Raw genomic sequence first — 72,089 nt, 5'->3', positions numbered from 1 at the left:
TGAGGCGGAACGCAGAACACGGAACATCAGAAAACCAGAACCTCGGAACATCAGAACATCAGAACATCAGAGCATCAGAACGTCAGAACATCAGAACATGGTCAAACATTAATTTGACATGGGACTGGTTATCTAATGAAGAGTCGTCAGGGGGTTCTATCACCGTGACTACAGCAGCTGCATGTCTCTAAAGTCTCTGTGATTGGCTCGGGATCCCAAAGCCAACACCACATGACCCAAATGTGACGGACTCCCCTTCCCTATGGTGTACTGTCATGGAGCCTTCTGATGGGGGGGGGGGGGGGGGCGACGACTCCCCTTCCCTATGGTGTACTGTCATGGAGCCTTCTGATGGGGGGGGGACTCCCCTTCCCTATGGTGTACTGTAATGGAGCCTTCTGATGAGGGGGGGGACTCCCCTTCCCTATGGTGTACTGTCATGGAGCCTTCGGATGGGGGGGGGGACTCCCCTTCCCTATGGTGTACTGTCATGGAGCCTTCTGATGGGGGGGGGACCGATCAACGAAGATGATGCTTCACATGTTCAGGCATACCAGTCACCAGTCATATTCTAGGATGATGTCTGTATACTCAGGTAAATGTTCACATCGGTTTACTTGTGTAATTCTGCATATCTAATGAAGTATTAAATAAACCAGAGCTCTCCTGGTGAACAGCCGGCCTCCCATCCTGACAGACTGATGGTATTTAGCCTTCAGAAGCGCCTGGTCATTAATATTCACAACCACTCCTCTGTCCCTCTGTCCCTCCCTCCATCCCTCTATCCCTCCCTCCTTCTATCTCTCCATCCCTCTATCCCTCTATCCATCCCTCCATCCCTCCCTCTATCTCTCCATCCCTCTATCCCTCCCTCCTTCTATCCCTCCATCCCTCCCTCTATCTCTCCATCCCTCTATCCATCCCTCCATCCCTCCCTCCTATCTATCCATCCCTCCATCCCTCCCTCCTATCTCTCCATCCCTCTATCCCTCCCTCCTTCTATCCCTCCATCCCTCCCTCCCTTCACCCCTCCCTCTCTCCCTCCCTCCATCCCTCCCTTCACCCCACCCCCACCCCTCCCTCCCTCAGTAGCCTGGGATTAGCAGTGAACTACGTTAGCGCCAGCAGATATTAATTGGAAAAACAAACAAAAACAAGTTAATCAGCTCTGAGAGGTGTGTGTGTGTGTGTGTGTGTGTGTGTGTGTGTGTGTGTGTGTGTGTGTGTGTGTGTGTGTGTGTGTGTGTGTGTGTGTGTGTGTGTGTGTGTGTGTGTGTGTGTGTGTGTGTGTGTGTGTGCGTGCGTGTGTGCGTGCGTGCGTGCGTGCGTGCGTGCGTGCGTGCGTGTGTGAGACAGAGGAATTCTGCCTAGAAGGCCAGCATCCCGGAGTCGCCTCTTCACTGTTGACGTTAGACTGGTGTTTTGCAGGTACTATTTAATGAAGCTGCCAGTTGAGGACTTGTGAGGCGTCTGTTTCTCAAACTAGACACTCTAATGTACTTGTCCTCTTGCTCAGTTGTGAATCGGGGCCACCCACTCCTCTTTCTATTCTGGTTAGAGCCAGTTTGCTCTGTTCTGTGAAGGGAGTAGCTACACAGCATTGTACCAGATCTTTAGTATCTTGGCAATTTGTCACAAGGAATAGCCTTCATTTCTCAGAAGAAGAATAGACTGACGAGTTTCGGAAGAAAGGTCTTTGTTTCTGGTCATTTTGAGCCTGTAATCGAACCCACAAATGCTGATTCTCCAGATACTCAACTAGTCTAAAGAAGGCCAGTTTTATTGCTTCTTTAATCAGCACAAAAGTTTTCACGTTTTATGTTAGCTGTGCTAACATAATTGCAAAAGGGTTTTCTAATGATTAATTAGCCTTTTAAAATGATCAACTTGGATTAGCTAACACAACGTGCCATTGGATCACAGGAGTGATGGTGTCTGATAATGGGCCTCTGTACGCCTATGTAGATATTCCATAAAATATCTGCCGTTTCCAGCTACAATAGTCATTTACAATAATAACAATGTCTTCACTGTATTTCTGATCAATTTGATGTTATTTTAATGAACAAACAATGTGCTTTTCTCTCAAAAACAAGGACATTGTGACTCCAAACTTTTGAACGGTAGTGTAGGCGTAATTAAACTCTAAATATGCTATTGTGTTCTTTTGAAAATACATTTTATTTTGTCCTATGATGTTTCTTAGGACCTGCATAAACAAATGGATAATAATGGTCCTCTTTTTTTCATTGTGTTTTCAATGGATTTATTCTACTAGACGCCCACCCACATCTGCACGCCACCACGCGTCCCTGACACGCCAGAGGTATAAAACGTGTACGCAAGCAAGAATGTGGTAAAACTAGGGACGATTGCAAGGGGCTCATATAACCAATGCACAATTCTTTATTATTTTTTTTTACAGACAAAATACCATAGATCCTATGTGAAAGCAGTAACAAGACAATGGGAGACTGGGACTTCTGTGTATTCGCCACATCTTTCTGAAGCTATTCCCTGACTTTCAATCAACGAGGGTGGAATGGAGAGAGAGATGGTGTGAATGGACATGCAGCATTCCACTGTAGCAGCCTGCTAGAGTCAAAGGGTTTCAGGGTAGACCTATCAACATCTCACCGGCAATACAATCTATATGTAGAATCTCTCTGTGTAGTGGAGAGGTTTATTCCAGAGAGGGTTTAAAATCGCTCCCGTTACCCCTTCATACACCTTAAACCCCCCAACCCCCCCCCCCCCCCCTCATTCATTTACCGAAGCAGAGAGCAGAGAGATCACAGAGTAGAATGAGAGAGAGAGAAGAGAGAAAGAAAGAAAGAGAAAATAAATATGGAGAGAGAGAGAGGGATAGAGAGAGATATGGGAAGAGAGATGGATAGAGAGAGAGAGAGAGAGAGAGAGAGAGAGAGAGAGAGAGAGAGAGAGAGAGAGAGAGAGAGACAGAGAGAGAGAGAGAGAGACAGAGAGAGAGAGAGAGAGAGAGAGAGAGAGAGAGCAGAGTGGAAGGGAAGCCGCCCGCCAGGGGGATTGAGAAGCATTGTAAATCCACTTTGGCTATGTTAGTGGTCTGCAGGGAAGTTAATAATTGATGTGAATGGTATTAGTTTATGCTATTAACACTACAGAGCGATCGGTTTAACTGGCAACCACTGAGGAATGCCAAACAGCTCAGCTTTTCTTCCCCTTTCAACTAACCAATCAATAAACGGGAGAAAAACACTGATCCTAGCCTGGCAGGGAGGTCTCTCCACACATCTAGCTGTTAGGCTAACATAACGTGATGCTAGCTGGTAGGCTAACATAATGTGATGATAGCTGTTATACTAACCCACCATGATGCTAGCTGTTAGGCTAACATAAAGTGATGCTAGCTGTTAGGCTAACATAACGTGATGCTAGCTGTTAGACTAACATACATTTACATTTACATTTAAGTCATTTAGCAGACGCTCTTATCCAGAGCGACTTACAAATTGGTGCATTCACCTTATGATATCCGCATTCACCTTATGATGCTAGCTGTTATACTAACCCACCATGATGCTAGCTGGTATACTAACCCACCATGATGCTAGCTGTTATACTAACCCACCATGATGCTAGCTGTTATACTAACCCATCATGATGCTAGCTGTTATACTAACACACCATGATGCTAGCTGTTAGACTAACCCACCATGATGCTAGCTGTTATACTAACCCACCATGATGCTAGCTGTTAGACTAACCCACCATGATGCTAGCTGTTATACTAACACACCATGATGCTAGCTGTTAGACTAACCCACCATGATGCTAGCTGTTATACTAACACATCATGATGCTAGCTGTTATACTAACACACCGTGATGCTAGCTGTTAGACTAACACACCGTGATGCTAGCTGTTAGACTAACACACCATGATGCTAGCTGTTATACTAACACACCATGATGCTAGCTGTTATACTAACCCATCATGATGCTAGCTGTTATACTAACACACCGTGATGCTAGCTGTTAGACTAACCCATCATGATGCTAGCTGTTAGACTAACCCACCATGATGCTAGCTGTTATAGTGTAACGACCCTGGGTTTATAAGCGCGGAAATCGACTCTGCCGCTTGAGCATGCTTTTGCGGCACAGTCGATAGCGCACCGGACCTCGGGCTAGGAGGTCTAGGGTTCGAGACCTACTCCCTGCTGTTTCATTACATTGGTGTCGGAAGTGATCGGACCTCGCATCCATGACAGTGCGTGTGCTTGGCCGGTTAGCGCGTTCCTGTAAGACGTAAAGTCGCAAGCTAGCGCGAGGAAACGCTCTTTGAAAGGAGGGAGTAGTGTAACGACCCTGGGTTTATAAGCGCGGAAATCGACTCTGCCGCTTGAGCATGCTTTTGCGGCACAGTCGATAGCGCGCCGGACCTCGGGCTAGGAGGTCGAGGGTTCGAGACCTGCTCCCTGCTGTTTCATTACAATACTAACCTACCATGATGCTAGCTGTTAGACTAACACACCATGATGCTAGCTGTTAGACTAACACATCATGATGCTAGCTGTTATACTAACCCATCATGATGCTAGCTGTTATACTAACACACCGTGATGCTAGCTGTTAGGCTAACATAACGTGATGCTAGCTGTTAGGCTAACATAACGTGACGCTAGTTGTTAGACTAACCCACCGTGATGCTAGCTGTTAGACTAACACACCATGATGCTAGCTGTTAGAATAACACATCATGATGCTAGCTGTTATACTAACCCACCATGATGCTAGCTGTTATACTAACCCACCATGATGCTAGCTGTTATACTAACCCATCATGATGCTAGCTGTTATACTAACCCACCATGATGCTAGCTGTTAGGCTAACATAACATGATGCTAGCTGTTAGACTAACCCACCATGATGCTAGCTGTTATACTAACCCACCATGATGCTAGCTGTTAGGCTAACACATTATGATGCTAGCTGTTATACTAACCCACCATGATGCTAGCTGTTAGGCTAACATAACGTGATGCTAGCTGTTAGACTAACCCACCATGATGCTAGCTGTTAGACTAACCCACCATGATGCTAGCTGTTAGGCTAACACATTATGATGCCAGCTGTTATACTAACCCACCATGATGCTAGCTGTTAGACTAACCCACAATGATGCTAGCTGTTAGGCTAACACATCATGATGCTAGCTGTTGTACTGACCCACCATGATGCTAGCTGTTAGGCTAACATAACGTGATGCTAGCTGTTAGACTAGCACATCATGATGCTAGCTGTTAGACTAACCCACCATGATGCTAGCTGTTATACTAACCCACCATGATGCTAGCTGTTAGACTAACACACCATGATGCTAGCTGTTAGACTAGCACATCATGATGCTAGCTGTTAGACTAACCCACCATGATGCTAGCTGTTAGACTAGCACATCATGATGCTAGCTGTTAGACTAACCCACCATGATGCTAGCTGTTATACTAACCCACCATGATGCTAGCTGTTAGACTAACACACCATGATGCTAGCTGTTAGACTAGCACATCATGATGCTAGCTGTTAGACTAACACACCATGATGCTAGCTGTTAGGCTAGCACATCATGATGCTAGCTGTTAGACTAACCCACCATGATGCTAGCTGTTATACTGACCCACCATGATGCTAGCTGTTAGACTAACCCACCATGATGCTAGCTGTTATACTAACCCACCATGATGCTAGCTGTTAGACTAACCCACCATGATGCTAGCTGTTATACTAACCTGATGATGTTGTGTATAATCATTAGGTTGAATGGATGGTTGTGGTGACCAGCCTTCATTATGTTTTATCTGGTGACCAGCCTTCATTGTGTTTTATCTGGTGACCAGCCTTCATTATGTTTTATCTGGTGACCAGCCTTCACTGTGTTTTATCTGGTGACCAGCCTTCATTGTGTTTTATCTGGTGACCAGCCTTCATTGTGTTTTATCTGGTGACCAGCCTTCATTGTGTTTTATCTGGTGACCAGCCTTCATTGTGTTTTATCTGGTGACCAGCCTTCATTGTGTTTTCTCTGGTGACCAGCCTTCATTGTGTTTTATCTGGTGACCAGCCTTCACTGTGTTTTATCTGGTGACCAGCCTTCATTGTGTTTTATCTGGTGACCAGCCTTCATTGTGTTTTATCTGGTGACCAGCCTTCACTGTGTTTTATCTGGTGACCAGCCTTCATTGTGTTTTATCTGGTGACCAGCCTTCATTGTGTTTTCTCTGGTGACCAGCCTTCATTGTGTTTTATCTGGTGACCAGCCTTCATTGTGTTTTATCTGGTGACCAGCCTTCATTGTGTTTTATCTGGTGACCAGCCTTCACTGTGTTTTATCTGGTGACCAGCCTTCACTGTGTTTTATCTGGTGACCAGCCTTCACTGTGTTTTATCTGGTGACCAGCCTTCACTGTGTTTTGGACACAAAACCAGCATGAAGTGACATTATGCTGACTTACAAAGTGATGTTGAATTCCTATTGGAATCCAGCCTCACTGGATGTGTGAACTTGTATTCACTCACAATCTGCATTCAGAATGACTGGCAGGGTTAGAAAGGTGAATGAATGAGACTACCTAAATCATCTCAACTGGAACAGCCATTTCAGTAACGGGTGCAATAATTCCAACGAACAGATTGAGGCAGAGTGTGACTTGATCCTGGTTTTCCTTTAGCTTATACTGGTCACCAGTGTCCAAAACACAACGAAGGACAATCAACAGCAAACACCACAGAGAAGGACAGTCAACAGCAATAACACAGCGAAGGACAGTCAACAGCAGCAACATAGAGAAGGACAGTCAACAGCAATAACACAGCGAAGGACAGTCAAACAGTCAACAGCAATAACACAGAGAAGGACAGTCAAACAGTCAACAGTAACAACACAGAGAAGGACAGTCAAACAGTCAACAGCAAAAACACAGTGAAGGACAGTCAACAGCAATAACACAGAGAAGGACAGTCAAACAGTCAACAGCAATAACACAGCGAAGGACAGTCAACAGCAATAACACAGCGAAGGACAGTCAACAGCAATAACACAGCGAAGGACAGTCAACAGCAAAAACACAGTGAAGGACAGTCAACAGCAAAAACACAGAGAAGGACAGTCAACAGCAATAACACAGCGAAGGACAGTCAACAGGAAAAACACAGTGAAGGACAGTCAACAGCAATAACACAGCGAAGGACAATCAACAGCAATAACACAGCGAAGGACAGTCAACAGCAATAACACAGCGAAGGACAGTCAACAGCAATAACACAGCGAAGGACAGTCAACAGCAGCAACATAGAGAAGGACAGTCAACAGCAATAACACAGCGAAGGACAGTCAAACAGTCAACAGCAATAACACAGAGAAAGACAGTCAAACAGTCAACAGCAAAAACACAGTGAAGGACAGTCAACAGCAATAACACAGCGAAGGACAGTCAACAGCAAAAACACAGTGAAGGACAGTCAACAGCAAAAACACAGAGAAGGACAGTCAACAGCAAAAACACAGCGAAGGACAGTCAACAGCAAAAACACAGCGAATGACAGTCAACAGCAATAACAAAGCGAAGGACAGTCAACAGCAATAACACAGCGAAGAAAGTCAACAGCAAAAACACAGCGAAGGACAGTCAACAGCAAAAACACAGCGAAGGACAGTCAACAGCAAAAACACAGCGAAGGACAGTCAACAGCAAAAACACAGCGAAGGACAATCAACAGCAATAACACAGCGAAGGAAAGTCAACAGCAAAAACACAGCGAAGGACAGTCAACAGCAATAACACAGCGAAGGACAGTCAACAGCAAAAACACAGAGAAGGACAGTCAACAGCAAAAACACAGCGAAGGACAATCAACAGCAACACCACAGCGAAGGACAGTCAACAGCAAAAACACAGTGAAGGACAGTCAACAGCAAAAACACAGAGAAGGACAGTCAACAGCAATAACACAGTGAAGGACAGTCAACAGCAATAACACAGCGAAGTACAGTCAACAGCAATAACACAGCGAAGGACAGTCAACAGCAACACCACAGCGAAGGACAGTCAACAGCAACAACACAGCGAAGGACAGTCAACAGCAATAACACAGCGAAGGACAGTCAACAGCAAAAACATAGCAAAGGACAATCAACAGCAATAACACAGCGAAGGACAGTCAACAGCAAAAACACAGTGAAGGACAGTCAACAGCAAAAACACAGTGAAGGACAGTCAACAGCAAAAACACAGCGAAGGACAGTCAACAGCAATAACACAGCGAAGGACAGTCAACAGCAAAAACACAGAGAAGGACAGTCAACAGCAAAAACACAGCGAAGGACAATCAACAGCAACACCACAGCGAAGGACAGTCAACAGCAAAAACACAGCGAAGGACAGTCAACAGCAACACCACAGCGAAGGACAGTCAACAGCAACAACACAGCGAAGGACAGTCAACAGCAATAACACAGCGAAGGACAGTCAACAGCAAAAACATAGCGAAGGACAATCAACAGCAATAACACAGTGAAGGACAGTCAACAACAAAAACACAGCGAAGGACAGTCAACAGCAAAAACACAGCGAAGGACAGTCAACAGCAAAAACACAGTGAAGGACAGTCAACAGCAAAAACACAGTGAAGGACAGTCAACAGCAATAACACAGCGAAGGACAGTCAACAGCAACAACACAGCGAAGGACAGTCAACAGCAAAAACACAGCGAAGGACAGTCAACAGCAAAAACACAGCGAAGGACAATCAACAGCAAACACACAGTGAAGAACAGTCGACAGCAATAACACAGCGAAGGACAGTCAACAGCAAAAACACAGCGAAGGACAGTCAACAGCAAAAACACAGCGAAGGACAGTCAACAGCAATAACACAGCGAAGGACAGTCAACAGCAAAAACACAGCGAAGGACAGTCAACATCAATAACACAGCGAAGAACAGTCAACAGCAAAAACACAGCGAAGGACAGTCAACAGCAAAAACACAGTGAAGGACAGTCAACAGCAACAACACAGTGAAGGACGGTCAACAGCAAAAACACAGCGAAGGACAGTCAACAGCAACACCACAGCGAAGGACAGTCAACAGCAAAAACACAGTGAAGGACAGTCAACAGCAAAAACACAGAGAAGGACAGTCAACAGCTAAAACACAGCGAAGGACAATCAACAGCAAAAACACAGTGAAAGACAATCAACAGCAAAAACACAGCGAAGGACAGTCAACAGCAAAAACACAGTGAAGGACAGTCAACAGCAATAACACAGTGAAGGACAGTCAACAGCAAAAACACAGTGAAGGACAGTCAACAGCAAAAACACAGCGAAGGACAGTCAACAGCAATAACACAGTGAAGGACAGTCAACAGCAAAAACACAGCGAAGAACAATCAACAGCAACACCACAGCGAAGGCTGGTGACCAGTGAAAACAAAACGAAGGCTGGTCTGCCAGCATATCTAGACCAGCATGAAATGTATGCTGGTTTCAGCTGTTTTTTAAGCAGGGATGTGTGTGGCTACTAGTACTGGTCTGACCCCGGCCCTCTCCAGGCCACCTCCCCTCCCAACCACAGAGAGGATCATGGTACAGCGCTCTATTTGGCTGAGGGACGGAGATCTTCATGATGATCCCTGACCTGAACACCTTGCCGCCACCGGCATTAGGAGGGTTGGTGGAGGAAGGAGATGAGAGATGGGCTCACTGTCCTGACCCTCTCTCTCTCTCTGTCTGTCTGACTGTGTGTGTGTGTGTGTGTGTGTGTGTGTGTGTGTGTGTGTGTGTGTGTGTGTGTGTGTGTGTGTGTGTGTGTGTGTGTGTGTGTGTGCGCGCGTGCGTGTGCGGGTGTGTGTGTGCGTGCGTGTGTGTGTGTGTGTGTGTGTGCGCGTGTGCGTGCGTGCGTGTGTGTGTGTGTATTTCCTGACCCTCTCTCTCCGCAGCTGAGCTGTAATGAGGAGGGTGAGCTGCGCTGGAGAGCCCAACGGCACTCTGGGCCGTGCCCCCGCCGTGACTCTGCACAGTGGGGTTGAGACGTGCTCGTGATAACTAAGAGGAGAGTAGAGAGAGCTATTTCAGTCAGAGAGAGATGGTACTGAGACGTCTGACTGTCAGGCTGGTGTCTATTTCAGTCAGAGAGAGATGGTACTGAGACGTCTGGCTGGTGTCTATTTCAGTCAGAGAGAGATGGTAGTGAGACGTCTGTCTGTCAGGCTGGTGTCTATTTCAGTCAGAGAGAGATGGTAGTGAGACGTCTGTCTGTCAGGCTGGTGTCTATTTCAGTCAGAGAGAGATGGTACTGAGATGTCTGACTGGTGTCTATTTCAGTCAGACAGAGATGGTACTGAGACGTCTGGCTGGTGTCTATTTCAGTCAGAGAGAGATGGTACTGAGACGTCTGTCTGTCAGGCTGGTGTCTATTTCAGTCAGAGAGATGGTACTGAGATGTCTGACTGTCAGGCTGGTGTCTATTTCAGTCAGAGAGATGGTACTGAGATGTCTGACTGTCAGGCTGGTGTCTATTTCAGTCAGACAGAGATGGTACTGAGACGTCTGAATATCAGGCTGGTGTCTATTTCAGGTAGGTAGGTAGGTAGGTAGGTAGGTAGGTAGGTAGGTAGGTAGGTGGGTGGGTGGGTTGGTAGGTAGGTAGGTAGGTAGGTAGGTAGGTAGGTAGGTAGGTAGGTAGGTAGGTAGGTAGGTGGGTGGGTGGGATTAAAGGTGGGATTAAAATATATTTAATTGTCATTTTTTTCAACGATCTACACAAAATACTCCAAAAAGTGGAAGACAAATTCTAACTTTTGTAAAACATATTTTTTTTATCTTGATTGCATAAGTAATCAACCCCCTGAGTCAATACATGCTAGAATCACCTTTGGCACTGATTACAGCTGTGACTTCTGGGTAAGTCTCTAAGAGCTGTGCAGACCTTGTCTGTACAATATTTCACAATATGCACAAAATGGTCAAGTTGGCTGTCCAGTTGTCCAGATCATTGCTAGACAGCCATTTTCAAGTCATAGATTTTATAGCCAATTTAAGTCAAAGTTGTAATTAAGTGACGCAGGAACATTCGATCTTGTCTTGGCAAGCAACTCCAGTGTATATTTGGCCTTGTGCTTTAGGTTATTCTCCTGCTGAAAGGTGAATTTATCTCCCAGTGTCTGTCCAAACACACCGAGACAATCGTGAAGAGGGCACGACAACACCTTTTCCCCCTCAGGAGACTGAACAGATTTGGCATGGGTCCCCCAGATCCTCAAAAAGTTCTACAGCTGCACCATCGAGAGCATCCTGACCGGGTTGCAACACCGCCTGGTATGGTAACTGCTCAGCATCCGTCCGTAAGGCGCTACAGAGGGTAGTGCATACGGCCCAGTTCATCACTGGGGCCAAGCTTCCTGCCATCCAGGAACTATATACTAGGCGGTGTCGTTGACTCGGTACCGGTACCCCCTGTATATCGCCTTGTTATTGTTATTTTATTGTGTTACTTTTTATTACATGTTTTACTTTAGTTTAGTTAGTGAACATTTTCGGAAATCTGTTTCTTGAACTGCATTGTTGGTTAAAGGCTTGTAAGTAAGCTTTTCACGGTAAGGTGTTACACCTGTTGAAATCGGCGCATGTGACAAATAAAATGTGATTTGATATGATTTGATTGGACAGCAGACTGAGCTAGGTTTTTCCTCCAGGATTTTGCCTGTGCTTAGATCTATTCTACTTCGTTTTATCCTGAAAAAACGAGTCATTGCCGATGACAAGCATACCCATAACATGATTCTGCCACCGCTTGAAAATATGAAGAGTGGTACTCAGTGATGTGTTGGATTTGCCCCAAACATAACGCTTTGTATTCAAGACATAAAGTTCATTTCTTTACCACATGTTCTGCAATGTTACTTTAGTGTCATGTTTTGGAATATGTTTTGTTCTGTAAAGTCTTCCTTCTTTTCACTCTGACATTTAGGTTAGTATTGTGGAGTAACTAGAATGTTGTTTATCCCATCCTCAGTTTTCTCCGATCACAGCCATTCAACACTCTAATTTAAAGTCACTATTAGCATCATGGGGAAATCCCTGAGTGGTTTCCTTCCTCTCCGGCAACTGAGTTAGGAAGGGCGCCTGTATCTCTGTAGTGACTGGGTGTATTGATACACCATCCAGTGTGTAATTAATAACTTCACCGTGATCTAAGGGATGATCAATGTCTGCTTTTTTTAACTCATCTTTGAAGAAGCATTGGAAAATCTCCCTGGTATTTGTGGTTGAATGTGTATTTTAAATTAATTTGCTCGACTGAGGGACCTTACAGATATGTGTGGGGGTACAGAGATGAGGCAGTCATTCCAAGAACCAGGTTTAAAAAACTATGCAGCTTATTATGTTGACTTTTTAAAGCAAACGTGTTCTTATTTAGTCTTGCCATAGCAACGGGGTTGAATACTTATTGACTCAAGGCATTTCAGCTTTTCATTTCTAATTCATTTGTAAACATTTCTAAAAACGTAACTATCACGTTCACACTATAATGGGGTATTGTGTGCAGGTCAGTGACAAAACATCTCATTGATTTTAGTTTTTTATTTCAGGTTATAACTCAACAAAAAAAGCGTGACGTCGGTGTCAGAACCAAAACATCTCTGCTTAGACACACACACCACACACACACCACACACACACCACACACACACACACACACTCCACACACCACACACACACACTCCACACACACACACTCCACACACACACACACTCACAGACACACACACTACACACACTACACACACACACACACACACACACACACATCCTCAGGTGTGGCTCGATTCCAAGACACTACAACAGCTGCTCTTTGCTTGTATCTTGTGTGTTTGTTCGCAGGAAGAGCTTCCTGTCAAGGACAAACTGTAAACATAAAAACACAAGTTTATTAGAAGCCCCAACATTACCCTGATGAAGGTGGAGAGACCCAACATTACCATGATGAAGGTGGAGAGACCCAAGGTTTATTATAAGACCCAACATTACCATGATGAAGGTGGAGAGACCCAAGGTTTATTATATGACCCAACATTACCCTGATGAAGGTGGAGAGACCCAACATTACCCTGATGAAGGTGGAGAGACCCAAGGTTTATTATAAGACCCAACATTACCATGATGAAGGTGGAGAGACCCAAGGTTTATTATAAGACCCAACATTACCCTGATGAAGGTGGAGAGACCCAAGGTTTATTATAAGACCCAACATTACCCTGATGAAGGTGGAGAGACCCAATGTTTATTATAAGACCCAACATTACCCTGATGAAGGTGGAGAGACCCAACATTACCATGATGAAGGTAGAGAGACCCAAGGTTTATTATAAGACCCAACATTACCCTGATGAAGGTGGAGAGACCCAAGGTTTATTATAAGACCCAACATTACCCTGATGAAGGTGGAGAGACCCAACATTACCATGATGAAGGTGGAGAGACCCAAGGTTTATTATAAGACCCAACATTACCCTGATGAAGGTGGAGAGACCCAAGGTTTATTATAAGACCCAACATTACCATGATGAAGGTGGAGAGACCCAAGGTTTATTATAAGACCCAACATTACCCTGATGAAGGTGGAGAGACCCAAGGTTTATTATAAGACCCAACATTACCCTGATGAAGGTGGAGAGACCCAACATTACCATGATGAAGGTAGAGAGACCCAAGGTTTATTATAAGACCCAACATTACCCTGATGAAGGTGGAGAGACCCAAGGTTTATTATAAGACCCAACATTACCCTGATGAAGGTGGAGAGACCCAAAATTACCATGATGAAGGTGGAGAGACCCAAGGTTTATTATAAGACCCAACATTACCCTGATGAAGGTGGAGAGACCCAAGGTTTATTATAAGACCCAACATTACCATGATGAAGGTGGAGAGACCCAAGGTTTATTATAAGACCCAACATTACCCTGATGAAGGTGGAGAGACCCAAGGTTTATTATAAGACCCAACATTACCCTGATGAAGGTGGAGAGACCCAAGGTTTATTATAAGACCCAACATTACCCTGATGAAGGTGGAGAGACCCAAGGTTTATTATAAGACCCAACATTACCATGATGAAGGTGGAGAGACCCAAGGTTTATTATAAGACCCAACATTACCCTGATGAAGGTGGAGAGACCCAAGGTTTATTATAAGACCCAACATTACCATGATGAAGGTGGAGAGACCCAAGGTTTATTATAAGACCCAACATTACCCTGATGAAGGTGGAGAGACCCAACATTACCCTGATGAAGGTGGAGAGACCCAAGGTTTATTATAAGACCCAACATTACCCTGATGAAGGTGGAGAGACCCAAGGTTTATTATAAGACCCAACATTACCCTGATGAAGGTGGAGAGACCCAAGGTTTATTATAAGACCCAACATTACCATGATGAAGGTGGAGAGACCCAAGGTTTATTATAAGACCCAACATTACCCTGATGAAGGTGGAGAGACCCAACATTACCCTGATGAAGGTGGAGAGACCCAAGGTTTATTATATGACCCAACATTACCCTGATGAAGGTGGAGAGACCCAATGTTTATTATAAGACCCAACATTACCCTGATGAAGGTGGAGAGACCCAAGGTTTATTATAAGACCCAACATTACCCTGATGAAGGTGGAGAGACCCAAGGTTTATTATAAGACCCAACATTACCCTGATGAAGGTGGAGAGACCCAAGGTTTATTATAAGACCCAACATTACCCTGATGAAGGTGGAGAGACCCAATGTTTATTATAAGACCCAACATTACCCTGATGAAGGTGGAGAGACCCAAGGTTTATTATAAGACCCAACATTACCCTGATGAAGGTGGAGAGACCCAATGTTTATTATAAGACCCAACATTACCCTGATGAAGGTGGAGAGACCCAAGGTTTATTATAAGACCCAACATTACCCTGATGAAGGTGGAGAGACCCAACATTACCCTGATGAAGGTGGAGAGACCCAACATTACCCTGATGAAGGTAGAGAGACCCAATGTTTATTATAAGACCAAACATTACCATGATGAAGGTGGAGAGACCCAAGGTTTATTATAAGACCCAACATTACCCTGATGAAGGTAGAGAGACCCAATGTTTATTATAAGACCCAACATTACCATGATGAAGGTAGAGAGACCCAATGTTTATTATAAGACCCAACATTACCCTGATGAAGGTGGAGAGACCCAAGGTTTATTATAAGACCCAACATTACCCTGATGAAGGTAGAGAGACCCAATGTTTATTATAAGACCCAACATTACCATGATGAAGGTGGAGAGACCCAACATTACCCTGATGAAGGTAGAGAGACCCAATGTTTATTATAAGACCCAACATTACCATGATGAAGATGAAGAGACCCAAGGTTTATTATAAGACCCAACATTACCCTGATGAAGGTGGAGAGACCCAACATTACCCTGATGAAGGTGGAGAGACCCAATGTGTATTATAAGACCCAACATTACCCTGATGAAGGTGGAGAGACCCAATGTTTATTATAAGACCCAACATTACCCTGATGAAGGTGGAGAGACCCAAGGTTTATTATAAGACCCAACATTACCCTGATGAAGGTGGAGAGACCCAAGGTTTATTATAAGACCCAACATTACCCTGATGAAGGTGGAGAGACCCAAGGTTTATTATAAGACCCAACATTACCATGATGAAGGTGGAGAGACCCAAGGTTTATTATAAGACCCAACATTACCCTGATGAAGGTGGAGAGACCCAAGGTTTATTAGTTTATTATAAGACCCAACATTACCCTGATGAAGGTGGAGAGACCCAAGGTTTATTATAAGACCCAACATTACCCTGATGAAGGTGGAGAGACCCAATGTTTATTATAAGACCCAACATTACCCTGATGAAGGTGGAGAGACCCAAGGTTTATTATAAGACCCAACATTACCCGATGAAGGTGGAGAGACCCAATGTTTATTATAAGACCCAACATTACCCTGATGAAGGTGGAGAGACCCAAGGTTTATTATAAGACCCAACATTACCCTGATGAAGGTGGAGAGACCCAACATTACCCTGATGAAGGTGGAGAGACCCAACATTACCCTGATGAAGGTAGAGAGACCCAATGTTTATTATAAGACCCAACATTACCATGATGAAGGTGGAGAGACCCAAGGTTTATTATAAGACCCAACATTACCCTGATGAAGGTAGAGAGACCCAATGTTTATTATAAGACCCAACATTACCATGATGAAGGTAGAGAGACCCAATGTTTATTATAAGACCCAACATTACCCTGATGAAGGTGGAGAGACCCAAGGTTTATTATAAGACCCAACATTACCCTGATGAAGGTAGAGAGACCCAATGTTTATTATAAGACCCAACATTACCATGATGAAGGTGGAGAGACCCAACATTACCCTGATGAAGGTAGAGAGACCCAATGTTTATTATAAGACCCAACATTACCATGATGAAGATGAAGAGACCCAAGGTTTATTATAAGACCCAACATTACCCTGATGAAGGTGGAGAGACCCAACATTACCCTGATGAAGGTGGAGAGACCCAATGTTTATTATAAGACCCAACATTACCCTGATGAAGGTGGAGAGACCCAATGTTTATTATAAGACCCAACATTACCCTGATGAAGGTGGAGAGACCCAAGGTTTATTATAAGACCCAACATTACCCTGATGAAGGTGGAGAGACCCAAGGTTTATTATAAGACCCAACATTACCCTGATGAAGGTGGAGAGACCCAAGGTTTATTATAAGACCCAACATTACCATGATGAAGGTGGAGAGACCCAAGGTTTATTATAAGACCCAACATTACCCTGATGAAGGTGGAGAGACCCAAGGTTTATTATAAGACCCAACATTACCATGATGAAGGTGGAGAGACCCAAGGTTTATTATAAGACCCAACATTACCCTGATGAAGGTGGAGACCCAAGGTTTATTATAAGACCCAACATTACCATGATGAAGGTGGAGAGACCCAACATTACCCTGATGAAGGTAGAGAGACCCAAGGTTTATTATAAGACCCAACATTACCCTGATGAAGATGAAGAGACCCAACATTATCCTAATGAAGGTGAAGAGATACACGCATGTGTGCAATATTTTTGTGTACACGTGTATGTCAGTGTAAATTGTGTACACGTGTATGTCAGTGTAAATTGTGTACACGTGTATGTCAGTGTAAATTGTGTACACGTGTATGTCAGTGTAAATTGTGTGTATGTCAATGTAATGTGTATGTTAATGTAATGTGTGTGTAATGTGTGTGTGTGCGTGTGTGTGTTTGTCCTGGGGGCGAGATGTCCTAGCTCTGGCCCACACACACACACTAATACACAGACACATTACACTGACATACACACACACACTAATACACAGACACATTACACTGACACACACACACACACTAATACACAGACACATTACACTGACATACACACACACACTAATACACAGACACATTACACTGACATACACACACACATATTGCATGCACGTGTGCACACATCCCCTACTTGCACGCATGCATAGATCCGATGCTGGCTGGCGCTTCAACCAACCACTGTCTCTCCCATTCTCATCAGGTTTTTGGGGAAAACTTTACTCTATGGTTCAACCACATAAATGCACCGTTTGATTTAAACCACATAAATGTACCATTTGATTTAAACTATATAAATGTACCATTTGATTTAAACCGTATAAATGTACCATTTGATTTAAACCACATAAATGTACCGTTTGATTTAAAACGTAAAAAGAGATGGATTTAAGTCATTTTATTTCTCCCCGTAACTCAGTTCCCATTTGGTTGTGATTGATCTGAACTCTGCGTTTGCTGAACAAACAGAAGATAGCAGGATGTGACATTTACTCTGGACCACTCTGCCTTGTGAAGGTTATCAGGAAGGCTTTCTGCTGTCTGATGGCGTTCTGTACGAAGCCCTGTATCTTTTATTAACACGGTCTGATCTACCTGAGAAGGTATTCGTCTCCATCGATATGAAAGGTGGCCTACAGAATACATATCTTGTAGGTACACAGTAAATGCTATGCTCTCTCTCTCTCTCTCTCTCTCTCTCTCTCTCTCTCTCTCTCTCTCTCTCTCTCTCGTTAACAGTCATGGCCCCTGTTCACACAAACACCCTTAATCCCAGTGTAGACCAACCGACCTCAGCACAGACACACACACACACACACACACACACACACACACACACACACACACACACACACACACACACACACACACACACACACACACACACACACACACACACACACACAGACAGACACACAGACACACACACACAGACACACACACACAGTGACAGCATCACAAAGACTTCAACCAATTATGAATCTGCAGAAGTCCACCTTCCAGCCTCCCTGTTATTCATAATTGTCACGATCTTTCAAGATCGAACCCAGAAGCAGACCAGGACAAGGAGCGTAGGAAGAAGGTGAGTATTTATTTACAGTGAACTGTGAAAAGGTAGATATATCCAGATGGCGTAGCGGGCAGCGGTGGTGAGTAGATGAGAGGAAATAGATGAATCCAATGTAGTAGTAGAATCCTCTGTCAACCAGGCGGGAATAGAGTGAATGATCCAGGTGAGTAACTGAAGGCAAAACAAACGGAGGTAAGTTCAAGGCAAGCAATACGTAAATGAAAACAACAAAACAAATTCTATCCAACTGGAGTCTGGTACTCAGGCACAACATACTGTTCATGGCTAACGATCAGGGAATGGAAGTCAGGTCAGAGCTTTTGAAGGGTAGAGATGATGATCAGGACAGGTGTGCAGATTACTGACGGGAAACAGGTGCGGGTGAAATCAATCTCCCAATGAGCTAATTCGCCCGGCAACCAGACAGGATGCGTTCCAGGACACCTGAAACACACTCCAGGACAGACACACAGGCAAACCCAGACTCAGGAAGCGGGATTCGTGACATAATGCTATCTAGTGTTGCTACCTCACCTCCTCTCCTCTCTGACAGACAGACATCTCTAGTGTTGTTACCTCACCTCCTCTCTGACAGACAGACATCTCTAGTGTTGTTACCTCACCTCCTCTCCTCTCTGACAGACAGACATCTCTAGTGTTGTTACCTCACCTCCTCTCTGACAGACAGACATCTCTAGTGTTGTTACCTCACCTCCTCTCTGACAGACAGACATCTCTAGTGTTGTTACCTCACCTCCTCTCTGACAGACAGACATCTCTAGTGTTGTTACCTCACCTCCTCTCCTCTCTGACAGACAGACATCTCTAGTGTTGTTACCTCACCTCCTCTCCTCTCTGACAGACAGACATCTCTAGTGTTGTTACCTCACCTCCTCTCCTCTCTGACAGACAGACATCTCTAGTGTTGTTACCTCACCTCCTCTCCTCTCTGACAGACAGACATCTCTAGTGTTGTTACCTCACCTCCTCTCCTCTCTGACAGACAGACATCTCTAGTGTTGTTACCTCCTCTCCTCTCTGACAGACAGACATCTCTAGTGTTGTTACCTCACCTCACCTCCTCTCCTCTCTGACAGACAGACATCTCTAGTGTTGTTACCTCACCTCCTCTCCTCTCTGACAGACAGACATCTCTAGTGGTGTTACCTCACCTCCTCTCCTCTCTGACAGACAGACATCTCTAGTGTTGTTACCTCACCTCCTCTCTGACAGACAGACATCTCTAGTGTTGTTACCTCACCTCCTCTCCTCTCTGACAGACAGACATCTCTAGTGTTGTTACCTCACCTCCTCTCCTCTCTGACAGACAGACATCTCTAGTGTTGTTACCTCCTCTCCTCTCTGACAGACAGACATCTCTAGTGGTGTTACCTCACCTCCTCTCCTCTCAGACAGACAGACATCTCTAGTGTTGTTACCTCACCTCCTCTCTGACAGACAGACATCTCTAGTGTTGTTACCTCACCTCCTCTCTGACAGACAGACATCTCTAGTGTTGTTACCTCACCTCCTCTCTGACAGACAGACATCTCTAGTGTTGTTACCTCACCTCCTCTCCTCTCTGACAGACAGACATCTCTAGTGTTGTTACCTCACCTCCTCTCTGACAGACATCTCTAGTGTTGTTACCTCCTCTCCTCTCTGACAGACAGACATCTCTAGTGTTGTTACCTCACCTCCTCTCCTCTCTGACAGACAGACATCTCTAGTGTTGTTACCTCACCTCCTCTCCTCTCTGACAGGCAGACATCTCTAGTGTTGTTACCTCACCTCCTCTCTGACAGACAGACATCTCTAGTGGTGTTACCTCACCTCCTCTCCTCTCTGACAGACAGACATCTCTAGTGTTGTTACCTCACCTCCTCTCTGACAGACAGACATCTCTAGTGTTGTTACCTCACCTCCTCTCCTCTCTGACAGACAGACATCTCTAGTGTTGTTACCTCACCTCCTCTCTGACAGACAGACATCTCTAGTGTTGTTACCTCACCTCACCTCCTCTCTGACAGACAGACATCTCTAGTGTTGTTACCTCCTCTCCTCTCTGACAGACAGACATCTCTAGTGTTGTTACCTCACCTCCTCTCCTCTCTGACAGACAGACATCTCTAGTGTTGTTACCTCACCTCCTCTCCTCTCTGACAGACAGACATCTCTAGTGTTGTTACCTCACCTCACCTCCTCTCTGACAGACAGACATCTCTAGTGTTGTTACCTCACCTCCTCTCTGACAGACAGACATCTCTAGTGTTGTTACCTCACCTCCTCTCCTCTCTGACAGACAGACATCTCTAGTGTTGTTACCTCACCTCCTCTCCTCTCTGACAGACAGACATCTCTAGTGTTGTTACCTCACCTCCTCTCCTCTCTGACAGACAGACATCTCTAGTGTTGTTACCTCACCTCCTCTCCTCTCAGACAGACAGACATCTCTAGTGTTGTTACCTCACCTCCTCTCCTCTCTGACAGACAGACATCTCTAGTGTTGTTACCTCACCTCCTCTCCTCTCTGACAGACAGACATCTCTAGTGTTGTTACCTCACCTCCTATCCTCTCTGACAGACAGACATCTCTAGTGTTGTTACCTCACCTCACCTCCTCTCTGACAGACAGACATCTCTAGTGTTGTTACCTCACCTCCTCTCTGACAGACAGACATCTCTAGTGTTGTTACCTCACCTCCTCTCCTCTCTGACAGACAGACATCTCTAGTGTTGTTACCTCCTCTCCTCTCCTCTCTGACAGACAGACATCTCTAGTGTTGTTACCTCCTCTCCTCTCTGACAGACAGACATCTCTAGTGTTGTTACCTCACCTCACCTCCTCTCTGACAGACAGACATCTCTAGTGTTGTTACCTCACCTCCTCTCTGACAGACAGACATCTCTAGTGTTGTTACCTCACCTCCTCTCCTCTCTGACAGACAGACATCTCTAGTGTTGTTACCTCACCTCCTCTCCTCTCTGACAGACAGACATCTCTAGTGTTGTTACCTCACCTCCTCTCTGACAGACAGACATCTCTAGTGTTGTTACCTCCTCTCCTCTCTGACAGACAGACATCTCTAGTGTTGTTACCTCACCTCCTCTCCTCTCTGACAGACAGACATCTCTAGTGTTGTTACCTCCTCTCCTCTCTGACAGACAGACATCTCTAGTGTTGTTACCTCACCTCCTCTCTGACAGACAGACATCTCTAGTGTTGTTACCTCACCTCCTCTCTGACAGACAGACATCTCTAGTGTTGTTACCTCACCTCCTCTCTGACAGACAGACATCTCTAGTGGTGTTACCTCACCTCCTCTCTGACAGACAGACATCTCTAGTGTTGTTACCTCACCTCCTCTCTGACAGACAGACATCTCTAGTGTTGTTACCTCCTCTCCTCTCTGACAGACAGACATCTCTAGTGTTGTTACCTCCTCTCCTCTCTGACAGACAGACATCTCTAGTGTTGTCACCTCACCTCCTCTCTGACAGACAGACATCTCTAGTGTTGTTACCTCACCTAATCTCCTCTCCTCTCCTCTCCTCTCCTCTCCGTCTGTCACGGCTTCCGCCGAAGTCGGTCCCTCTTCTTGCTCGGTAGGCGTTCGGCGGTCGACGTCACCGGGCCTCTAGCCATCGCCGCTCCACCATTTCATTTTCCATTTGTTTTGTCTTGTTTTCCTGCACACCTGGTTTACATCTCCTCATCTTTACGATGTGTATTTAGCCCTCTGTTCCCTCCATGTCTGTGTGATGTTTTGTTTTGTATCCGTGCTTTGTGGCAGCTCGTACTTTGTACTTGGTTGTGGTACTTGGTGCTGCCTCACTTGCTCTTTGGGCATTTGATTTTGTGACTCGGTGGCGTTCCGTTCTAATAATTGCCTCAGTAAAGTGGTTTGACCGCTCATCTCTGCTCTCCTGCGCCTGACTTCTATGATCCAGCTACACCCACCGTTGACACCGTCGCAAGTGTTCTTTCCTCCTCTCCTCTCCTCTCCTCTCATCTCCTCTTGTCTTCTCTCCTCTCCTCTCCTCTCCTCTTGTCTTCTCTTCTCTCCTCTTCTCTCCTCTCCTCTCCTCTTGTCTTCTCTTCTCTTCTCTCCTCTCCTCCATCTCTAGTGTTCTTTCCTTCTCTCCTCTCCTCTCCTTTCATCTCCTCTCCTCCTCTCCTCTCCTTTCCTTTCCTTTCCTTTCCTTTACTCTCCTCTCCATCTCTAGTGTTCTTTCCTTCTCTCCTCTCCTCTCTTCTCCTCTCCATCTCTAGTGTTCTTTCCTTCTCTCCTCTCCTCTCCTTTCCTCTCCTCTCCTCTCCTCTCCTCTCTTCTCCTCTCCATCTCTAGTGTTCTTTCCTTCTCTCCTCTCCTCTCCTTTCCTTTCCTTTCCTCTCCTCTCCTCTCCTCTCCTCTCCTCTCCTCTCTTCTCTTCTCCTCTCCATCTCTAGTGTTCTTTCCTTCTCTCCTCTCCTCTCCTTTCCTTTCCTTTCCTCTCCTCTCCTCCATCTCTAGTGTTCTTTCCTTCTCTCCTCTCATCTCCTCTCCTCTTCTCTCCTCTCCTTTCCTTTCATTTTCTCTCCTCTCCTCTCATCTCCATCTCTAGCATTCTTTCCTTCTCTCCTCTCCTCTCCTTTCCTTTCCTTTCCTTTCCTTTCCTCTCCTCTCGTCTCCATCTCTAGTGTTCTTTCCTTCTCTTCTCTCCTCTCCTCTCCTCTCCTCTCCTCTCCTCTCCTCTCCTCTTGTCCTGTCCTGTCGTCTCCTTTCCTCCCTCCTCCTCTCCTCTCCTCTCCTCTCCTCTCCTCTCCTCTCTTCCCTCCTCCTTTCCTCTCCTCTCCTCCCTCCTCCTCTCAGCTCCTATCCTCTCCTACATAAACCTAATTGTAGCTATTAACAGTTTATTTTGCAGCAATTAGAACAGCCGTTTAAGTACTGGGTTAAAGGTTAAAATGGAACAAAAACCCTAAAACCTCAGATATTAAAAAGTTAAGCTGATTGTAGTTCTGTCAGGTTTATCAAAGGTCCTGAATCGTCTGTTCTGTTCCTCGCCTCACCTCTATTCACCCCCCCCCCTCTCCTCTCCTCTATTCACCTCTCTCCCCTCCTCTCCCCCTCTCCTCACCTCTGATCTCTCCTCACCTCTATTCACCTCTCCCCCCTCCCTCCCCCTCTCCTCTCCTCTATTTACCTCTCTCCCCTCCTCTCCCCCTCTCCTCACCTCTGATCTCTCGCCTCTCCCCCTCTCCTCACCTCTATTCACCTCTCTCCCCTCCTCTCCCCTCCTCCTCACCTCTATTCACCTCTCTCCCCTCCTCTCCCTCTCTCCTCACCTCTATTCACCTCTCTCCCCTCCTCTCCCCCTCTCCTCACCTCTGATCTCTCCTCTCTCTTCTCTTCTCTCATTTCGTCTCTCTTCTCCTCTCCTCTCCTCACCTCTGATCTCTCCTCTCCTCTCCCCTCCTCTCCTCTCCTCTCCTCTCCTCTTCTCTTCTCTCCTCTCCTCTCCTCTCCTCTCCTCCTATCCTCTCCTCTCCATCTCTAGTGTTCTTACCTCCTCTCCTCTCCTCTCCTCTCCTCTCCTCTCCTCTCCTCTCCTCTCCTCCCTCCTCATCTCTCCACTCCTCTCCTCTCCTCCCTCCTCCTCTCCTCTCCTCTCCTCTTCTCTCCTCTTCATCTGTTCTTTCTTCCTCTTCTCTCACTGTTACTTACTTCTTCAGTAAAGTTTCTCTTTATTTTCAAAATTATTATTTTGAAAGAGATGTCTGATTTGGTCTGGAGTTACATAAACCTAATTGTAGCTATTAACAGTTTATTTTGCAGCAATTAGAACAGCCGTTTAAGCACGGGGTTAAAGGTTAAAATGGAACAAAAACCCTAAAAACTCAGATATTAAAAAGTTAAGCTGATTGTAGTTCTGTCAGGTTTATCAAAGGTCCTGAATCGTCTGTTCTGCTCCTCTCCTCTCCTCTCCTCTCCTCTCCTCTCCTGTCCACTTCTCTCCTCTGCTCTCTCTCCTGTCCTGTGTTTTCAAATAAATGTAATCTGGAGCCAAATATTTAAACATTTTAATATGTTTTATGTAACAGCAGTTAAAATGCAGGGTTAAAGGTTAGAACGGAACAAAAACCCCTGAGAACTCAGATATTAAAAAGTGAAGATGATTTTAGTTCTGTCAGGTTAGATTTATCACAGGTCCTGAATCTGTCATAAAATGACTTGATTCTGCTTCTTCATCTAAACTACCTGTATCACTCACTCTGACTGACTCGGTAGTCATCTATGAGACTGTATTAGCCCACTGAGCTGAAGGTTCTGGGAATTAATTCAAGTCTTCAGGTCACAGTATAGGTTCCTCTGAACCTCCACACAGACACAGAGCCCAATGAGGTAAAGATACGACAGACACAGAGCCCACTGAGGTAAAGATACGACAGACACAGAACCCGCTGAGGTAAAGATACGACAGACACAGAGCCCACTGAGGTAAAGATACGACAGACACAGAGCCAACTGAGGTAAAGCCTCTACAGACACAGATCCCACTGAGGTAAAGATACGACAGACACAGAGCCCACTGAGGTAAAGATACGGCAGACACAGAGCCCACTGAGGTAAAGCCTAAACAGATACAAAGCCCACTGAGGTAAAGATACGACAGACACAGAGCCCACTGAGGTAAAGCCTCAACAGACACAGAGCCCCCTGAGGTAAAGCCTCTACAGATACAGAGCCCACTGAGGTAAAGATACGACAGACACAGAGCCCACTGAGGTAAAGCCCCAGTCTCCTGTCCCATACCTCACGCCTCCCCCAGTCCACTGTCCCATACCTCAGGCCTCCCCCAGTCTCCTGTCCCATACCTCAGTCCTCCCCCAGTCTCCTGTCCCATAACTCAGGCCTCCCCCAGTCTCCTGTCCCATGCCTCAGGCCTCCCCCAGTTTCCTGTCCCATGCCTCAGGCCTCCCCCAGTCTCCTGTCCCATGCCTCAGTCCTCCCCCAGTCTCCCCTGTCCCATAACTCAGGCCTCCCCCAGTCTCCTGTCCCATGCCTCAGGCCTCCCCCAGTTTCCTGTCCCATGCCTCAGGCCTCCCCCAGTCTCCTGTCCCATGCCTCAGTCCTCCCCCAGTCTCCTGTCCCATAACTCAGGCCTCCCCCAGTCTCCTGTCCCATGCCTCAGGCCTCCCCCAGTTTCCTGTCCCATGCCTCTGGCCTCCCCCAGTCTCCTGTCCCATGCCTCAGGCCTCCCCAGTGTCCTGTCCCATGCCTCTGGCCTCCCCCAGTCTCCTATCCCTATTCTCTGGCCTCCTCCAGTCTCCTGTCCCATGCCTCAGGCCTCCCCCAGTCTCCTATCCCATGCCTCAGGCCTCCCCCAGTCTCCTGTTCCATGCCTCAGGCCTCCCCCAGTCTCCTATCCCATGCCTCAGGCCTCCCCCAGTCTCCTGTCCCATGCCTCAGGCCTCCCCCAGTCTCCTGTCCCATGCCTCTGGCCTCCCCCAGTCTCCTATCCCATACCTCTGGCCTCCCCCAGTCTCCTGTCCCATGCCTCAGGCCTCCCCCAGTCTCCTGTCCCATGCCTCTGGCCTCCCCCAGTCTCCTATCCCATGCCTCTGGCCTCCCCCAGTCTCCTATCCCATGCCTCTGGCCTCCCCCAGTCTCCTGGCCCATACCTCAGGCCTCCCCCAGTCTCCTATCCCATGTCTCAGGCCTCCCCAGTCTCCTGTCCCATGCCTCAGGCCTCCCCCAGTCTCCTATCCCATGCCTCAGGCCTCCCCCAGTCTCCTGTCCCATGCCTCAGGCCTCCCCAGTCTCCTGTCCTATGCCTCAGGCCTCCCATGTGCAGTTGTCAGTATTGCGTGTTCAGATCTAGGTACCAGAGCGCGCTCTTTGTTGATGCCACAGACAGACAGACAGACAGGCAGACAGGCAGACAGACAGGCAGACAGACAGACAGACAGACAGACAGACAGGCAGAGAGAGAGACAGACAGGGAGAGAGAGAGACAGACAGACAGGGAGAGAGAGAGACAGACAGACAGACAGACAGAGAGAGAGAGAGACAGAGACAGACAGACAGCGGGGCTGACACACTGGGTACCTGGTGAGAGGTGAGGGGGGGCTGACACACTGGGTACGTTTTACATTTTAAGTCATTTAGCAGACGCTCTTATCCAGAGCGACTTACTTTTTTTTTTTTTTTTTTTTTTTTACCTTTATTTAACTAGGCAAGTCAGTTAAGAACAAACTCTTATTTTCAATGACAAACAGTGGGTTAACTCCCTAGGAACAGTGGGTTAGCTCCCTTGTTCAGGGGCAGAACGACAGATTTGTACCTTGTCAGCTCGGGGATTTGAACTTGCAACCTTGCGGTTACTAGCCCAACGCTCTAACCACTAGGCTACCCTGCCTCCCGTACCTGGTGAGAGGTGGGGGGGGGCTGACACACTGGGTACCTGGTGAGAGGTGAGGGGGGGGGCTGACACACTGGGTACCTGGTGAGAGGTGAGGAGGGGCTGACACATAGGGTACCTGGTGTGTGTGCGTGCGTGCGTGCGTGCGTGTGTGTGTGTGTGCCTGGTTGAATTAAAACACATCCCAATGCCACCCTCACTGTGAAAACTCTCTCAGCCACAGAACGTTGTTCTTAGTGAACCAATCACAGCCTGTCTTCTTCTCAAGTGGCTGCTTCACATCAGAATAGTAACACTTAAAAATGTCAGTCATATTTCTCAATTTGTAAAAATAATAATAATGTAATGCCATATTAAACCATGTTAAAGTTTGCCTATATATAAAACAAAAACTTAACACCACAAAGTGTGATTCATTTACTCTTACTTACTCTTACTCTAAATAGTTAAAGCTTTAAGCTAAGTTCTTCCAATCTGTTAATTTTTAACATTTAACTGAATTACAAAAAAAAACATATTTTAAGTGAAATATTTAGTGTTTATCTGAAGCTGAACAAGACAGGAAGTTGAAATGAGCATCACAAAGCTAAATCTGACCTATTCTCTAACATGTTATGTCAACATAAGCAGCTGTGAGACCTTTAATTTTACCTTTATTTAACTAGGCAAGTCAGTTAAAAGAACAAATTCTTATTACAATGACATCCTACACCGGCCAAACCCGGACGACGCTGGGCCAATTGTGCGCCGCCCTCCTGGCCGGTTGTGATACAGCCTGGATTTGAACCAGGGTGTCTGTAGTGACACCTCTTGCGCTGAGATGCAGTGCCTCAGACCGCTGTGATACAGCCTGGATTTGAACCAGGGTCTGTAGTGACACCTCTTGCGCTGAGATGCAGTGCCTCAGACCGCTGTGATACAGCCTGGATTTGAACCAGGGTCTGTAGTGACACCTCTTGCGCTGAGATGCAGTGCCTCAGACCGCTGCGCTACTCGGGAGCCCAACGTCCACAGCAAACATTTATTTTAAAAGGAGACCAATGCATCACAGTACAGACATTACAGAATCACATTCATTATGGTGCTCATACAGAGATATATACACTACCGGTCAAAAGTTAGGACACACCTACTCATTCAAGGGTTTTTCTTTATTTTTACTATTTTCTACATTGTAGAATAATAGTGAAGACATCAAAACTATGAAATAACACATATGGAATCACGTAGTAACCAATAAAGTGTTAAACAAACAAACTGTCCCTCCCTAGGTATTCCTCTCTGTTCTCCTCCCTCTCTTCTCTCTGTTCTCCTCCCTCTCTTCTCTCTGTTCCTCCCTAGGAATTCCTCTCTCTGTTCTCCTCCCTCTCTTCTCTCTGTTCCTCCCTAGGAATTCCTCTCTCTGGTCTCCTCCCTCTCTTCTCTCTGTTCCTCCCTAGGAAATCCTCCCTCGGTTCTCCTCCCTCTCTTCTCTCTGTTCCTCCCTAGGAATTCCTCTCTCTGGTCTCCTCCCTCTCTTCTCTCTGTTCCTCCCTAGGAAATCCTCCCTCGGTTCTCCTCCCTCTCTTCTCTCTATCCCTCCCTAGGAATTCCTCTCTCTGTTCTCCTCCCTCTCTTCTCTCTGTTCCTCCCTAGATATTCCTCTCTCTGTTCTCCTCCCTCTCTTCTCTCAGTTCCTCCCTAGGAATTCTTCTCTCTGTTCCTCCCTAGGTATTCCTCTCTCGTTTCTCCTCCCTCTTTTCTCTCTGTTCCTCCCTAGATATTCCTCTCTCTGTTCTCCTCCCTCTCTTCTCTCGGTTCCTCCCTAGGAATTCCTCTCTCTGTTCTCATCCCTCTCTTCTCTCCGTTCCTCCCTAGGAATTCCTCTCTCGTTTCTCCTCCCTCTCTTCTCTCTGTTCCTTCCTAGGATTTCCTCTCTCTCCTCTCCTCTCCTCTCCTCTCCTCTCCTCTCCTCTCCTCCTCTCCTCTCCTCCCCTCCTCTCTCCTCTCCTCTCTTCTTTCTGTCTCTTTATCAGCAGCATCAGTTGAGGCTTAGTGTCTTCCCTCCCCCCCTGTGACTTAACCAATCAGGTTTCCTGAAACAGAGCAGTGAGATAGTTCCTGTCAGATATCTCTTGATATCTCTCTTTAATTAAGGAGACATGATGAGTGAGTTAATTGTGGCGGCCACACTGGGACTGTCGCTAACGTATTACAGAGTGCTAATGACAGCTTCCTGTATAAGGCCTTACTACTGACTATTGCATGATACTATCATCAGCTCTGTTCTCCGGTGATGTGCTGAGCTACGCTGCTCTGTCTGTCTGTCTGTCTGTCTGTCTCTCTGTCTGTCTCTCTGTCTGTCTGTCTGTCTGTCTGTCTGTCTGTCTGTCTGTCTGTCTGTCGTCACTGTGAACCGCGTCCTAGCGGGACTCAACCCTACACACCCTGATATCTCTGTCTGTCTTTGTCGTGTGCCAACTTTTGCCATCTTCTTACGTCAGCTGCAGTTGAGATGAAATTTTTATGTGCCTTTTCCTCCGGTTTCGTTGACTGTTTTTAAATGTGTCTGTGGGTCTGTTTGTCGCAGTGAGTGAGTGAGAGTGAGAGAGAGAGAGAGAGAGAGAGAGAGAGAGAGAGAGAGAGAGAGAGAGAGAGAGAGAGAGAGAGAGAGAGAGAGAGAGAGAGAGAGAGAGAGAGAGAGAGAGAGAGAGAGAGAGAGAGAGAGAGAGAGAGAGAGAGAGAGAGAGGTGAAGTGTCAGAAGTCTCCTTATTCCAGACAGATGACAGAATCTGTGTCCCAAATTCCCTATAAAGTGCCCTATTCAATATGGGCCCTGATCAAAAGTAGGGTACTAAATAGGGAATAGGATGCCAACTCTGGTCAAAAGTAGGGCACTAAATAGGGAATAGGATGCCAACTCTGGTCAAAAGTAGGGCACTAAATAGGGAATAGGATGCCAACTCTGGTCAAAAGTAGGGCACTAAATAGGGAATAGGATGCCAACTCTGGTCAAAAGTAGGGCACTAAATAGGGAATAGGATGCTGGATGATGCATCACTGGATGATTTAAACATGAGAGAAAAAAACAGCTGGAGACAAAAATCACTGGGCCCCTTTTTTTAGTATATAAATATATTTCAATTTATTTCATTTCTCGTCTGGTAATTTTACGTACTGTAAAAAAGAAAAGCGCGCGAGAGAGAGAGAGGTGTGTTTTTTTTCCCTTGCTGCTGCCACATGCTGTTGTCTTTGATGCTGACAACATAGGTCTTCATTTGGTGTAAACTTAAAGAGCTTTTATAGGATCTCTCTCTCTCTCTCTCTCTCTCTCTCTCTCTCTCTCTCTCTCTCTCTCTCTCTCTCACTCTCTGTCATAAGGCTGTCATAAGGCTGAATAAAGTTGTTATAGCTGGTTATGACAACTCATAGCAGTCAACTTTTAAAGTCATTCAAAGGACATACTGTAGTCCAGAAAGAGGTGATGTGACACAGGTCTACTAAACATATACATATATATATATATATATATATATATATATATATTTATCTATATATATATATATATATATATATATATATACCTAGGATATGTTGCCTGAAAAAATAAGCAATGTTTATACGGTCCTCTTACAAATTGCCACATTTTTACCACATTCTGGTCTGCATTCGCCTATTACATTACCATTGCTTGCCGCAGCTGAGCAAGAGACATTCAACTTTGACCCTGTTGTTGGTATGCCAGGGAGATGTGTATACTGTAGCTAAGAAGGTAATATACCAGAGAGATGTGTATACTGTAGCTAAGAAGGTAATATGCCAGGGAGATATGTATACTGTAGCTAAGAAGGTAATATGCCAGGGAGATGTGTATACTGTAGCTAAGAAGGTAATATGCCAGGGAGATATGTATACTGTAGCTAAGAAGGTAATATACCAGGAAGATATGTATACTGTAGCTAAGAAGGTAATGTGTATGTTGTGTAGTAAGATGTTAACTGACTTGCCTAGTTAAATAAAAAATAAATAAAAATAATAACAGCGTACTGTTCGGACTTGGTGGTTCACATGTAGCCTACAGCCTGTTTAAGAGAAATGTAATCATCAAATATTGTAAGAACTTTTATTGTCTGCTTAAATGCCCCCTTTATTTATCCTACGGTTCTGACTTGGTGTACAGGGAGAATACTGTTAGAACGGCACATGTTCTGAATTCTGTCGCTGCACATTTAAAAAGTGCTGAACAAATAGTTATATTGACTCCGTCCTAGCTCGCTCATTAATGTCTTAATCGAAATTACGGTTTGCCTCTTATCCGCTCGTCGTCCCCTTATGCTATAGTTTGTACATCTCAATTGTCAGTAGAAACCACATTTATTTAAGCAAGTCAGCCATATCAGCTATGTTTTCTTTTTTAAAGGCAGAAAATGAGGCTCCGCTGATAGCCAGGTGTAACAGTGGTGAGGAATCACTCCATGGTGATGATAGACAGGTGTAACAGTGGTGAGGAATCACTCCATGGTGATGATAGACAGGTGTAGAGGTGATGAGGAATCACTCCATGGTGATGATAGACAGGTGTAACAGTGGTGAGGAATCACTCCATGGTGATGATAGACAGGTGTAACAGTGGTGAGGAATCACTCCATGGTGATGATAGACAGGTGTAGAGGTGGTGAGGAATCACTCCATGGTGATGATAGACAGGTGTAACAGTGGTGAGGAATCACTCCATGGTGATGATAGACAGGTGTAGAGGTGGTGAGGAATCACTCCATGGTGATGATAGACAGGTGTAGAGGTGGTGAGGAATCACTCCATGGTGATGATAGACAGGTGTAGAGGTGGTGTGGATTCACTCCATGGTGATGATAGACAGGTGTAGAGGTGGTTAGGAATCACTCCATGGTGATGATAGACAGGTGTAGAGGTGGTGAGGAATCACTCCATGGTGATGATAGACAGGTGTAGAGGTGGTGAGGAATCACTCCATGGTGATGATAGACAGGTGTAGAGGTGGTGAGGAATCACTCCATGGTGATGATAGACAGGTGTAGAGGTGGTGAGGAATCACTCCATGGTGATGATAGACAGGTGTAGAGGTGGTGAGGAATCACTCCATGGTGCTGATAGACAGGTGTAGAGGTGGTGAGGAATCACTCCATGGTGATGATAGACAGGTGTAGAGGTGGTGAGGAATCACTCCATGGTGATGATAGCCAGGTGTAGAGGTGGTGAGGAATCACTCCATGGTGATGATAGACAGGTGTAGAGGTGGTGAGGAATCACTCCATGGTGATGATAGACAGGTGTAGAGGTGGTGAGGAATCACTCCATGGTGATGATAGACAGGTGTAGAGGTGGTGAGGAATCACTCCATGGTGATGATAGACAGGTGTAGAGGTGGTGAGGAATCACTCCATGGTGATGATAGCCAGGTGTAACAGTGGTGAGGAATCACTCCATGGTGATGATAGACAGGTGTAACAGTGGTGAGGAATCACTCCATGGTGATGATAGACAGGTGTAGAGGTGGTGAGGAATCACTCCATGGTGATGATAGACAGGTGTAGAGGTGGTGAGGAATCACTCCATGGTGATGATAGACAGGTGTAACAGTGGTGAGGAATCACTCCATGGTGATGATAGACAGGTGTAGAGGTGGTGAGGAATCACTCCATGGTGATGATAGACAGGTGTAGAGGTGGTGAGGAATCACTCCATGGTGATGATAGACAGGTGTAGAGGTGGTGAGGAATCACTCCATGGTGATGATAGACAGGTGTAGAGGTGGTGAGGAATCACTCCATGGTGATGATAGACAGGTGTAGAGGTGGTTAGGAATCACTCCATGGTGATGATAGACAGGTGTAGAGGTGGTGAGGAATCACTCCATGGTGATGATAGACAGGTGTAACAGTGGTGTGGATTCACTCCATGGTGCTGAAAAGAAAGTTCTGCTTTTGGGACGGCTTTATGTAGGTACTAACAGTTTGTGGGCACCGTTTGGCACCGTTATAGTCCACTTTATGGGTTGTTTAGTGTTGTGTTGTGTCTTTGCTGGTATGCATATTGTTGTTTGTTTGTCCCACCAAGATTCACATGCTAACATCGCCACTGGGAGACTCTCCCCTTTCCACGGTGTTCTATACTTTCTCATATTCGTTTTTGCATCGATATACCGTCTATATTTACTCTGTGTGTATATATATATATATATATATATATATATATATATATATATATATATATATATATAGCCAAGTTATCGTTACTCGTTGTGTATTTATTCCTTGTCTTATTATTTGTCAATTTATTCATCATGTTATAATTATAATTTTTTTCTCCTTATTCTGCTATTTGTCTTTTTTTTCACCTGGCAACCATCATTACACACACCTGGCAACCATCATTACACAAACCTGCGCTTCATCACCTGGACTCCATTACCTCACTCGTTACCTCCCCTTTATCTGACACTCCCTTAGGTTCTTGTTTCTGTGTTTCTTGTCAAGATGCTACTAATAGTAATAATAATAATAATACTAATAAAACTACTAATAATACCAATAATAATACTGGTAATACTACTACTAATAATACTAATAAAACTAATAAAACTACTAATAATACCAATAATAATACTGGTAATACTACTACTAATAATACGAATAATACTAATAAAACTACTAATAATACCAATAATAATACTGGTAATACTACTACTAATAATACTAATAAAACTAATAAAACTAATAATAATACCAATAATAATACTGGTAATACTACTACTAATAATACGAATAATACTAATAATACTAGTAATACTATCACTAATGATAGTAATAATACTGATAATAATACTAATAATGCTACTAATAATACGAATAATACTACTAATACTACTAATAATAATAATACCACTACTACTAATAGTAATACGAATGATAACAATAATACTAATAACAATAATTATATTACAAATAATATGAATAACAATAATAATAATAATAATAACACTAAAATAATATACACTATTAAATAATAGTGTGCATTGTAACTTATTCAGAGTCCATTAAAGGACGTTTGACTAAATGAGGATTCAGGACATTTTAACTTGCTGTAAATTTATTGATTTGATTGATAGTAGCTCAGTATTTCAGAAAGAGAGACAAACAGAGACAAGAGGAAGAGAGAGACAGAGACAAGATGAAGAGAGAGACAGAGACAAGAGGAAGAGAGAGACAGAGACAAGATGAAGAGAGAGACAGAGACAAGAGGAAGAGAGAGACAGAGACAAGAGGAAGAGAGAGACGGAGACAAGATGAAGAGAGAGACAGAGACAAGAGGAAGAGAGAGACAGAGACAAGAGGAAGAGAGAGACAGAGACAAGAGGAAGAGCGAGACAGAGACAAGAGGAAGAGAGAGACAGAGACAAGAGGAAGAGAGAGACAGAGACAAGAGGAAGAGAGAGACGGAGACAAGATGAAGAGAGAGACAGAGACAAGAGGAAGAGAGAGACAGAGACAAGTGGAAGAGAGAGACAGAGACAAGAGGAAGAGCGAGACAGAGACAAGAGGAAGAGAGAGACAGAGACAAGAGGAAGAGAGAGACAGAGACAAGAGGAAGAGAGAGACGGAGACAAGATGAAGAGCGAGACAGAGACAAGATGAAGAGAGAGACAGAGACAAGAGGAAGAGAGAGACAGAGACAAGAGGAAGAGAGAGACAGAGACAAGAGGAAGAGCGAGACAGAGACAAGATGAAGAGAGAGACAGAGACAAGAGGAAGAGAGAGACGGAGACAAGATGAAGAGAGAGACAGAGACAAGAGGAAGAGAGAGACAGAGACAAGAGGAAGAGAGAGACAGAGACAAGAGGAAGAGAGAGACAGAGACAAGAGGAAGAGAGAGACAGAGACAAGAGGAAGAGAGAGACAGAGACAAGAGGAAGAGAGAGACAGAGACAAGAGGAAGAGAGAGACAGAGACAAGAGGAAGAGAGAGATAGAGACAAGAGGAAGAGAGAGACAAGAGGAAGAGCGAGACAGAGACAAGAGGAAGAGAGAGACAGAGACAAGAGGAAGAGCGAGACAGAGACAAGATGAAGAGAGAGACAGAGACAAGAGGAAGAGAGAGACAGAGACAAGAGGAAGAGAGAGACAGAGACAAGAGGAAGAGAGAGACAGAGACAAGAGGAAGAGAGAGACAGAGACAAGAGGAAGAGAGAGACAGAGACAAGAGGAAGAGAGAGACAGAGACAAGAGGAAGAGAGAGATAGAGACAAGAGGAAGAGAGAGACAAGAGGAAGAGCGAGACAAAGACAAGAGGAAGAGAGAGACAGAGACAAGAGGAAGAGAGAGACAGAGACAAGAGGGACGAAGACAATATCAAGATATGAAAGTTACAGTTCTTGGTGTAACATCAGTAGGATTAGAACCTCTGTCTGTTCTTTGATCAACACTCCTAGTGGCCAATAACCGGTATTACATCTCATATCACCCTCTTCCCCAAACAGGTGTGTGAAATGATGCTTCCTACGCTAGAAATGTGAATAATCTAGTTAGCCAATCAAAGGCTTCCTAGAATGAAGCCGTTGAGGATCTCAGCGGTAGAAGAGCAGGACGGCAGCTTCAGTGATCTCCTTGGATGAGCTAGAGCCTGTGTTGGTCCCGTAGCCGTCCCAGTCAAAGGAGGTGAAGTCACCACACTGTCTAGGAGCAGCCTCGGGGAAGTGTCCTCCTCCTCCAACACAGTACTGCAAACCAAAAAAACACACGCACGCACGCACTGTTGTACTATGTATAGTAGGAGAGATGTAGATTGTCGCACGCACGCACGCACGCACGCACACACACACACACACACACACACACAGCACCGAGCCTCCTCCTGGGCTACGGCCAGACAGACACGTGAACCAGAATGAAATCAAATATTTATTCATCATTTCTGGCGGCGACGAGAAAAGACATTAGAAGAAGGAGCAGAAGTAAGCAGGGCGGTAGCTCCACCCACCTTTCTCTGCAACATTCAGGCACGTCTATACGGCCAAAATCATTTAGAAAAACGCACGCTCAATCATGATTTATTTAAATAACCATGATGGAAAACCATGCACACTGGAACCACTGCAGGTTGACATCAAGTGTAGTCAAATGTGTTCACTCATGTTGAATTAAAAATAGAGCTAGCTAGCTAAATTGCTAACTAGCTAACTAGCAAGCTAGCAAACTAGCAAACTAGCTAACTAGCTAACTAGCTAACTAGCGAGGTAACATTTAAAAAATCGGACATGTTGGCTGGATTGACAAGATGTTTATCTTTCAAATGCTGTATTCGACTTGTTATTGTGTGAAAGTTAAATATTAAAAAAAAATAGATTTTGAATTTCGCGCCCTGCAATAGAGCTGGATGTTGTCATAAGTGTACCGACGTCGGGACAGCCCGCCTAACAGGTTAAGAACTAATTTATCTTTCATTTGCTGTCCAATCTGTATTTTTTAGTCAAGTTTATGAATAGTTTTCGATTAGATTAGGTGCCTCTCCAAGATGGCGCCGGACAGATTGCTTGAAGTTTTGGTCACTAATCACATTGTATAACCACGATTTGTGCTGCTAAATATGCACATTTTCGAACAAACCCTATATGCATTGTGTAATATGATGTTACAGGACTGATGAAGAATATCAAGGTTAGTCAAAAATTATATATCTTTTGCCTGTTTGTTACGATCGCTAACCTTTGCTGCTGGTAAATGGTGTTGTGTTTCTGGCTATTGTGGTAAGCTAATATAATGCTATATTGTGTTTTCGTTGTAAAACACTTAGAAAATCTGAAATATTGGCTGGATTCACAAGATCTGTGTCTTTCATCTGCTGTACGCGGTGTATTTTTAAGAAATGTTTTATGATGAGTATTTAGGTAATACACGATGGTCTCTGTAGTTATTCTAGTTGCTTTGGTGAGAGTTGTGATGGTGGCTGCAATGGTAAACTATGATTTATACCTGAAATATGCACATTTTTCTAACAAAACATATGCTATACAATAAATATGTTATCAGACTGTCATCTGATGAAGTTGTTTCTTGGTTAGTGGCTATTTATATCTTTATTTGGTTGAATTTGTGATAGCTACTAATGCAGTAAAAAAATAGGTAATACGTTTCAAGTATTAATGTGCAGAAAACCCAGGGTTTTACGAGAGCAGAAATCAGTGAAGCAGATATCAGAGCACAAGTCAGAAATGGGGCTAGCAACAGTAGATGGGCCAGGGTGTACATGCACATTTCCAGATATCATCAGCAGTAATACAATCAGGGCACGGCAGAGGACAGGGAGAGCTCTGCAGTGATGATTTATGACATCTGAATGTGCATCAGATGGCAACAAGATCATATCGAACAGCAATTTTATCAGGAAACATGAATACAAAGGCGACGAGAGGTGGTTAGAATAGGATGGGAGGCCAAAAGTCTGTGTAACCAATAGAGAGTCAGAGTTCTGAGTGTGGGAACAAACATAGTCTTTCCCACGGTTGGGTAAAGAACGTTTGTAGTCAACAAAGTATGCAGGAGTCATGAGGCAAAATAGCAAAATGCACAAGAAAAAAATAAAATATATAACTACTTGGGGCTGGACATTGTAAGTTCTGAGTCACTCGACCCAACAGTGCTGGAGTGTGGTGGAGGTACCTGTACCAGACAGGGGGAGACAAACCAGGGAGAGAGGGGGGAGTGTGGTGGAGGTACCTGTACCAGACAGGGGGAGACAGACCAGGGAGAGAGGGGGAGTGTGGTGGAGGTACCTGTACCAGACAGGGGGAGACAGACCAGGGAGAGAGGGGGGAGTGTGGTGGAGGTACCTGTACCAGACAGGGGGAGACAGACCAGGGAGAGAGGGGTGAGGGTGGTGGAGGTACCTGTACCAGACAGGGGGAGACAAACCAGGGAGAGAGGGGGGAGTGTGGTGGAGGTACCTGTACCAGACAGGGGGAGACAGACCAGGGAGAGAGGGGGGAGTGTGGTGGAGGTACCTGTACCAGACAGGGGGAGACAGACCAGGGAGAGAGGGGGGAGTGTGGTGGAGGTACCTGTACCAGACAGGGGGAGACAGACCAGGGAGAGAGGGGTGAGGGTGGTGGAGGTACCTGTATCAGACAGGGGGAGACAGACCAGGGAGAGAGGGGGGAGTGTGGTGGAGGTACCTGTACCAGACAGGGGGAGACAGACCAGGGAGAGAGGGGGGAGTGTGGTGGAGGTACCTGTACACGACAGGGGGAGACAGACCAGGGAGAGAGGGGGGAGTGTGGTGGAGGTACCTGTACCAGACAGGGGGAGACAAACCAGGGAGAGAGGGGTGAGGGTGGTGGAGGTACCTGTACCAGACAGAGAGAGAGACCAGGGAGAGAGGGGGGAGTGTGGTGGAGGTACCTGTACCAGACAGGGAGAGAGACCAGGGAGAGAGGGGGGAGGGTGGTGGAGGTACCTGTACCAGACAGGGAGAGAGACCAAGGAGAGAGGGGGGGAGTGTGGTGGAGGTACCTGTACCAGACAGGGAGAGAGACCAGGGCAGACGGTGAACAGAGAGGGGTGAGTGTGGTGGAGGTACCTGTACCAGACAGGGAGAGAGAGACCAGGGCAGACGGTGAACAGAGAGGGGTGAGTGTGGTGGAGGTACCTGTACCAGACAGGGGGAGACAGACCAGGGAGAGAGGGGTGAGTGTGGTGGAGGTACCTGTACCACACAGGGAGAGAGAGACCAGGGCAGACGGTGAACAGATCGCCAGGTGGAATCCAAGCAGCAGTGCAGCAGGACACGGGAGTAGGTGTCACATCCACTTGGGAGAATATTTTATTTCTGGAGGCAGATTTCTTGTAGAAAATGCCAGTGAATGAACAGCAGGAGGAGTATTCAGAGGACTGAATGGTCTCTGAACAGCAGGAGGGGGGTTCAGAGGACTGAATGGTCTCTGAACAGCAGGAGGGGGGTTCAGAGGACTGAATGGTCTCTGAACAGCAGGAGGGGGGTTCAGAGGACTGAATGGTCTCTGAACAGCAGGAGGGGGGTTCAGAGGACTGAATGGTCTCTGAACAGCAGGAGGGGACTTCAGAGAACTGAATGGTCTCTGAACAGCAGGAGGGGGGTTCAGAGGACTGAATGGTCTCTGAACAGCAGGAGGGGACTTCAGAGAACTGAATGGTCTCTGAACAGCAGGAGGGGGCTTCAGAGAACTGAATGGTCTCTGAACAGCAGGAGGGGGGTTCAGAAGACTGAATGGTCTCTGAACAGCAGGAGGGGACTTCAGAGAACTGAATGGTCTCTGAACAGCAGGAGGGGGCTTCAGAGAACTGAATGGTCTCTGAACAGCAGGAGGGGGCTTCAGAAAACTGAATGGTCTCTGAACAGCTGGAGGGGGGTTCAGAGGGCTGAATGGTCTCTGAACAGCAGGCGGGGGCTTCAGAGAACTGAATGGTCTCTGAACAGCAGGAGGGGGGTTCAGAAGACTGAATGGTCTCTGAACAGCAGGAGGGGACTTCAGAGAACTGAATGGTCTCTGAACAGCAGGAGGGGGCTTCAGAGGACTGAATGGTCTCTGAACAGCAGGAGGGGGGCTTCAGAGGACTGAATGGTCTCTGAACAGCAGGAGGGGGGCTTCAGAGGACTGAATGGTCTCTGAACAGCAGGAGGGGGCTGTCCATCCCCATTAAAAAAAAAGGTTTATATAGATTATTCAACTTATCGTTTCAATAAAGTGTGTTATCTGACATACTTGTATATTTGACACCTCGCTAGCTAGCTAGTTGGCTCTATTTATTAATTCAACATGAGTAGCTAAGAGGTTGCTGAATGCTTAGCTAACTAGCTAGTTAGCTCTATTTATTAATTCAACACGAGTAGCTAAGTAGATGCTGAATGCTTAGCTAGCTATCTAGTTAGCTCTATTTATTAATTCAACATTAGTAGCTAAGAGGTTGCTGAATGCTTAGCTAGCTAGCTAGTTGGCTCTATTTATTAATTCAACATGAGTAGCTAAGAGATTGCTGAATGCTTAGCTAGCTAGCTAGTTAGCTCTATTTATTAATTCAACATGAGTAGCTAAGAGGTTGCAGAATGCTTAGCTAGCTAGCTTGCTCTGATTAGCTTAGCATGTTGCTGCTAATTTTCTACATTTTACGCTTGCTTCAAGTCAGGAAACCATTTGTATCTTAGATATATTGCAACATTCTTTTGACTACTGTAACACAATAATACATTTCAAAATGTTTCAACTTGTAACAAAGTTTTACTTTCTCAGTTCAATTCTCAGTTCAAACCGATGCCATGTTTTCAAAAGTTTGTGCATCTGTTACAGTCCACCCATTGACCTTTTAGAAACCAATCAGATTTGGTCTGCCCTAAACCAATCAGATTCTTTCTGCCCTTAGAAGAAAAGTTGACTAAACTTTACGTCAATGTGCGGAACAGCTGTTGCTCGATAGTCATCGCATTCCACGGTCTTTTGACAGACATTACGATGCCTTTCATGTTACGTAGTCTGTCTCAACTGATGACTGCCGTTGGAAAAACTAAATCTGTACATTTCTGTGTGGCCGTAGCCTTACTCACGTGTTCCATGTTGCAGCCAATAGGTTTCACCCCAGAGCAGATGGCCAAGGCTGCACGTTCTCTGTTTATCACTCGGAAAGTGATGAAGCCAGGCTGAAACTCACCTGCCACAGAAAAAAAAGAAATAGAAGTTTAGGAACATAAGTATGTAATGTTGTCTTCGGCTGGAACAGCCTACACACTAGGAGGGTGGTGTAGTCTATCTAGGAGGGTGGTGTAGTCTATCTAAGTTACAGTCAGTGTCAGATGGGGTAATAAGTTAACGAACGAAGTTACAGCCAGTGTCAGATCGGGTAATAAGTTAACGAACGAAGTTACAGCCAGTGTCAGATGGGCTAATAAGTTAACGAACGAAGTTACAGCCAGTGTCAGATCGGGTAATAAGTTAACGAACGAAGTTACAGTCAGTGTCAGATGGGGTAATAAGTTAACGAACGAAGTTACAGCCAGTGTCAGATCGGGTAATAAGTTAACGAACGAAGTTCCAGTCAGTGTCAGATCGGGTAATAAGTAAACGAACGAAGTTACAGTCAGTGTCAGATCGGGTAATAAGTTAACGAACGAAGTTACAGTCAGTGTCAGATCGGGTAATAAGTTAACGAACGAAGTTACAGTCAGTGTCAGATCGGGTAATAAGTTAACGAACGAAGTTCCAGTCAGTGTCAGATCGGGTAATAAGTTAACGAACGAAGTTACAGCCAGTGTCAGATGGGGTAATAAGTTAACGAACGAAGTTACAGCCAGTGTCAGATCGGGTAATAAGTTAACGAACGAAGTTACAGTCAGTGTCAGATCGGGTAATAAGTTAACGAACGAAGTTCCAGTCAGTGTCAGATCGGGTAATAAGTTAACGAACGAAGTTACAGCCAGTGTCAGATGGGGTAATAAGTTAACGAACGAAGTTACAGTCAGTGTCAGATGGGGTAATAAGTTAACGAACGAAGTTACAGCCAGTGTCAGATCGGGTAATAAGTTAACGAACGAAGTTACAGTCAGTGTCAGATCGGGTAATAAGTTAACGAACGAAGTTACAGTCAGTGTCCGATCGGGTAATAAGTTAACGAACGAAGTTACAGCCAGTGTCAGATCGGGTTTAACGATAAACTGGTCTTAAATACATCTAAAATCAAAAGCATTGTATTTGGTAAAAAAAAAAAAGATTTATTGACCTAAACCTCAACTGGAGATGTGCACAAAGGGTGTGACCATTGAACAAGTTGAAGTAGCTGATCTCCTAGGAGGAACATTGAAGTAGCTGAACTCCAAGGAGGAACATTGGACAAGTTGAAGTAGCTGATCTCCTAGGAGGAACATTGGACAAGTTGAAGTAGCTGATCTCCTAGGAGGAACATTGAACAAGTTGAAGTAGCTGATCTACTAGGAGGAACATTGAAGTAGCTGATCTCCTAGGAGGAACATTGAAGTAGCTGATCTCCTAGGAGGAACATTGAAGTAGCTGAACTCCAAGGAGGAACATTGAACAAGTTGAAGTAGCTGAACTCCTAGGAGGAACATTGAAGTAGCTGATCTCCTAGGAGGAACATTGAAGTAGCTGATCTCCTAGGAGGAACATTGAAGTAGCTGATCTCCTAGGAGGAACATTGAAGTAGCTGAACTCCAAGGAGGAACATTGAAGTAGCTGAACTCCAAGGAGGAACATTGAAGTAGCTGAACTCCAAGGAGGAACATTGAAGTAGCTGAACTCCAAGGAGGAACATTGAAGTAGCTGAACTCCTAGGAGGAACATTGAACAAGTTGAAGTAGCTGATCTCCTAGGAGGAACATTGAAGTAGCTGAACTCCAAGGAAGAACATTGAAGTAGCTGAACTCCAAGGAGGAACATTGAAGTAGCTGAACTCCAAGGAGGAACATTGAAGTAGCTGAACTCCTAGGAGGAACATTGAAGTAACTGAACTCCTAGGAGGAACATTGAAGTAACTGAACTCCTAGGAGGAACATTGAAGTAGCTGAACTCCAAGGAGGAACATTGAACAAGTTGAAGTAACTGATCTCCTAGGAGGAACATTGAAGTAGCTGAACTCCAAGGAGGAACATTGAAGTAGCTGATCTCCTAGGAGGAACATTGAAGTAACTGAACTCCTAGGAGGAACATTGAAGTAACTGAACTCCTAGGAGGAACATTGAAGTAGCTGAACTCCAAGGAGGAACATTGAACAAGTTGAAGTAACTGATCTCCTAGGAGGAACATTGAAGTAGCTGAACTCCAAGGAGGAACATTGAAGTAGCTGAACTCCAAGGAGGAACATTGAACATGTTGAAGTAGCTGAACTCCTAGGAGGAACATTGAACATGTTGAAGTAGCTGAACTCCTAGGAGGAACATTGAAGTAGCTGAACTCCTAGGAGGAACATTGAACATGTTGAAGTAGCTGATCTCCTAGGAGGAACATTGGACAAGTTGAAGTAGCTGAACTCCTAGGAGGAACATTGAACATGTTGAAGTAGCTGAACTCCTAGGAGGAACATTGAAGTAGCTGAACTCCAAGGAGGAACATTGAAAAAGTTGAAGTAGCTGATCTCCTACAAACAGACATACGGGACTTTGGACATATAGTACCAGTTTGGACACACATACTCATTCAAGGGTTTTTCTTTATTTTTACTATTTTCTACATTGTAGAATAATAATGAAGACATCGAAACTATGAAATAACACGTATGGAATCATGTAGTAACCAAAAAAGTGTTAAACAAATCAAAATATATTTTATATTTGAGATTATTCAAAGTAGCCACCCTTTGCCTTGATGACAGCTTTGCACACTCTTGGCATTCTCTCAACCAGCTTCATAAGGTTGTCACCAGGAATGCATTTAAATTAACAGGTTGACCTTTTAAAAGTTAATTTCTTGAGCCTATGGGGGTGCCATTTCGACTTTGTAAAAATGAGTTCCCAAATTAAACTGCCTCGTACTCAATTCTTGCTCGTATTTCGCGCTCTGCCTTTTCAGTGGAATGTGGGAGGGTGCCGCTAGCGGAACCCCAGAGCCAGACAGGTTAACGAACGAAGTTACAGTCATTGTCAGATCGGGTAATAAGTTAACGAACGAAGTTACAGTCAGTGTCAGATCGGGTAATAAGTTAACGAACGAAGTTACAGTCAGTGTCCGATCGGGTAATAAGTTAACGAACGAAGTTACAGCCAGTGTCAGATCGGGTAATAAGTTAACGATAAACTGGTCTTAAATACATCTAAAATCAAAAGCATTGTATTTGGTAAAAAAAAAAAAGATTTATTGACCTAAACCTCAACTGGAGATGTGCACATAAAGGGTGTGACCATTGAACAAGTTGAAGTAGCTGATCTCCTAGGAGGAACATTGGACAAGTTGAAGTAGCTGATCTCCTAGGAGGAACATTGGACAAGTTGAAGTAGCTGATCTCCTAGGAGGAACATTGAAGTAGCTGATCTCCTAGGAGGAACATTGAACAAGTTGAAGTAGCTGATCTCCTAGGAGGAACATTGGACAAGTTGAAGTAGCTGATCTCCTAGGAGGAACATTGAACAAGTTGAAGTAGCTGAACTCCTAGGAGGAACATTGAAGTAGCTGAACTCCTAGGAGGAACATTGAAGTAGCTGAACTCCTAGGAGGAACATTGAAGTAGCTGAACTCCTAGGAGGAACATTGAAGTAGCTGAACTCCTAGGAGGAACATTGAAGTAGCTGAACTCCTAGGAGGAACATTGAAGTAGCTGATCTCCTAGGAGGAACATTGAAGTAGCTGAACTCCTAGGAGGAACATTGAAGTAGTTGAACTCCTAGGAGGAACATTGAAGTAGCTGATCTCCTAGGAGGAACATTGAAGTAGCTGAACTCCAAGGAGGAACATTGAACATGTTGAAGTAGCTGATCTCCTAGGAGGAACATTGAACAAGTTGAAGTAGCTGAACTCCTAGGAGGAACATTGAAGTAGCTGAACTCCTAGGAGGAACATTGAAGTAGCTGAACTCCTAGGAGGAACATTGAAGTAGCTGAACTCCTAGGAGGAACATTGAAGTAGCTGAACTCCTAGGAGGAACATTGAAGTAGCTGAACTCCTAGGAGGAACATTGAAGTAGCTGAACTCCTAGGAGGAACATTGAAGTAGCTGAACTCCTAGGAGGAACATTGAAGTAGCTGATCTCCTAGGAGGAACATTGAACATGTTGAAGTAGCTGATCTCCTAGGAGGAACATTGAAGTAGCTGAACTCCAAGGAGGAACATTGAACAAGTTGAAGTAGCTGATCTCCTAGGAGGAACATTGAACAAGTTGAAGTAGCTGAACTCCTAGGAGGAACATTGAAGTAGCTGATCTCCTAGGAGGAACATTGAACAAGTTGAAGTAGCTGAACTCCTAGGAGGAACATTGAAGTAGCTGAACTCCAAGGAGGAACATTGAAGTAGCTGATCTCCTAGGAGGAACATTGAAGTAGCTGAACTCCAAGGAGGAACATTGAAAAAGTTGAAGTAGCTGATCTCCTACAAACAGACATACGGGACTTTGGACATATAGTACCAGTTTGGACACACATACTCATTCAAGGGTTTTTCTTTATTTTTACTATTTTCTACATTGTAGAATAATAATGAAGACATCAAAACTATGAAATAACACATATGGAATCATGTAGTAACCAAAAAAGTGTTAAACAAATCAAAATATATTTTATATTTGAGATTATTCAAAGTAGCCACCCTTTGCCTTGATGACAGCTTTGCACACTCTTGGCATTCTCTCAACCAGCTTCATAAGGTTGTCACCAGGAATGCATTTCAATTAACAGGTTGACCTTTTAAAAGTTAACTTCTTGAGCCTATGGGGGTGCCATTTCGACTTTGTAAAAATGAGTTCCCAAATTAAACTGCCTCGTACTCAATTCTTGCTCGTACAATATGCATATTATTATTACTATTGGATAGAAAACACTCTCTAGTTTCTAAAACCGTTTGAATTATTTCTCTGAGTGAAACAGAACTCATTCTGCAGCACATTTCCTGTCAGGGAGTGAGATTTCAGAAATCGAGGTCCCTGTTCTGAGGTCAGTTTATAAGTCCCCATGTAAGCCATCGGGCTACATGCACTGCATACGTCTTCCTCTAGATGTCAGTAAGCGGGGAGAATTTGAATGGAGTGGATTGCGCAATCTGGGACCTTATATAAGACCGTGGAACGGAAGTACCGTCCTTTTCAACGGTGCGCCTGGCGCAAGAAGACATCACAATGGCGTCCTGCAAACGCTTTCGTTTTAGTAGTTCTATATCTCCGGTCATGTTTTTATTCGTTATAGGTGTTAAAGACATCATAAGGTAGTTAATTTAAACCGACTTATAGCAGTTTATATCAGTTTATTGCGATTATCCGGGATTTCCTTGTGACGCGCTTTCACGAGTTGGACACCTCTCCAGTGGGTGGCTAACGTTAGCGGCTATTTCGACCGGACAAGAGGACATCTTTCAACCCAAAGACGATTGTTCTGGAGAAAGGACACCTTGCCCAAGATTCTGATGGAAGCTCAGCTAATAGTAAGCAATCTTTATGCTGTTAATTCGTATTTATGTTGACAAATGTAAAATAATAATTCCGCCATGAATTATGGGGCGGTCTCGCTTCAGCGCACGCTGTATTGCGCAGTAGCTTTAATTTTAAAAATCTAACCCAGCGATTGCATTAAGAACTAATTTATCTTTCATTTGCTGTCCAACTTGTATTTTTTAGTCAAGTTTATGAATAGTTTTCGATTAGAATAGGTGCCTTTCCCAAGATTTCTCCTGACATTTTCTTTGCAGCTTGGCTACTTTTCTCATTGTATAACCACGATTTGTGCCGCTAAATATGCACATTTTCGAACAAACTCTATATGCATTGTGTAATATGATGTTATAGGACTGTCATCTGAAGAATTCTGAGAAGGTTAGTGAAAAAATTAATATCTTTTGGTGGTTTATACGTAATCGCTATGTTTGGCTTGAATCAATGCTGTTGTGATGTTTGCTATTGTGGTATGCTAATATAACGCTATATTGTGTTTTTGCTGTAAGACACTTAGAAAATCTGAAATATTGTCTGGATTCACAGGATCTGTGTCTTTCAATTACTGTACGCTGTGTATTTTTAAGAAATGTTTTATGATGAGTAATTAGCTAATACACGTTGCTCTCTGTAGTTATTCTAGTCGCTTTGGTGAGAGTTGTGATGGTGGTTGCAATGGTAAACTATGAAATCTACCTGAAATATGCAAATTTTTCTAACAAAACCTATCATATACCATAAATATGTTATCAGACTGTCATCTGATGAGGTTTTTTCTTGGTTAGTGGCTATCAATATCTTAGTTTAGCCGAATTGGTGATAGCACCTGATGGAGTAAGAAACTGATGGAGTTAGAAAAGTGGTGTCTTTTGCTAACGTGGTTAGCTAATAGATTTACATATTTTGTCTTCCCTGTAAAACATTTAAAAAATCTGAAATGGTGGCTTTATTCACAAGATCTGTATCTTTCATTAGGTGTCTTGGACTTGTGATTTAATGATATTTAGATAGTACTATTTAATTGTGACGCTATGCTAGGCTATGCTACTCAGTGTGGGGGGGGGGGGGTGGGGGGTGCTCCCGGACCCGGGGTAGATACTCGTGAAAGGTTAATGAACCCCAGGAAGAGTAGCTGCTCCATGTTCAGTAGTTAATGAACCCCAGGAAGAGTAGCTGCTGCATATTCAGTAGTTAATGAACCCCAGGAAGAGTAGCTGCTGCATATTCAGTAGTTAATGAACCCCAGGAAGAGTAGCTGCTGCATGTTCAGTAGTTAACTTCTACTTCCTCAGAAACCCGGGTCCGGGAGCACCCCCCACCACCCCCACCAGTCAAAAAGCTGACTAGCATGGCTAGCATAGCGTCACAAGTAAATAGTAGCATCTAAATGTCATTAAATCACAAGTCCAAGACACCAGATGAAAGATACAGATCTTGGTAACCAAGCCATCATTTCTGATTTTTAAAATGTTTTACAGGGAAGACACAATATGTAAATCTATTAGCTAACCACGTTAGCAAAATACATTTTTTTTTACTCCACCAGTTTTTGACTCCATCACCAGCTATCACAAATTCGACCAAATAAAGATATAAATAGCCACTAACCAAGAAACAACCTCATCAGACGACAGTCTGTAAACATATTTATTGTATAGCATAGGTTTTGTTAGAAAAATGTGCATATTTCAGGTATAAATCATAGTTTACCATTGCAGCCACCATCACAACTTGACTAGAAAAACTACAGAGAGCAACGTGTATTACCTAATTACTCATCATAAAACATTTCTTAAAAATACACAGCGTACAGCAATAGAAAAACACAGATCTTGCGAATCCAGACAATATTTTAGATTTTCTAAGTGTTTTACAGCGAAAACACAATAAATCGTTATATTAGCATACCACAAGTGCAATCATTAACCCAGCATTGATTCAAGGCAAAAATAGCGATAACGTTATCACCACCAAAATATATAAATTTTTTCACTAACCTTCTCAGAATTCTTCAGATGACACTCCTGTAACATAATATTACACAATCCATATAGAGTTTGTTCGAAAATGTGCATATTTAGCGGCAAAAATCGTGCTTACACAATGGAAATACTGTCCAACTACTCAAGCAATCTGCCCGGCGCCATCTTGGAAAGACACCTATTTTTATCGAAAACTATTCATAAACTTGACTAAAAAAATACAAGTTGGACAGAAAGACAAATTAGTTCTTAACCTGTTGGGGATGGGGGCGCTGTTTAGACTATTTATGCTAATGTGGCTAATTTTTTAAACGGCTTCCCACAAAATCCTTGATCGTACAATATGCATATTATTATTATTATTGGATAGAAAACAGTCTATAGTTTCTATAGGAGTTGAAATTTTGTCTCTAAGTGGAACAGAGCCCATTCTACAGCAATTTCCCTGACATGGAGTCAGATTTGAGAAACGTTGGCCACTTTTCTGAAGTCATTTAAACGGGCACTGTCGTTGCTATGACTATACGGACACTTCTTACGTCTTCCCCTGGATGCCTTTACGTGATGACGATTCCAACGGGCTCGATTGCTCGTTCACAGGCACTACAAATGAAAAAAACCTTTAGCTAGCAAGTCTTTTCTTGCTGCGTAACGCGCGTGGAAGACACCGACCCTCTCCTGTTCCAAGCATTAGTTTAGCCTGTTATATTTCTCCGGTCATCTTTTCACTCGTTATAGGAGTTACAAACATCACAAAGTAGTTAATTTAAAGCGTTTTATAGCAATTTATATCCGTTTAGTGCGATTTTGGGACATTTATTTTTGCAACGATGTGAAAAGTTGGGAACGCTTTTCAGTTCATCCCGAACGTAGTTGACATTTCCACATGGCAAGAGGACAGCTTTCCACCAAAAGACGATTTCTCCCAAGAAAGGATCCTTTGCCCAAGATACTGATGGAAGAACAGCTCAAGGTAGGACATTTTTATTATGATAAATCGTGTTTCTGTCGAAACATTTTAGTGGCTTAGGACGCCATGTTTTTTGACGTAGCTTCGCTTGGCGCAAACTGTATTGAAAAGTAAGGATAAATTAAAAAATGTAATAACGCAATTGTATTAAGAATTAAATTGTCTATCAATCCCTGTCCACCCTATATTTTTTAGTCACGTTTATGAGTATTTATGTATAAGAGTAGATCACTGTCTAAGTGGCGCAAGGACGTTTTCTTTACCAGCTTGTCTACATTTCACATTGTCTAACCATGATTTTGGTGGCTAAATATAAACATTTTCGATCAAACTGTATATGCATGTTGTAATGTGATGTTACAGGAGTGTCATCGGAAGAATTCTGAGAAGGTTAGTGAAAAAATTAATATCTTTTGGCGATGTTGACTTTTATCGCTCACTTTGGCTAGAATCAATGCTGGGCTGCTAATTGCTATGTGCTAAGCTAATATAACGATTTATTGTGTTTTCGCTGTAAGACACTTAGAAAATCTGAAATATTGTCTGTATTCACAGGATCTGTGTCTTTCGATTCGTGTATGCTGTGTATTTTTACGAAATGTTTGATGATTAGTAGTTAGGTAAACACGTTGCTCATTGTAATTATTCTAGTCCATTTGTGATGGTGGGTGCAATTGTAAACTATGCCATATACCTGAAATATGCACTTTTTTCTAACAAAACCTATCCCATACCATAAATATGTTATCAGACTGTCATCTAATGAGTTTTTTTGTTGGTTAGGGGCTATAAATATCTTAGTTTAGCCGAATTGGTGATGGCTACTGGTGTTGGTGGACAAATAAAAGATGGTGGAATATGCTAATGTGTTTTTAGGTAATAGATGTACATCTTTACATATTGTGTCTTCCCTGTAAAACATTTTAAAAATCGGAAATGTTGACTGGATTCATAAGATCTGTGTCTTTCATTAGCTGTATTGGACTTTAATGTGTGAAAGTTAAATATTTTAAAAAAATATTTTTTTTGAATTTCGCGGCACTGGTTTTTCAGTGGGGGGGGGGGGGGAGTGCCGCTAGCGGCACGCTGATCCTAGACAGGTTAATGCAATCGCTGAATTATATTTTCAAAATTATCCTTACTGCGCAATACAGGGTGCACTAAAGCGAAGCTACCCAAAATTTAATGGCGGCTTATGCGTTTAACATTTTTCAACAGAACAACGATTTATCAGCATAAATAGTTCTTACTATTAGCTGAGCTTCCATCAGAATCTTGGGCAAGGTGTCCTTTCCCCGGTCTAATCATCTTTTGGTCGAAAGATGTCCTCTTGTCCTGTCGAAATGGCCACTAACGTTCGGCATGGACCGGAAAAGTGTCCAACTCTTGAAAGTGCGTCACAAAGAAATGCCAGAAAATCACAATAAACAGATATAAATTGCTATAAATCGGTTTAAATTAACTACCTTATGATGTCTTTAACAACTATAACGAATAAAAACATGACCGGGGATATAGAAGTGGCTAAACCAAAGCTTGGAAGGAGGCCAGTCTGACGACCACTCTGCGTCGAGCGCACGGCTGAAAAGAAAGGCACTTCCGCCCCAAGCTCTAATATAAGGTCCCAGATTGCGCAATCGACTCCATTCAAATTGTCACCACTTACTGACATCTAGAGGAAGGCGTAGGCAGTGTTTGTAGCCCCACAGCGTTCACAGGGACTTATAAACTGACCTGGGAACAGAGGCCGAGATTTCAGAAATCTCACTCCCTGGCAGGAAAAGTGCTGAAGAATGAGTTCTGTTTCACTCAGAGACATAATTCAAACGGTTTTAGAAACTAGAGAGTGTTTTCTATCCAATAATAATAATAATATGCATATTGTACAAGCAAGAATTGAGTACGAGGCAGTTTAATTTGGAAACGTCAAGAAAAAAATAGTGCTAACAGCTCCCACTATTGACAAAAGGCTAATGAACCCCAGGAAGAGTAGCTGCTGTATATTCAGTAGTTAATGGACCCCAGGAAGAGTAGCTGCTGCATGTTCAGTAGTTAATGGACCCCAGGAAGAGTAGCTGCTGTATATTCAGTAGTTAATGGACCCCAGGAAGAGTAGCTGCTGCATGTTCAGTAGTTAATGGACCCCAGGAAGAGTAGCTGCTGCTTGTTCAGTAGTTAATGAACCCCAGGAAGAGTAGCTGCTGTAGTTAATGGACCCCAGGAAGAGTAGCTGCTGCATGTTCAGTAGTTAATGGACCCCAGGAAGAGTAGCTGCTGTAGTTAATGAACCCCAGGAAGAGTAGCTGCTGTATATTCAGTAGTTAATGAACCCCAGGAAGAGTAGCTGCTCCATGTTCAGTAGTTAATGGACCCCAGGAAGAGTAGCTGCTGTATATTCAGTAGTTAATGGACCCCAGGAAGAGTAGCTGCTGCTTGTTCAGTAGTTAATGGACCCCAGGAAGAGTAGCTGCTGTAGTTAATGAACCCCAGGAAGAGTAGCTGCTGTAGTTAATGGACCCCAGGAAGAGTAGCTGCTGCATATTCAGTAGTTAATGAACCCCAGGAAGAGTAGCTGCTGTAGTTAATGGACCCCAGGAAGAGTAGCTGCTGTAGTTAATGAACCCCAGGAAGAGTAGCTGCTGTAGTTAATGGACCCCAGGAAGAGTAGCTGCTGCATATTTAGTAGTTAATGGACCCCAGGAAGAGTAGCTGCTGCATGTTTAGTAGTTAATGAACCCCAGGAAGAGTAGCTGCTGCCTGTTCAGTAGTTAATGAACCCCAGGAAGAGTAGCTGCTGTAGTTAATGAACCCCAGGAAGAGTAGCTGCTGTAGTTAATGAACCCCAGGAAGAGTAGCTGCTGCATATTCAGTAGTTAATGGACCCCAGGAAGAGTAGCTGCTGTATATTCAGTAGTTAATGAACCCCAGGAAGAGTAGCTGCAGTAGTTAATGGACCCCAGGAAGAGTAGCTGCTGCATGTTCAGTAGTTAATGAACCCCAGGAAGAGTAGCTGCTCCATGTTCAGTAGTTAATGAACCCCAGGAAGAGTAGCTGCTCCATGTTCAGTAGTTAATGGACCCCAGGAAGAGTAGCTGCTGCATATTCAGTAGTTAATGGACCCCAGGAAGAGTAGCTGCTGTAGTTAATGGACCCCAGGAAGAGTAGCTGCTGCATATTCAGTAGTTAATGGACCCCAGGAAGAGTAGCTGCTGTATATTCAGTAGTTAATGAACCCCAGGAAGAGTAGCTGCTGCTTGTTCAGTAGTTAATGGACCCCAGGAAGAGTAGCTGCTGGTTGTTCAGTAGTTAATGAACCCCAGGAAGAGTAGCTGCTGCTTGTTCAGTAGTTAATGGACCCCAGGAAGAGTAGCTGCTGCCTGTTCAGTAGTTAATGAACCCCAGGAAGAGTAGCTGCTGGTTGTTCAGTAGTTAATGAACCCCAGGAAGAGTAGCTGCTGCTTGTTCAGTAGTTAATGAACCCCAGGAAGAGTAGCTGCTGTAGTTAATGGACCCCAGGAAGAGTAGCTGCTGCCTGTTCAGTAGTTAATGAACCCCAGGAAGAGTAGCTGCTATTTCAGTAGTTAATGGACCCCAGGAAGAGTAGCTGCTGCCTGTTCAGTAGTTAATGAACCCCAGGAAGAGTAGCTGCTATTTCAGTAGTTAATGAACCCCAGGAAGAGTAGCTGCTGCTTGTTCAGTAGTTAATGAACCCCAGGAAGAGTAGCTGCTGCTTGTTCAGTAGTTAATGAACCCCAGGAAGAGTAGCTGCTGTAGTTAATGGACCCCAGGAAGAGTAGCTGCTGTAGTTAATGGACCCCAGGAAGAGTAGCTGCTGCTTGTTCAGTAGTTAATGAACCCCAGGAAGAGTAGCTGCTGCATCTTCAGTAGTTAATGAACCCCAGGAAGAGTAGCTGCTGTATATTCAGTAGTTAATGAACCCCAGGAAGAGTAGCTGCTGCATGTTCAGTAGTTAATGAACCCCAGGAAGAGTAGCTGCTGTATATTCAGTAGTTAATGAACCCCAGGAAGAGTAGCTGCTGTATGTTCAGTAGTTAATGGACCCCAGGAAGAGTAGCTGCTGCTTGTTCAGTAGTTAATGAACCCCAGGAAGAGTAGCTGCTGTAGTTAATGAACCCCAGGAAGAGTAGCTGCTGCATGTGCAGTAGTTAATGAACCCCAGGAAGAGTAGCTGCTGTAGTTAATGAACCCCAGGAAGAGTAGCTGCTGCATGTGCAGTAGTTAATGGACCCCAGGAAGAGTAGCTGCTGTATATTCAGTAGTTAATGAACCCCAGGAAGAGTAGCTGCTGCATGTTCAGTAGTTAATGAACCCCAGGAAGAGTAGCTGCTGCATGTGCAGTAGTTAATGAACCCCAGGAAGAGTAGCTGCTGCATGTGCAGTAGTTAATGAACCCCAGGAAGAGTAGCTGCTGCTTGTTCAGTAGTTAATGAACCCCAGGAAGAGTAGCTGCTGCATCTTCAGTAGTTAATGAACCCCAGGAAGAGTAGCTGCTGTAGTTAATGAACCCCAGGAAGAGTAGCTGCTGTAGTTAATGAACCCCAGGAAGAGTAGCTGCTGCATGTGCAGTAGTTAATGAACCCCAGGAAGAGTAGCTGCTGCATCTTCAGTAGTTAATGGACCCCAGGAAGAGTAGCTGCTGTAGTTAATGGACCCCAGGAAGAGTAGCTGCTGTAGTTAATGAACCCCAGGAAGAGTAGCTGCTGCATGTTCAGTAGTTAATGGACCCCAGGAAGAGTAGCTGCTGTAGTTAATGAACCCCAGGAAGAGTAGCTGCTGCATCTTCAGTAGTTAATGGACCCCAGGAAGAGTAGCTGCTGTATATTCAGTAGTTAATGAACCCCAGGAAGAGTAGCTGCTGCATGTTCAGTAGTTAATGGACCCCAGGAAGAGTAGCTGCTGTAGTTAATGGACCCCAGGAAGAGTAGCTGCTGTAGTTAATGAACCCCAGGAAGAGTAGCTGCTGTAGTTAATGAACCCCAGGAAGAGTAGCTGCTGCTTGTTCAGTAGTTAATGGACCCCAGGAAGAGTAGCTGCTGCGTGTTCAGTAGTTAATGAACCCCAGGAAGAGTAGCTGCTGTAGTTAATGAACCCCAGGAAGAGTAGCTGCTGTAGTTAATGAACCCCAGGAAGAGTAGCTGCTGCATGTTCAGTAGTTAATGAACCCCAGGAAGAGTAGCTGCTGGTTGTTCAGTAGTTAACCTTTCACGAGCCTCTACCCCGGGTCCGGGAGCACCCCCCCCCCCCCCCCCCCCCCCCACACACTGATTAGCATCGCTAGCATAGCATCACAATTAAATAGTAGCATCTAAATATCATTAAATCACAAGTCCAAGACACCTAATGAAAGATACAGATCCTGTGAATAAAGCCACCATTTCAGATTTTTTTAATGTTTTACAGGGAAGACGAAATAACCACGTTAGCAAAAGACACCATTTTTCTTTGTCCACCATTTTCTCTCTCCACCAGTAGATATCACCAATTCGGCTAAACTAAGATATTGATAGCCACTAACCAAAAAAAAACCTCATCAGATGACAGTCTGATAACATATTTATGGTATAGGATAGGTTTTGTTAGAAAAATGTGCATATTTCAGGTATAAATCATAGTTTGCCATTGCAGCCACCATCACAAATCTCACCAAAGCGACTAGAATTACTACAGAGAGCAACTTGTATTACCAATTTACTCATCATAAAACATTTCTTAAAAATACACAGCACATAGCAATGGAAGGACACAGATCTTGTGAATTCAGACAACATTTCAGATTTTCTAAGTGTTTTACAGCGAAAACACAATAAATCGTTATATTAGCATACCACATATGCAAACGTTACCCGAGCACTGATTCTAGCCAAAGAGAGCGATATCGTATCATCGCCAAAATATATTAATTTTTTCACTAACCTTCTCAGAATTCTTCAGATGACACTCCTGTAACATCATATTACAACATACATATACAGTTTGTTCGAAAATGTGCATATTTAGCCATAAAAAAACGTGGTTATACAAATGAAAATAGTAGCAAAACAAGCCTGGAAATGTCGGTCGCCATCTTTGAGTGATCTAGTTTAATCAATAGCTAATCATATACTTGACTAAAAAATACAGGGTGGACAGCGATTGATAGACAATTTAATTCTTAATACAATCGCGGAATTACATTTTTTAAATTATCCTTCCTTTTCAATACAGGTTGCGCCAAGTGAAGCTATAGCAAACAAGATGGCGGCATAAACGTTTAACATTTATCGACAGAAACACGATTTATCATCATAAATTGTTCTTACTATGAGCTGTTCTCCCATCAGAATCTTGGACAATGAATCCTTTCTTGGGTCTAATCTTCTTTTGGTCGAAAGATGTCCACTTGTCCGTCGAAATGCCCACTAACGTACGACCGGGACCCCGAAAGGTGCCCGGAGCTTCAAAGTCTATTACAAAGCAATGCCTCAAAATCGCACTAAACGGATATAAATTGCTATAAAACGGTTTAAATTAACTACATTATGATGTTTCTAACACCTATAACAAGTAAAAAGATGACCGACGCTATATTACTGGCTAAACCAATGCTTGGAAAAAGGCCAGTCAGATATCCTTCTCGCGTTGAGCGCAGTGTCCAAAGGAAGGCTACTTCCGGTATTTTGTCATTTATAGAGCCAATGATTGCGCAATAGACTCCATTCAAATTGTCATCACTTACTGACATCTAGTGGAAGGCGTGGGCAGTGTTTGTATCTCATACGATTAACAGAGACTTTTAAAACTGATCTGGAACCAGAGGCCAAGATGTCTAAATCACACACACTGGGAGGAAAAGTGCTGTAGAATGAGTTCTGTTTCACTCAGAGAAATAATTCAAACGGCTATAGAAACTAGAGAGTGTTTTCTATCCAATAATAACAATAATATGCATATTGTACGAGCAAGAATTGAGTACTAGGCAGTTAAATCTGTAGAGACAATTATGCTATTTTGAAACAGCACCCCCTATAGTTGCAAGAAGTTTTAATGGACCCCAGGAAGAGTAGCTGCTGCCTGTTCAGTAGTTAATGGACCCCAGGAAGAGTAGCTGCTGCCTGTTCAGTAGTTAATGGACCCCAGGAAGAGTAGCTGCTGTATATTCAGTAGTTAATGAACCCCAGGAAGAGTAGCTGCTGCCTGTTCAGTAGTTAATGGACCCCAGGAAGAGTAGCTGCTCCATGTTCAGTAGTTAATGGACCCCAGGAAGAGTAGCTGCTGTAGTTAATGAACCCCAGGAAGAGTAGCTGCTGTAGTTAATGAACCCCAGGAAGAGTAGCTGCTGCCTGTTCAGTAGTTAATGAACCCCAGGAAGAGTAGCTGCTGTAGTTAATGAACCCCAGGAAGAGTAGCTGCTGCATATTCAGTAGTTAATGAACCCCAGGAAGAGTAGCTGCTGCATATTCAGTAGTTAATGAACCCCAGGAAGAGTAGCTGCTGCATATTCAGTAGTTAATGAACCCCAGGAAGAGTAGCTGCTGCATATTCAGTAGTTAATGAACCACAGGAAGAGTAGCTGCTGCATATTCAGTAGTTAATGAACCCCAGGAAGAGTAGCTGCTGCATATTCAGTAGTTAATGAACCCCAGGAAGAGTAGCTGCTGCTTGTTCAGTAGTTAATGGACCCCAGGAAGAGTAGCTGCTGTTTGTTCAGTAGTTAATGGACCCCAGGAAGAGTAGCTGCTGTTTGTTCAGTAGTTAATGGACCCCAGGAAGAGTAGCTGCTGTAGTTAATGAACCCCAGGAAGAGTAGCTGCTGCAGGTTCAGTAGTTAATGAACCCCAGGAAGAGTAGCTGCTGCATATTCAGTAGTTAATGAACCACAGGAAGAGTAGCTGCTGCATATTCAGTAGTTAATGAACCCCAGGAAGAGTAGCTGCTGGTTGTTCAGTAGTTAATGGACCCCAGGAAGAGTAGCTGCTGCATCTTCAGTAGTTAATGAACCCCAGGAAGAGTAGCTGCTGCAGGTTCAGTAGTTAATGAACCCCAGGAAGAGTAGCTGCTGGTTGTTCTGTAGTTAATGAACCCCAGGAAGAGTAGCTGCTGGTTGTTCAGTAGTTAACCTTTCACGAGCCTCTACCCCGGGTCCGGGAGCACCCCCCCCCCCCCCCCCCACACACTGATTAGCATCGCTAGCATAGCATCACAATTAAATAGTAGCATCTAAATATCATTAAATCACAAGTCCAAGACACCTAATGAAAGATACAGATCCTGTGAATAAAGCCACCATTTCAGATTTTTTAAATGTTTTACAGGGAAGACGAAATAACCACGTTAGCAAAAGACACCATTTTTCTTTGTCCACCATTTTCTCTCTCCACCAGTAGATATCACCAATTCGGCTAAACTAAGATATTGATAGCCACTAACCAAAAAAAAACCTCATCAGATGACAGTCTGATAACATATTTATGGTATAGGATAGGTTTTGTTAGAAAAATGTGCATATTTCAGGTATAAATCATAGTTTGCCATTGCAGCCACCATCACAAATCTCACCAAAGCGACTAGAATTACTACAGAGAGCAACTTGTATTACCAATTTACTCATCATAAAACATTTCTTAAAAATACACAGCACATAGCAATGGAAGGACACAGATCTTGTGAATTCAGACAACATTTCAGATTTTCTAAGTGTTTTACAGCGAAAACACAATAAATCGTTATATTAGCATACCACATATGCAAACGTTACCCGAGCACTGATTCTAGCCAAAGAGAGCGATATCGTATCATCGCCAAAATATATTAATTTTTTCACTAACCTTCTCAGAATTCTTCAGATGACACTCCTGTAACATCATATTACAACATACATATACAGTTTGTTCGAAAATGTGCATATTTAGCCATAAAAAAACGTGGTTATACAAATGAAAATAGTAGCAAAACAAGCCTGGAAATGTCGGTCGCCATCTTTGAGTGATCTAGTTTAATCAATAGCTAATCATATACTTGACTAAAAAATACAGGGTGGACAGCGATTGATAGACAATTTAATTCTTAATACAATCGCGGAATTACATTTTTTAAATTATCCTTCCTTTTCAATACAGGTTGCGCCAAGTGAAGCTATAGCAAACAAGATGGCGGCATAAACGTTTAACATTTATCGACAGAAACACGATTTATCATCATAAATTGTTCTTACTATGAGCTGTTCTCCCATCAGAATCTTGGACAATGAATCCTTTCTTGGGTCTAATCTTCTTTTGGTCGAAAGATGTCCACTTGTCCGTCGAAATGCCCACTAACGTACGACCGGGACCCCGAAAGGTGCCCGGAGCTTCAAAGTCTATTACAAAGCAATGCCTCAAAATCGCACTAAACGGATATAAATTGCTATAAAACGGTTTAAATTAACTACATTATGATGTTTCTAACACCTATAACAAGTAAAAAGATGACCGACGCTATATTACTGGCTAAACCAATGCTTGGAAAAAGGCCAGTCAGATATCCTTCTCGCGTTGAGCGCAGTGTCCAAAGGAAGGCTACTTCCGGTATTTTGTCATTTATAGAGCCAATGATTGCGCAATAGACTCCATTCAAATTGTCATCACTTACTGACATCTAGTGGAAGGCGTGGGCAGTGTTTGTATCTCATACGATTAACAGAGACTTTTAAAACTGATCTGGAACCAGAGGCCAAGATGTCTAAATCACACACACTGGGAGGAAAAGTGCTGTAGAATGAGTTCTGTTTCACTCAGAGAAATAATTCAAACGGCTATAGAAACTAGAGAGTGTTTTCTATCCAATAATAACAATAATATGCATATTGTACGAGCAAGAATTGAGTACTAGGCAGTTAAATCTGTAGAGACAATTATGCTATTTTGAAACAGCACCCCCTATAGTTGCAAGAAGTTTTAATGGACCCCAGGAAGAGTAGCTGCTGCCTGTTCAGTAGTTAATGGACCCCAGGAAGAGTAGCTGCTGCCTGTTCAGTAGTTAATGAACCCCAGGAAGAGTAGCTGCTGCATGTTCAGTAGTTAATGAACCCCAGGAAGAGTAGCTGCTGCATATTCAGTAGTTAATGAACCCCAGGAAGAGTAGCTGCTGTAGTTAATGGACCCCAGGAAGAGTAGCTGCTGCTTGTTCAGTAGTTAATGGACCCCAGGAAGAGTAGCTGCTGCTTGTTCAGTAGTTAATGAACCCCAGGAAGAGTAGCTGCTGCATCTTCAGTAGTTAATGGACCCCAGGAAGAGTAGCTGCTGTATATTCAGTAGTTAATGAACCCCAGGAAGAGTAGCTGCTGTATATTCAGTAGTTAATGGACCCCAGGAAGAGTAGCTGCTCCATGTTCAGTAGTTAATGGACCCCAGGAAGAGTAGCTGCTGTAGTTAATGAACCCCAGGAAGAGTAGCTGCTGTATATTCAGTAGTTAATGAACCCCAGGAAGAGTAGCTGCTGTATATTCAGTAGTTAATGGACCCCAGGAAGAGTAGCTGCTGTATATTCAGTAGTTAATGAACCCCAGGAAGAGTAGCTGCTGTATATTCAGTAGTTAATGGACCCCAGGAAGAGTAGCTGCTGTATATTCAGTAGTTAATGGACCCCAGGAAGAGTAGCTGCTGCATGTTCAGTAGTTAATGGACCCCAGGAAGAGTAGCTGCTGCATATTCAGTAGTTAATGGACCCCAGGAAGAGTAGCTGCTGTAGTTAATGAACCCCAGGAAGAGTAGCTGCTGTAGTTAATGAACCCCAGGAAGAGTAGCTGCTGCATGTTCAGTAGTTAATGGACCCCAGGAAGAGTAGCTGCTGTAGTTAATGAACCCCAGGAAGAGTAGCTGCTGGTTGTTCAGTAGTTAATGAACCCCAGGAAGAGTAGCTGCTGCATGTTCAGTAGTTAATGGACCCCAGGAAGAGTAGCTGCTGCATGTTCAGTAGTTAATGGACCCCAGGAAGAGTAGCTGCTGCATGTTCAGTAGTTAATGAACCCCAGGAAGAGTAGCTGCTGTAGTTAATGAACCCCAGGAAGAGTAGCTGCTGTATATTCAGTAGTTAATGGACCCCAGGAAGAGTAGCTGCTGCATATTCAGTAGTTAATGAACCCCAGGAAGAGTAGCTGCTGCATGTTCAGTAGTTAATGAACCCCAGGAAGAGTAGCTGCTGTTTGTTCAGTAGTTAATGAACCCCAGGAAGAGTAGCTGCTGCTTGTTCAGTAGTTAATGGACCCCAGGAAGAGTAGCTGCTGTTTGTTCAGTAGTTAATGGACCCCAGGAAGAGTAGCTGCTGTTTGTTCAGTAGTTAATGGACCCCAGGAAGAGTAGCTGCTGTAGTTAATGAACCCCAGGAAGAGTAGCTGCTGCAGGTTCAGTAGTTAATGAACCCCAGGAAGAGTAGCTGCTGTAGGTTCAGTAGTTAATGAACCCCAGGAAGAGTAGCTGCTGCAGGTTCAGTAGTTAATGAACCCCAGGAAGAGTAGCTGCTGCAGGTTCAGTAGTTAATGAACCCCAGGAAGAGTAGCTGCTGCAGGTTCAGTAGTTAATGAACCCCAGGAAGAGTAGCTGCTGCAGGTTCAGTAGTTAATGAACCCCAGGAAGAGTAGCTGCTGCAGGTTCAGTAGTTAATGGACCCCAGGAAGAGTAGCTGCTGCTTGTTCAGTAGTTAATGAACCCCAGGAAGAGTAGCTGCTGCCTGTTCAGTAGTTAATGGACCCCAGGAAGAGTAGCTGCTGCCTGTTCAGTAGTTAATGGACCCCAGGAAGAGTAGCTGCTGTAGTTAATGGACCCCAGGAAGAGTAGCTGCTGTAGTTAATGGACCCCAGGAAGAGTAGCTGCTGCATGTTCCGTAGTTAATGGACCCCAGGAAGAGTAGCTGCTGTAGTTAATGAACCCCAGGAAGAGTAGCTGCTGCCTGTTCAGTAGTTAATGAACCCCAGGAAGAGTAGCTGCTGCATCTTCAGTAGTTAATGAACCCCAGGAAGAGTAGCTGCTGTATATTCAGTAGTTAATGAACCCCAGGAAGAGTAGCTGCTGCTATGTTTAGTAGTTAATGGACCCCAGGAAGAGTAGCTGCTGTATATTCAGTAGTTAATGAACCCCAGGAAGAGTAGCTGCTGCATATTCAGTAGTTAATGAACCCCAGGAAGAGTAGCTGCTGCTTGTTCAGTAGTTAATGAACCCCAGGAAGAGTAGCTGCTGCTATGTTTAGTAGTTAATGAACCCCAGGAAGAGTAGCTGCTGCATATTCAGTAGTTAATGAACCCCAGGAAGAGTAGCTGCTGCAGGTTCAGTAGTTAATGAACCCCAGGAAGAGTAGCTGCTGCAGGTTCAGTAGTTAATGAACCCCAGGAAGAGTAGCTGCTGCAGGTTCAGTAGTTAATGAACCCCAGGAAGAGTAGCTGCTGCAGGTTCAGTAGTTAATGAACCCCAGGAAGAGTAGCTGCTGCAGGTTCAGTAGTTAATGGACCCCAGGAAGAGTAGCTGCTGCTTGTTCAGTAGTTAATGAACCCCAGGAAGAGTAGCTGCTGCCTGTTCAGTAGTTAATGGACCCCAGGAAGAGTAGCTGCTGCCTGTTCAGTAGTTAATGGACCCCAGGAAGAGTAGCTGCTGTAGTTAATGGACCCCAGGAAGAGTAGCTGCTGTAGTTAATGGACCCCAGGAAGAGTAGCTGCTGCATGTTCCGTAGTTAATGGACCCCAGGAAGAGTAGCTGCTGTAGTTAATGAACCCCAGGAAGAGTAGCTGCTGCCTGTTCAGTAGTTAATGAACCCCAGGAAGAGTAGCTGCTGCATCTTCAGTAGTTAATGAACCCCAGGAAGAGTAGCTGCTGCATCTTCAGTAGTTAATGAACCCCAGGAAGAGTAGCTGCTGTATATTCAGTAGTTAATGAACCCCAGGAAGAGTAGCTGCTGCTATGTTTAGTAGTTAATGGACCCCAGGAAGAGTAGCTGCTGTATATTCAGTAGTTAATGAACCCCAGGAAGAGTAGCTGCTGCATATTCAGTAGTTAATGAACCCCAGGAAGAGTAGCTGCTGCATATTCAGTAGTTAATGAACCCCAGGAAGAGTAGCTGCTGCATATTCAGTAGTTAATGAACCCCAGGAAGAGTAGCTGCTGCTTGTTCAGTAGTTAATGGACCCCAGGAAGAGTAGCTGCTGCATATTCAGTAGTTAATGAACCCCAGGAAGAGTAGCTGCTGTAGTTAATGGACCCCAGGAAGAGTAGCTGCTGTATATTCAGTAGTTAATGGACCCCAGGAAGAGTAGCTGCTGCATGTTCAGTAGTTAATGAACCCCAGGAAGAGTAGCTGCTGTAGTTAATGAACCCCAGGAAGAGTAGCTGCTGTAGTTAATGGACCCCAGGAAGAGTAGCTGCTCCATGTTCAGTAGTTAATGAACCCCAGGAAGAGTAGCTGCTGCATGTTCAGTAGTTAATGAACCCCAGGAAGAGTAGCTGCTGTAGTTAATGGACCCCAGGAAGAGTAGCTGCTGTAGTTAATGGACCCCAGGAAGAGTAGCTGCTGTAGTTAATGGACCCCAGGAAGAGTAGCTGCTGTAGTTAATGGACCCCAGGAAGAGTAGCTGCTGCATGTTCAGTAGTTAATGAACCCCAGGAAGAGTAGCTGCTGTAGTTAATGGACCCCAGGAAGAGTAGCTGCTGTAGTTAATGAACCCCAGGAAGAGTAGCTGCTGTATATTCAGTAGTTAATGGACCCCAGGAAGAGTAGCTGCTGCATATTCAGTAGTTAATGAACCCCAGGAAGAGTAGCTGCTGCATATTCAGTAGTTAATGAACCCCAGGAAGAGTAGCTGCTGCATATTCAGTAGTTAATGAACCCCAGGAAGAGTAGCTGCTGCATATTCAGTAGTTAATGAACCCCAGGAAGAGTAGCTGCTGCATATTCAGTAGTTAATGAACCCCAGGAAGAGTAGCTGCTGCTTGTTCAGTAGTTAATGGACCCCAGGAAGAGTAGCTGCTGTTTGTTCAGTAGTTAATGGACCCCAGGAAGAGTAGCTGCTGTTTGTTCAGTAGTTAATGGACCCCAGGAAGAGTAGCTGCTGTAGTTAATGAACCCCAGGAAGAGTAGCTGCTGCAGGTTCAGTAGTTAATGAACCCCAGGAAGAGTAGCTGCTGTAGGTTCAGTAGTTAATGAACCCCAGGAAGAGTAGCTGCTGCAGGTTCAGTAGTTAATGAACCCCAGGAAGAGTAGCTGCTGCAGGTTCAGTAGTTAATGAACCCCAGGAAGAGTAGCTGCTGCAGGTTCAGTAGTTAATGAACCCCAGGAAGAGTAGCTGCTGCAGGTTCAGTAGTTAATGAACCCCAGGAAGAGTAGCTGCTGCAGGTTCAGTAGTTAATGGACCCCAGGAAGAGTAGCTGCTGCTTGTTCAGTAGTTAATGAACCCCAGGAAGAGTAGCTGCTGCCTGTTCAGTAGTTAATGGACCCCAGGAAGAGTAGCTGCTGCCTGTTCAGTAGTTAATGGACCCCAGGAAGAGTAGCTGCTGCAGTTAATGGACCCCAGGAAGAGTAGCTGCTGTAGTTAATGGACCCCAGGAAGAGTAGCTGCTGCATGTTCCGTAGTTAATGGACCCCAGGAAGAGTAGCTGCTGTAGTTAATGAACCCCAGGAAGAGTAGCTGCTGCCTGTTCAGTAGTTAATGAACCCCAGGAAGAGTAGCTGCTGCATCTTCAGTAGTTAATGAACCCCAGGAAGAGTAGCTGCTGTATATTCAGTAGTTAATGAACCCCAGGAAGAGTAGCTGCTGCTATGTTTAGTAGTTAATGGACCCCAGGAAGAGTAGCTGCTGTATATTCAGTAGTTAATGAACCCCAGGAAGAGTAGCTGCTGCATATTCAGTAGTTAATGAACCCCAGGAAGAGTAGCTGCTGCTTGTTCAGTAGTTAATGAACCCCAGGAAGAGTAGCTGCTGCTATGTTTAGTAGTTAATGAACCCCAGGAAGAGTAGCTGCTGCATATTCAGTAGTTAATGAACCCCAGGAAGAGTAGCTGCTGCAGGTTCAGTAGTTAATGAACCCCAGGAAGAGTAGCTGCTGCAGGTTCAGTAGTTAATGAACCCCAGGAAGAGTAGCTGCTGCAGGTTCAGTAGTTAATGAACCCCAGGAAGAGTAGCTGCTGCAGGTTCAGTAGTTAATGAACCCCAGGAAGAGTAGCTGCTGCAGGTTCAGTAGTTAATGGACCCCAGGAAGAGTAGCTGCTGCTTGTTCAGTAGTTAATGAACCCCAGGAAGAGTAGCTGCTGCCTGTTCAGTAGTTAATGGACCCCAGGAAGAGTAGCTGCTGCCTGTTCAGTAGTTAATGGACCCCAGGAAGAGTAGCTGCTGTAGTTAATGGACCCCAGGAAGAGTAGCTGCTGTAGTTAATGGACCCCAGGAAGAGTAGCTGCTGCATGTTCCGTAGTTAATGGACCCCAGGAAGAGTAGCTGCTGTAGTTAATGAACCCCAGGAAGAGTAGCTGCTGCCTGTTCAGTAGTTAATGAACCCCAGGAAGAGTAGCTGCTGCATCTTCAGTAGTTAATGAACCCCAGGAAGAGTAGCTGCTGCATCTTCAGTAGTTAATGAACCCCAGGAAGAGTAGCTGCTGTATATTCAGTAGTTAATGAACCCCAGGAAGAGTAGCTGCTGCTATGTTTAGTAGTTAATGGACCCCAGGAAGAGTAGCTGCTGTATATTCAGTAGTTAATGAACCCCAGGAAGAGTAGCTGCTGCATATTCAGTAGTTAATGAACCCCAGGAAGAGTAGCTGCTGCATATTCAGTAGTTAATGAACCCCAGGAAGAGTAGCTGCAGTAGTTAATGAACCCCAGGAAGAGTAGCTGCTCCATGTTCAGTAGTTAATGGACCCCAGGAAGAGTAGCTGCTGTAGTTAATGGACCCCAGGAAGAGTAGCTGCTGCATATTCAGTAGTTAATGGGGATCCTAATAAACGACATGTTGTTATTACCTCTGGCGAGGGGAGCATAGAACATTTTGGTGGTGTCCTTAGTTCCCAGATCGTACTCCACTGGGATAGAAGGTCCATTGTCGTTGCAATTTCCTGCTCCATACCTCACTGGATACCGCTGTGGGGACAAGGACACGTGGGGAGAGGGAGAAAGAGGGACAGAGACAGAGAGACGAATTAGTGTTTGGGTTAGAATTAGGGTTAGGAGCTAGGGTTAGTTTTAGGTTTAGGAGCTAGGGTTAGTTTTAGGATTGGGCGCTAGGGTTTGATGTTAAGGTTAGGGTTAGGGTTAGATTTAGGGAAAATAGGATTTGAATGTGACTGAATTGTGTGTCCCTAAAAGGTCAGTTATACCAGACTCTGTGTGTGTGCGTGCGTGCGCGCATGTGTGTGTGTGTACCAGAGGAGGCTGCTGAATGGAAGACGGCTCAAAATAATGTGAAGAATGGAGCAAATTGAATGGCATCATGGAAAACACGTGATTCTGTACCTTGAACAGTCCGTGGAGGTTTCCTCCGTACTGGGCTAGGAACTTGGCTTCAGTGTGGTAACGGAGTACAGAGCTGTTTCTCCACGTCTGCAGCTGAGCTCTGTTAGGAACATGCCACACAGACATGTCCTCCGCCATGATGTCATAATACCCTGGGTTCTGAGAGATGGGGAATCAGGAAGTGAGGTTTGGTGTGACACCAGGGTCAAAAAATATAGACAACGTCGTCACAAATCTGGGACCTGCGCCGTTGCTAATTACCAGCGTTGTTGCTAACAAGCAAAGCTGGTCCCATTGTTGCAAAGATTTATGGGATATTAGAAGAGCCGTTGCTAACTAGTAAAGCTGGTCCCATTGTTGCAAAGAGTTATGGGATAATAAAATGTTGTTGTCTTAACCTTTGTCTTTTCCAACCTAGGTTTGACCCTGGGGTAAGTGTTCTAAAGTAAAGAGGAGTGTTCTAAAGTAAAGAGAAGTGTTATAAAGTAAAGAGGAGTGTTATAAAGTAAAGAGAAGTGTTATAAAGTAAAGAGGAGTGTTATAAAGTAAAGAGAATTGTTCTAAAGTAAAGAGGAGTGTTCTAAAGTAAAGAGAAGTGTTCTAAAGTAAAGAGAAGTGTTCTAAAGTAAAGAGGAGTGTTCTAAAGTAGAGGGGAGTGTTCTAAAGTAAAGAGGAGTGTTCTAAAGTAAATATAAGTGTTATAAAGTAAAGAGGAGTGTTTTAAAGTAAAGAGAAGTGTTATAAAGTAAAGAGGAGTGTTATAAAGTAAAGAGGAGTGTTATAAAGTAAAGAGAAGTGTTCTAAAGTAAAGAGAAGTGTTCTAAAGTAAAGAGAAGTGTTCTAAAGTAAAGAGAAGTGTTCTAAAGTAAAGAGGAGTGTTCTAAAGTAAAGAGAAGTGTTCTAAAGTAAAGAGGAGTGTTCTAAAGTAAAGAGAAGTGTTCTAAAGTAAAGAGGAGTGTTCTAAAGTAAAGAGGAGTGTTCTAAAGTAAAGAGAAGTGTTCTAAAGTAAAGAGGAGTGTTCTAAAGTAAAGAGGAGTGTTCTAAAGTAAAGAGAAGTGTTCTAAAGTAAAGAGGAGTGTTCTAAAGTAAAGAGAAGTGTTCTAAAGTAAAGAGAAGTGTTCTAAAGTACAGAGGAGTGTTCTAAAGTAGAGGGAAGTGTTCTAAAGTAGAGGGGAGTATTCCACCTTGAAGTCGTCAGAGGTGGCGCCCTCTGCTGTCCCAAAGGTGGCAGTATTCTCCCAGTTCCCGTCTCCTCCTGGGTAGTTGATGTCATTCCCCTGCTGGCTGGTCCAGCGGTCGCCCACCGTGCACTTCCCATACATGTTGTTCTCGTGCACGCTTGCCACAAGTGTCCAGGCGCCGCCCGCCGTGGTCATGTCACAGAAGGTCTGGTACTCAGCCCCGCTAGCCGTGGTCAGGTAGTATATCCCATCTAAAAAATATTCACAAATACATACTAAATATTTTCAATCTATATATGCCTTAATGTATTAAAATGACTAGTATGCTGTGTGATGACATGAACAAATGAATGATTGACTGATACAGAAGCCTATGCAAGTATTGAAATGTAGGCCTAAGTTAGTTACGGTATAAAGACTAAACAGGATGTGCTCTTAGGCCTACAGCTCGATGGTGGTTAATAAACAAAGCCTTCTAATGATACCGACATTACTTATTATTAGAATGATGATCATAATAATGATAATAATAATGAGGAGATCAAGAAAAATACATATTTAACAGTTAGGCGATTGATTATAGACTTAAATAAAAGTAGTGATTTCCTAACACCTCACTTTTCTTAGCCAATAAGGCAAAAGGGCTGTTTTCTCATCTCATTCTGCTGCTGGCTCCGTCTCATTGTTCTCAACACCAATATGCTGATTAACTTTGCTATTATGTAAATAACATGGTCTAGGAAAAGGCACGAATTCAACGGGGCACTGATTTCTTTCAGAACCGCGTCTATCCAACACGCAGAGAAACGCATTTGTTATAAAATAATATTATTTTGTATTAGTATTGCACCATTGTGGTTATGTAATAGAACCATATACAAGTTCAGTAGCACGTCTTAGACTGATGGACTGTGTCACCCCCACGGCCTCCACAGTGGATCAGTCCGCTCAGACAGGAGCCAATCAGACAGGTGTCTTAGACTGATGGACTGTGTCACCCCCACGGCCTCCACAGTGGATCAGTCCGCTCAGACAGGAGCCAATCAGACAGGTGTCTTAGACTGATGGACTGTGCAAAGGGTCTGAATATTTATGTTAAACTTCTTGTCAATATGCGGGCGCCATTTCGACTTTGTAAAAATTCGTTCCCAAATTAAACTGCCTCGTACTCAATTATTGCTCGTACAATATGCATATTATTATTACTAATGGATAGAAAACACTCTCTAGTTTCTAAAACCGTTTGAATTATATCTGAGTAAAACAGAACTCAAGTTGGAGCAATCTTCCTGTCAGGATGTGAGAAATCTGAAATTGTGCACTCTGTTCCTGGGTCAGTTAATTAATTTGCAATTATTCTATTGGTCGACAAGCACTGCATAGGCCTTCCCCTAGATGTCAGCAAGCGTTGAGAATTTGAATGGTGTTGCTAGGCAGATCTGAGGCCATATAAAGGCTCATGGCACGGGGGGTGCAGCCTTTTCAACGTTCGCCATGAAGCGAGACAGACCTCAGGATGGCGTTCTGGAAAGCTCACGTTATCGGCGTTAGATATATCCGGCTCTGATTTTATTCGATATAGGTGTTAGAAACATCATAACGTAGTTATTTTAAACCGAGTTATATCAGTTTACATGAGTATATTGCGATTTTCGGAATTTTCTTTCTACTGCGTTATGAACAGTTGGACACCTCTGCGCCACATAGCTAATGTTTGCTGCTAGTTCCAAAGTTGAAGAGGACATTCTACAGCCGAGCAACGATTATTATGGACAAAGGACAACTTGCCCAAGATTCTGATGGAAGCTCAACAAATAGTAAGAAGTCTTTATGCTGTTAATTCGTATTTATGTTGAAAAATGTTAAACAATAATTGCGCCATTAATTTCGGCACGGTCTCGCTGTAACGCACGCTGTATGTCGTAATAACGTTAATTTTTAAAATCTAACACAGCGGTTGCATTAAGAACTAATGTATCTTTCATTTGCTGTCCAACCTGTATTTTTTAGTCAAGTTTATGATTATTTATTGATTAGATTAGGTGCCTCTCCAAGATGGCGCCGGACAGATTGCTTGAAGTTTGGCCACTAATCACATTGTATAACCACGATTTGTGCCGCTAAATATGCACATTTTCGAACAAACCCTATATGCATTGTGTAATATGATGTTACAGGACTGTCATCTGATGAAGTTTATGAAGGTTAGTCAAAAATTATATATCTTTTGCTGGTTTGTTACGATAGCTAACCTTTGCTGCTGGTAAATGGCTTGTGTTTCTGGCTATTGTGGTAAGCTAATATAATGCTATATTGTGTTTTCGCTGTAAAACACTTAAAAAATCGGAAATATTGGCTGGATTCACAAGATGTTTGTCTTATATTTGCTGTACACCATATATTTTTCAGAAATGTTTTATGATGAGTATTTAGGTATTTGACGTTGGTCTCTGTAATTATTCTGGCTGCTTCGGCGCTATTTCAGATTGCAGCTGCAATGTAGAACTGTGATTTATACCTGAAATATGCACATTTTTCTAACAACACATATGCTATACAATAAATATGTTATCAGACTGTCATCTGATGAAGTTGTTTCTTGGTTAGTGACTATTTATATCTTTATTTGGTCGAATTTGTGATAGCTACCTATGCAGGAAAAAAATGGTGGGAAAAAAGTTGTGTCTTTTGCTAACGTGGTTAGCTAATAGATTTACATATTGTGTCTTCCCTGTAAAACATTTTAAAAATCAGAAATGATGGCTGGATTCACAAGATGTGTATCTTTCATTTGGTGTCTTGGACTTGTGATTTCATGAACATTTTATTATATGATATCCCTGTGGCTTTAGGCTAGGCTATGCTAGTCAGCTTTTTTGATGGGAGGGATCCCGGATCCGGGTTTGTGACTCGTTAGAGGTATTAGAGGTAAAGTATTTCTGTTTGTAATTTTTTTATACATTTTCAAACATTTCAAAAAATCTGTTTTCACCTTGTCATTATGGGGTATTGTGATGTCATTATGTGGTATTGTGATGTCATTATGAGGTATTGTGATGTCATTATGGGGTATTGTGATGTCATTATGGTGTATTGTGATGTCATTATGGGGTATTGTGTGTAGATTGATGAGGATTTGTTTAATAAATCCATTTTAGAATAACTTCTTTGGGACTAAGGGGCAGTATTGAGTACCTTGGATGAATAAGGTTCCCAGAGTAAACTGCCTGCTACTCAGGCCGAAAGCTAGAATATGCATATAATTGGTAGATTTGGATAGAAAACACTCTGAAGTTTCTAAAACAGTTTGAATGATGTCTGTGAGTATAACAGAACTCATATGGCTGGCAAAAACCTGATAAAAAATCCATCCAGGAAGTGAGAAATCTAAGGTTTGTAGGTTTTCAAGTCTTTGCCTATCCAATATACAGTGTCTATGGGGTCATATTGCACTTCCTAAGGCTTCCACTGGATGTCAACAGTCTTTAAAACCTTGTTTCAGGCTTCTACTGTGAAGGGGGAGAGAGCTGTTTCAACCAGGTGTCATGAGCTCAGTCAGGTGCGCGCCCGTGAGAGGCAGCTGCGTTCCTTTTCCTTTCTAAAGACAAAGGTATTCTCTGGGTTGAAACATTATTGAAGATTTATGTTAAAAACTGACTTTTCGTCTGGCCTGCGCATCGTGAATTAGAATTTGTGAACTAAACGAGCGAACAAAAAGGAGGTATTTGGACATAAATGATGGACTTTATCGAACAAAACATATATGTATTGTGGAACTGGGATTCCTGAGAGTGCATTCTGATGAAGATCATCAAAGGTTAGTGATTCATTTTATCTCTATTTCTGCTTTTTGTGACTGCTCTCTTTGGCTGGAAAAAATGGCTGTGTTTTTCTGTGACTAGGTACTGACCTAACATAATCGCATGGTACGCTTTCGTCGTAAAGCATTTTTGAAATCCGTCACTGTGGTGAGATTAACAACAAGTTTATCTTTAAAATGGTGTATAATACGTGTATGTTTGAGGAATTTTAATTATGAGATTTCTGTTGTTTGAATTTGGCGCCATGCACTTTCACTGACTGTTGTCAACTCGATCCCATTAACGGGATTTGAGCCAAAAGAAGATAAGGCTGTAACGTAACAAAATGTGGGAAAAAGTCAAGGGGTCTGAATACTTTCTGAAGGCACTGTATGGTGTATATATATTAACATATGAACACACAAAAATAACATATAAATATATTAACATATATGTCTATTTTCCAAGCTTGACTGCTTTAACTCATACCACAGGGAAGAATGAATGTGTTGTGTTCCACTGACCATCCTTGATGTTGTATTGGTCTTTGAGTTGTCTGCAGCTCTGGACGGTGTATCTGGTAGGTCCAGTCTTGGAGTCAGAAGTTTCCCCGCTGGGGCCTCCGGACAGGATGTTGGTGTTGTGGATCTCAATCTGAAGATCTGGGGGAGACAAAAGGACCTTAGATTGTGAGTGAGTGAGTGAGTGAGTGAGTGAGTGAGTGTGAGTGTGAGTGTGAGTGTGAGTGTGAGTGTGAGTGTGAGTGTGAGTGTGTGTGTGTGTGTGTGTGTGTGTGTGTGTGTGTGTGTGTGTGTGTGTGTGTGTGTGTGTGAGAGAGAGAGAGAGAGAGAGAGAGAGACTACTGACCTGGATCTACTGAGACACAGCCTCCTCCAGTCAGAGACAGAGACAGGACTACAACTACCAGGTACTTCATGGCTGAGGACGACAACAACACAAACACTGACACAGAGATACGACTACAACTACCAGGTACTTCATGGCTGAGGACGACAACAACACAAACACTGACACAGAGATAGGACTACAACTACCAGGTACTTCATGGCTGAGGACGACAACAACACAAACACTGACACAGAGATAGGACTACAACTACCAGGTATTACATGGCTGAGGACGACAACAACACAAACACTGACAGCAGCCCAAATGGCATTCTATTCACTATATAGTGCACTACTTTAGACCCTATTCCCTATATAATGAACCAGGTTCTATCAGTATATCAGTCTCTCTATAAATAGTTTAGTCTCTCTGCCAGTATATCAGTCTCTCTGCCAGTATATCAGTCTCTCTGCCAGTATATAAGTCTCTCTGTCAGTATATCAGTTTCTCTGCCAGTATATCAGTCTCTCTGCCAGTATATCAGTCTCTCTGCCAGTATATCAGTCTCTCTGCCAGTATATCAGTCTCTCTACCAGTATAGCTGTCTCTCTGCCAGTATATCAGTCTCTCTATCAGTATGTCAGTCTCTCTACCAGTATATCAGTATCTCTGCCAGTATATCAGTCTCTCTATCAGTATATCAGTCTCTCTGCCAGTATATCAGTCTCTCTGCCAGTATATCAGTCTCTCTGCCAGTATATCAGTCTCTCTGC

At 43.9% G+C, this 72,089-nt stretch overlaps 1 protein-coding gene across 1 annotated transcript; it reads right to left on the bottom strand.

Annotated features, from left to right (window-relative positions):
• Window positions 1-35,318: 35,318 nt before the first annotated feature.
• On the bottom strand, window positions 35,319-71,418 carry LOC129844177 (intelectin-like). Its single transcript, XM_055912596.1, has 7 exons — window positions 71,335-71,418; window positions 70,992-71,129; window positions 66,671-66,918; window positions 65,487-65,645; window positions 64,997-65,114; window positions 40,545-40,648; window positions 35,319-35,691 (listed from the first exon to the last, which is right to left on the bottom strand). The coding sequence occupies exons 1-7, from the start codon at window positions 71,402-71,404 to the stop codon at window positions 35,539-35,541; spliced, it is 990 nt and encodes a 329-aa protein (XP_055768571.1). The 5' UTR covers window positions 71,405-71,418; the 3' UTR covers window positions 35,319-35,538.
• Window positions 71,419-72,089: the final 671 nt, after the last annotated feature.

The sequence above is a fragment of the Salvelinus fontinalis genome, unplaced genomic scaffold (genome assembly GCF_029448725.1).
Source record: "Salvelinus fontinalis isolate EN_2023a unplaced genomic scaffold, ASM2944872v1 scaffold_0189, whole genome shotgun sequence".
NCBI classification, from domain to species: domain Eukaryota; kingdom Metazoa; phylum Chordata; class Actinopteri; order Salmoniformes; family Salmonidae; genus Salvelinus; species Salvelinus fontinalis.
The sequence above is the reverse complement of the archived record's forward strand: the minus strand, read 5'-3'. Positions and strand labels throughout refer to the sequence as shown.

Excerpts from the sequence above, each read along its gene's own strand:
- LOC129844177 (XM_055912596.1), bottom strand. The coding sequence starts at position 71,404 with ATGAAGTACCTGGTAGTTGTAGTCCTGTCTCTGTCTCTGACTGGAGGA. Across the intron at positions 66,919-70,991 it reads CCAATACAACATCAAGGATG|ATGGGATATACTACCTGACC; the intron begins GTCAGTGGAACA and ends AATATTTTTTAG. Across the intron at positions 35,692-40,544 it reads TTGGCTGCAACATGGAACAC|TACTGTGTTGGAGGAGGAGG; the intron begins GTGAGTAAGGCT and ends TTTGGTTTGCAG.